This window comes from Magnolia sinica, chromosome 13 (genome assembly GCF_029962835.1).
Source record: "Magnolia sinica isolate HGM2019 chromosome 13, MsV1, whole genome shotgun sequence".
NCBI lineage: Eukaryota > Viridiplantae > Streptophyta > Magnoliopsida > Magnoliales > Magnoliaceae > Magnolia > Magnolia sinica.
Genome location: NC_080585.1, coordinates 30,546,567 through 30,618,655, shown reverse-complemented (window position 1 = coordinate 30,618,655; position 72,089 = coordinate 30,546,567). Strand labels below are relative to the sequence as shown.

Below are 72,089 nucleotides of genomic sequence, written 5' to 3'. Positions count from 1 at the left end.
TCCTCTCTCCTCTCCACTTCCTCCCTCCCTCCCTCGTCCTCTTCCAAGCCCGGCAACCACCCACCACCATCACCCTCCTCTCTCCTCTCCACTCCCTCCCTCCCTCCCTCCCTCCCTCCCTCATCTCTCAATCCGACTCGGTACTTCTAACCGGATCAGTCCACACCAGATCGAACTCGGATCGAGTCAAGCATGTTGGACTTGATATCAAGTCGGATTGAGTTCGGGTCAGGCCTATTTCAAAACCGGATTGAGTCGAGTCAGCCCTAACTCGGTCCGACTCGACCCGATGCCCACCTCTAGTAGTGCATGTAATGTATTTTGGATTTAATGGACAGTTCAGATTTAAGAGATTGGACTGTACAAATGAACTGATGCAACTTAGAGCACCATTACTTATAGTGCTCTGAGAGCATTGGGGCAACTCCCATGGAAGATTACATACTGTATGCATACATTCACAAACTGGGTCGTGCCTCGGTTGAGCTGGACCAGTTTACAAAGAAATGGGATGGTTTGGGTCAGGCTCAAGCTTGCTGATTTTAAGTGGGTCTGGTCAAGCCATTGGGTACTGGGTAATTGGTCAGGGTCAGGCCAGATTTCTTGGTCCATCTAGTAAAATGGCTTGGGCTCAAGCTTACCCCGAGTCGACTCGACCCAAACCCGACACATTGTTGCCCATATTGAAGAGGTGTGAATTGTGGAACATGACTCTGAGGTAACATACATATTGGTTTTGTAAAATTCGACTCATCGTCAAGCAATGTTGAATTGACTCAATTGAGTTTTCCCAGAACTCAAACTCGGTATTTAGTAGTTGAATAAAATTTATTTATTTAAGCTATAAATGGACAAATTTATCTAAATTGAGGAATATCGACATTCACAGTTCCATGGAGCATCATCATATACAACCAAAGTTCCATAATTCAAAGATGAGTTTAAAAGGTCCAATGCGTAGACAATTGCATAGAAAATGAGATAATTAATTAGAAGCTTAGTAGAAAATTAAATGAAGATTTGGTACATAATGTGGTTCCCACAAGGACCATTATCAATGATGCAGAAGTAAACTAACTACTTATGTAAGGTGTCCACAGGATCTCCCATGGGTTGAAGAACGTTGGGCCAACATCCAACAATGAAGCTAAACCAGTCTTAAGACAGGTGGCTATGGGCAAGAGACTATTGCATCCAAGATAATAGAAGGCAGCACTCCCCTTTCACTTGTTTTAAATGAGCAAAACCAAGACATTGCGTTTTGAATATCCTTTATATCAGTCTGAAATTAGTAAAATTGATTTGAGGAAGGTAGGTATCTTGAATACACGCCATATCAATTGCAGACGGAAGTAGAGCATGTGACATCAATAGAATATGAAGAAAAGGCATGTAATGATCGGTATGGCCTGTATAAAATCTAATGGATGTCGTATGAAGGTAGCAGGGAGACGTTTATTATCCAGAGGATGATACTATTGGTGCCTTGGGTGATTGATGAGGCAGTGAGTGATGAGAGGATGGTTGTGATAGAAAATCTCTTATGCCACCTGCATTTCTACTGGGAAGGTAGACGATTTGTGTGCACGCGTGTGCGTGTGTTGTTATCATGACCTTACAGGAAATGGTGGATAAACTAAAACTGAAAGAACATGAATACCCATGACCTTAACATATTAGTTCATAACAGGTTTAAAGCTCTATTAACTGCAGGTGCTTAATATCCTTCTTTAGCAAATTTGAGTGCCAGGATGAAGTGTCGGGTGATGTAGTTTCCATAGATGCGTGTCACATTTTGCTGAGGAGACCATGGCCATGGACTTGAGATTTGGTTCACTGGACTCAAGCTAACACCTGTTCCTTCATCAAGGATGGTGTTAATACCATGTTGCACTTGATAAAGCAGCTTCTAGTACTGAAATCTGATAGAGAGGAAAGGAAAAGGTAGCTCAATGTATGGAAGTTTGGAACAATGAGAAATGAAACAACAAAGTGAAAAGAAATGATAGGTGAGAGCAATGCTAAGTACTGAGAAGCTGTGAAGAAACATTAACTGAGAGTAGATTAATATTGAAGGGGACATGATTATGGTTCACTAATGCAAAGAAAGATTTCTAAGAGCTTATAGAAAGCTTAAGTTCTAAGAAGATGTGTCATCCGAGTTGAGAGGAAATTGGCTAACAACATCCTTGAGATTGAGTTGCCAAATAAGTTAGATATCTTGTTGACTTAATGCATTGGATTTGTTCAAGTATGCTATGGTAGGGTGTCTAACATGAAGGCATGAGGAAGAAATCGAACAGGTGTTGTGCATGAAGACTTAACAGCAACAAATTCAAAAGTTGGATGGCAGACCTCTACTTCTCTCCAACTGGAGGAGAATGATACAGCCGCAAGGACCACCATGTGTTGAATTTTGGGATTGATTGTTGCTAAATTTGGGAGGCTGAATGTTTGGGCTGGAATTGTTATTTTGGGGGAGATTATAGTTATTAACTTTGGTAATTCTCTTATGATTTTGGGGGCTAATTCTCTAGAACTACCTATGCTATTTTTAGGCCATTACAATCTGCTAAATCCTTGTAGATACAGAGTATCCTATTTTGGATGGATTAGATTGATTGGGAATAAACATAAAAGTTGGAAAATCCTCTTAATGATTTCGAAGGGATTGACAGGTGTGACATCAGGGCAATAAAAGGGGTTGTTTTTAGAGAGAGACAGTACTACACCTTTTCTAAGTTTTCTAAAGCTCTTATTTAAGCACCTGTAATTAAAGATATTTTATTTTCAGCAAGTTTTTTATCCCTCTCTATTCCGATTCTTTTGTGGCATCCACTTCATCCATTCTAAGTTATTTGAGTATTTTTTATCCCTCTCTATTCCGATTCTTTTGTGGTGTCCACTTCATCCATTCTAAGTTATTTGAGTATTGAATTCATAACGACTCCATAACAGTACTGTATCGAATACTGTGTTCTGAAAATGAACCTTAGATGAGGAGCTTGAAGACTTCATAGAGCTGTTAACATATTGTGGAACAGTTGTATTCTTCCTAGTGTTGGGGAAGATGCTGGAGTTTGGAAATGGAATACAATGGCAAATTCTCTATGAGATCCTTCTCCAATACATCTGGTCAGTAAAGATCGGTTGCCTCTACCGCCCTTCAGAGTGGGGTTCCTACATCCCACAGAAAACTCTCCAAAAACAGAAGCCTTCACAAGGATTGTCACGGCTAACAAAATTGTCACCGTAAATCAACTTCAAAATAGGAACCGTCCCCTTCCAAGTGTGCTTCATGTGAAAGAAACAAGAAGGAACAAGTACACCTCTTACTCTGTACATCATTACTGGTCCCTTCAAGAAATCTCTGAGGGGGCCCAGAGCTGTGGCATTTCAGGCTGATTAGCCTTTATAGGTAGTGTCTATAAAATCATGGCCAAGGTCTTCTTCTTCTTCTTCTTCTTCTTCTTCTTCTTTTCGAAATGCAATGATTCTTCATAGAAGCCAAAGCCTGAAAGAATACAAATTACAAAAGATAGAAAAAATAAAAAATAAAAAACAGCTTATCCTTCGGCTTCAAAAAGCCTTTTCCCATTCCATTACATATATTTTTGCCCTTTTGTACACTTCCCATGCCCATCTTTTTTTTTGTTCCTAAAGCATCTATTGCTCCTTTCTTCCCACAGTGACCAAATTCCAGCCAGCATAGATACTTGCCTTTTCTTCCTTTCCTATTCCTCCACCATGCCAAGACCAAAAACCAAAAAAATTCAATGGCGCCCGGCATTACCCAAGAAACTCCAAAAGCTTCATAGAAACTGCCCCAAAGCTGAATTGCATATGAACAGAGGATGAAAAGATGATCTATTGACTCCTCATTTTGCATACACAACAAATATACATTCGGCAACACCATCCTTCTCTTCTGAAGATTATCTATGGTTAGCACCGTTTTCTTTCCCACTGGCCATGCCAACACTATCATTTTAGTGGGAAACTTGTAATGCCACATGAAAGTTGTGCCACACTTTTGACCATCCGATGAAGCCCCACAATGAATGAGTAGAAGGATTTAACCGAGAATTTACCTGATTTTGCTTTAATCCATATCATCGAGTTCTCTCCCATCACTCATGAAGCCTTTTGAAGCAATCTCAACCAAGTGAGCATCTTTTCTTCTTCTTCCAACAGGTTCCTTCTGCATAATGGGGTCCAGCACACCATATTAGTGATCATAGAGAAACAATGAGCAACAAGCATATTTGGCTCCACCAATAATCTAGCCAATTGAGGAAAGATCTCTAGAAATGCTTTATCTCCCAACCAAATATCCTCCCAAAAAGGAACCCTGACCATTCCCCAATGAAAAACCCATCCCCTCTTTAAATTTGTCTCTCATCCCGAATATTGCTCTCCAAATACCTGATAATTTATTGAAAGAAGACACTTTAATCCATCTTCCCCCTTCCTCTAGCCCGTGTTTCTTTACTATTACTTGAAGCCAAAGATTTTCTTCCTCCGCTCCAAAATGCCAAAGCCATTTACCCAGAAGTGCAAAATTCATGACCCCTAAATTCCCAATCCCTACACCACCCTCTTGAATTGGCTTGCACACCTCTTCCTATTTCATTAAATGAAATTTACACTTCTCTTCCGCTCCTTGCCAAAGAAAATTCATTCTGATTTTTTCCAACCGATCCAAAACCGATTTTGGGCACTTGAAACCCCCCCCCCCCCCCCCCCAAAAGAAAAAAAAAGAGGACAAGTGCCTTCTTTTCCAACTCAATAGTTTCCTTTCAAATCTTCCCACAAGTGCTTAGCTGGCTTTCCTATGCATGATGGAAGACCTAAATAAGTCATAGGAAAAGAACCTGGCCAGCACCCAATTATAGCCGCAAATTCCTCCAATTCACTTTCAGATAAGTGGATCCCCAACACTTTACATTTACTAATATTCATCTTTAGACTGGAAACTGCCTCAAAACACAATAATTTCCTCAAATTGTCCACCTTGCTTGCACTCGAATCACTGAGAGAGAGAGAGAGAGAGAGAGAGAGAGAGAGAGAGAGAGAGAGAGAGAGAGGAAGAAGAAGAAGAAGAAGAAGAAGAAGAATCATGTCATCTGTATATTGTAATAGTGGCACTTGAAATTCTAATTTACCAACCTTGAAGCCTTCTATGAGCTCTGCTTCACACCTCTGTAAACCATTCTACTCAATGCCTCCATCACCATCACAAATAAATACGGAGATAGTGGATCCCCTTGTCTCAAGCATGGCTAGGGTCCTTGCCAACAGACTTAAGAAAGTTCTCCCTCTTACCATCTCTCCTCATCAAGGTGCATTTGTGGAAGAGTGAGATTCTCAAAGGATAGTCAATCAATGCATCCACTCGAGGAAGATATCAAAAGAGTCGAGGATCATTTGCAAAGTTGGCATGGAAAAGACCTACAACAGAGTTGATTGGGGCTTCCTAAGCTACTTGATGTCCAGATCGCACTTCCCACCTAAAGAGTTGGGTCCTCGAGTGTATTTCAACAGCTCATTTTTTTTTTTTTTTTCATCAATAGGGTGTCATGTGGGTTCTTTAGCAGCTCTAGAGGAATAGGGCAAGGGGACCCTCTCTCCCCTTTCTGGCTTCTGCTGGTTGCTGAAGGCCTGAGCTGCTTATTAAGGGGAGAGAAGTAGGCTGATTGAAGGTTTTAAAGTGGGCAGTCTCTCCTTCACTTACCTCCAATTTTCCGATAACACAATGGTATTATGCAAAGCTTCGCCTAGAGCAGTAGCCAACGTGAAAGTGATTCTGAGATGTTTCAAGGCAGCATCGGGGCTAAAAGTGAACCCAAGTAAGAGTTCAATGGCTGGAATTGAATTTAACAATCGCTGTCTTCATTGTTTGGCAAACCTCGTGGGGTGTAGCTGCCCAAGGTTTCCCTCATATCAGGGCCTTCTGTTGGGGGCTAACTCCTCACCATCTTCCATATGGGAACCGGTTATTGCAAGGATCAAGAAGAGGCTCACTGCTTGGAAACACATACTTGTCACTGGGAAGGAGGATAACGTTAACAAAATCTACCTTGGTTAACTTCCCTATTTACTTCTTGTCTCTGTTCAAAATTCCAGCAGGGGTGGTAGCAAAAATTGAGAAAATCCAGAGAGTTTTTGTGGGGGGATTCCTTGAACCAGGGAAGATTCCACCTGGTGAAGTGGGAGGAAGTCCAAAAGGCTGAAGAGGGAGGCCTTGGCCTGGGTAAGATTAGAGAGAAAAATATTAGCCCCCTAAGTAATGGTGGTGAAGTTTTGTAAAGGAAAGAGATGCATTATGGCACAAAGTAGCAGTTGAAGAATATGGTTCATCGATTAGGGGTTGGGACCCTACGTATCATCATAGTTCCCCCTTTTCTAAAATGTTGAAGAATATAGTCAGCCTGGAAGATTGCTCAAAAGACTCGGGGGAAGATTGTTTAGGAGGATTCAGATTCTCAGTCAATGCCAGGGATTCTATTCTATTTTGGGAAGATGTGAGGCTTGGGAACTGCACCCTAGCAGTTAGATTTCCTAGTCTTTACAGATTGGTTCCAGAAAGGCATATTTTTATCAAAGGTTGTATGGAGCTGGTTGGAAATAGAATATCATGGAACATTATGCTAAGAAGGAATTTGATGGATGAGGAATTGGAGGAATTTCAAGCCCTCAACATGCTCGATGGAGTTTGTCTTTCCCACTGGGAGGCTGATGTGAAGAGTGCAAAACAGATGCTCAGGTGTCTTTACTGTTAGGTCATTCTCTCGGAGTTTGTCAAATGGTGAAACTTCAGTATGCAACCCTTCTTTGAAGTTTGCTGGTTCCTCCAAGAGTTTCTACTTTCGTGTTGATGCGGACACAAGCGCATTCAAGGTGTACCAACGAAGAAAGCGCCAACCACAAGTGCCGTCCTTGTGGATAGACGACTATGGAGGAGTTGAAGACCTTTCACATGTGATTGGACATATAGAAGACTCCACTCAGGGAAGACACATGTGAAGGAAGATTGGAAAAAGAAGACCGAGCGCCCAAACTTTCCCGTACTTATATTATTTGCGCGTTTTTGACTTAGTTAGGGGTCTTTTACTAATTTTATATCTTTATTTGCTTATTCTAGGGGTATTTTAGTAATTTTATATCTTTATTTGCTTATTTAAGTGGGCTAAAGCCCTAAACTCGAATTTCAACTATTGATTAATGATAAGCAAACCCTTTGGTTGCCTCCTTCCTCTCTTCTCTCTAATGGTGCTTCTTTTCTTCCATTGATCTTCTTCTTCTAATTTCTTCTTGTGCCCCTCCAACTTCTTCAAGGTAATAATTTTCTTCCTTCTATTTTCCAATTTTGGCTAATCTTTTTTCGATCAAAATCTTGAGAACCGATCTAAACCCTAAACCCCAAAATTCTCAAATTCCTAATCCGAGAAACTTCTTGGTTCTTCGGACTAGTGGTCTTCGTTGATCGATTGGGTGTGACCATGCAAGATTGGGAGGTCTCATCCCTCGTCGGATCCAACCTAAGTAGTAATTGAATTCCATAATCCATAGTTGTGGTGATGGCCCGCTCCATTGCATGTTTCCTTTATGATTTTCTCAGTTATGATGATTACTGTTAGAATTTTAGATCATTTATTCCTTTTATTTCCGCTGTTTAATTATGTCCATGAGCATGCATCATAATTAGGGTTGTCCTGCGTCACGTGTGGCATGCAATTAGGCAGAAAATGTCAATGGTGTATGTTGATGCAAAAATCTGGGTTGCCTTCTTAAGACCTTTGAGTACCTACACAAGGAGAAGACAAAGGAGACCCTGGCTGCAGCAGGGGACCCTCCAATACCTAAGTCGGATAGGGAATCTGGGTCTAGTTGTAAACAGGGTTTTAGGCTTGAGATTGCGCGTACCTTTCACCATTAGGGATGCTCCTATTTATAGGTGAGCTATGGCGGTAGCGTAGGGGATGATCTCCCTATTTGGTAGGTGCGTATTGTGGACGGATCTGGATTCCGTGCTTGTCGCGGGGATCTCCCAAGATCATTGGCTGAGATCTCAGGTGGATTCGTGTTGCGGGCACCCAGCTAGATCTTCGGCAGGGATCTCGAGTAGATACCGTCGAGACTAGGTCGGAACTAGCAGAAGTGGGGTTGTGCCGACCTGAGGTTATACCGACCTGGGTCCTTTGGGGAGTGGTGTTTTTTTGGCATCAGGCAAATCAATGGGTTCTCCGACCTGCTCTTAAGGTCTGTCGAAAGATCAAGTCCGACCCTATTTCCTGCTCGGTTTGAAGATAGAAGTAGAGCCTTTTGATTGTATTGGTTATTAGCCGACCTGGCTAAGTTCACGGAATGCCGAACTGACCTTATCTTATTAGTCGATATATTTTTTCCATAATAGTAAGCCCCCCTACTTCCAAGCTCGCGAAGCGGGCTTGAGAAGTAGGTAGGTCGGTCTAGGTCAGGTCGGAACATTTTGTACTTTGGGGTGTCAGATTTTGCTTGTCATTAATGTAGAGTAAGGCAGCGTGCACAGGAATCGGTTTATATGCGTTCATAATACGCTGCGCTCGAGGTAGCATGTCGTGGCTCGAGGTCACATGCATTGTCGAGACGCCTGTTCGGCGCTCGGCATATGGGGTGCTGACACGTGGCCTATTATCGGTTGCGGAGCAGTACAACGAGTGGTAGTGCTCTACGTGTCCGGGCAGGAGTGTTGAGAAGCCATTTTTGGCAACGCATTAAATGCAGGCATTGAATGCTCACACGAGTAGACCTGCTATAAAAGGGGGTGCCCTCGCATCGCCCAGGGCTATTTGCCTCGTTGCCCTTCTGTTTAGCACTTTGTACTCCCTTCCTTGGGTGATTTGAATACAATTTCCAGCAAATTCTCAGGCATTCTTCTCCGGTGAGCTTTGTTCTTGCTCTTCTAACCCCCCCTCCCCCTCCTTTGTATTTTCCCTTTTTTTTTAATTTTTTTCTTATTGGGTTTTCGGCTTCCAGCGGCCTTCCTGCCCAAAGGGTATGTTTGAATCAACTGATCAATTGGGAGGTGGATGGAACGATCCTCAGCCGAGCGGCCAGAGGATGCAGAAGATGTTGCCCTGGCGAAGGAGGAAGCCAGTGTGTCTTCATCAGAGGCAGAGGAGAAAGAGCCAGTAGGGTCCATGCTGACGGAGACCGACTTGGTGCGGATCAGGTCGGGGTATATCACATTCCAGACTCTGTGATACTCCGAGCTCCCACACCAGGCGAGCTCCGAAATGAACCCCAAGACAGCGAGGTGGCCATCTTCCAGGTCGCCCTCCAATGTGGGTTGAGGCTTCCTCTGCGAAGTATAGTGAGGAAAGTCCTCGCATACATGGGGTTAGCTCTTGGGCAACTAATCCCCAATGCCTGAAGGGCGTTGGTGAGGTCATTCATTTTCTGGCCCAAAGTCCTCTCAGATCGACTCATGCCGCGATGGAGGGCCTCCTGCCCTAGATAGAACGGCACGTCCCGGATGCCGCTTTCACCAGGGTGATGGACCTTCATCCAGACGCGGTTGTTGGTCAGCTGGCGGCACTCTTCTTCAGGGTAGGTCGTTTTATTCATAATGGTCATTTTTCGTTACTTGGTTGGCTAATAACCAATACAATCAAAAGGCTATACTTCTGGCCCCAAACCGAGCAAGAAATAGGGTCGAACTCAATCTTTCAATAGACCTTAAGAGCAGGTTGAAGAACCCGTTGATTTGTCCGATACCAAAAGAGCACTACTCCCCAAAGGACCCAGGTCTGTATAACCCCAGGTCGGCACGACCCTGCTTCTGCTAGTTCCGACTTGGTCTCGATAATATCCACTCGAGATCCTAGTCGAAGATCTAGCTAGGTGCTCGTAACACAAATCCGCCCGAGATCTCAGCCGAGGATCTCGGAAGATCCCCGCAATAAGCATGGGATCTAGATCCCTCCACAATACGCACCTACCAAATATGGAGATCATCCCCTACGCCACCGCCATCTCACCTATAAATAGGAGCATCTCTAATGGTAAAAGGTACACACAATGTCAAGCCTAAAACCCTGTTTACAACCGGTCCTAGATTCCCTACATGACTTAGGCATTGGAGGGTCCCCTGCTGCAGCCAGGGTCTCCTTTATCTTCTCCCTGTGTAGGTACTCAAAGGTCCAGGGAAGGCAACCCCAATTTCTGCATCAACAGTGTACAAGCTACAAAAATGATGTCCCCCCCCCCCCCCCCAATTTCTTTTCCTTCACTACCCGGCTTTTGTCCTAGGAAGCAGAATTTATGCAATGGAATTTCAGCCCAATAAGGGGTAAGAAGAAGACCCTATGGAGCATGGTGTCTTTTGCCATCTGCTGAGAGCTTTCGAAGGAGAGGAATAATCACGTATTTGAGGAGGCCCAGTTATCCTCAGATGCTCTAATAAACAAAATCAAAGGATCAATTGTTCAGTGGGCATCCATATCTCCATCATTCAGAGGCACACTGGTGGAGGAAATAGGTCACAATTGGCTTAGCTTACTGAGTAGGGTAGGAGAAAGTTTCCACTATTGGTTAAATAGTAACCTGGGTTGCTGTGCTTTTCAAGGGGTTGTTGATTTTTATTTTTTGTTCTTGTTTTTCATTTTTTTATGCTTTAGTTCTTTTAATGAAGTTATAGTTATCTACTCAAAAACCAAAAAAAGGAAAAAGGAAAGGATACAAGTAGCCTCACACGATTTTTGTCGAAGAAGAGATCACAGGAATCTCTGCATTGAATTTGCTCAAAGAGTACTAATTGAGGTGATCAATAATGAGCCAATATCTTTCCAAAGTTATTAAAGCTTGGCAGAATCCACCTCACACTAAGGTGTGGAAGCTTAATTTCAATTGTTCTTCCCTAGGTAACCTACATAAGTGTAGCGTTGGCGGTGCACTCAAGGATGCCTCGGGGCTATTCATATGTCCTTCTTGGGCCTTAAAGGGCAAGGCGACGATAGTGAAGTAGAATGTAACCTTAAAGGAAGCATTAAGAATTTCCATGAAAAAAAAAATGATAATAAGAATAATAAGGAAAGAAAAGCATAACTAGTTTTTGTTGAAGAAGAATGTAAGAATGCCATTTCTTGGGCTCTCCTTTTCAGATCTCCTTGGATGCTTTCCTTCATACTTAATGAGTTTTGTGAATTGTGATCTTGTACCTAGGCTACAAATTTCGTTTGCTCACTTGGACAGAGAAGCTAATGTGGTGCCAAATGTATTGGCAGAACATGGTGCGTCCAGTATCTCTATGTTGTGAAATTCTTTCCCACTTTAACTTCTCTTAATAAAATTATTTGTCATCTCTTCCAACAAAAAAAAAAAAAAAAAAAGGGTTCTTTTTTACTACCTATATGCATGATCATGCATGCTACCTTCCATTGACTCCAATCTTTTCTTAATCACCCATGAGGTTGCATTCCTAGAGTCATCCTCAACCACACGAGAACACTCTTTAGTCTTATTTCGAACCTTGAAATAAAGCCGCTGCCCCGATTCACTAGAGTTATTTATGCCGCTCACATGGAAAGCAAGGATGATATTACCTTTCTCATTAAAAAAAAGTCACTGCTCATGCTTACCCCCCGAACCGAGTTACCAATCCAACTTCTGTCAAGATTATGCATGATGGAACATGCCAACCGCCCAACCACCTTCAAACTTCTACCTGCCACTAAAAAAAATTCCTAAAGCAATCTCAAGCATTAGGCCCCCATAATTTCTTCCTCGCCACAGCCAAAATTCAATAACGTATTCTTATTTCAACTTTGTACCAGCATAAGTACATTATAAATATTTAGAAGGGGTTTCTTATCTACAAACACCTTCTTATCTTAGAAGGGCTGAATTCAATAAAGTTCTATCTGACCAATCCTCATTCCTACAGTCCACAAATGCCGCCCGATAAATGATGAGAATAATATTTTTAGTTTTGCCAGCAACTTTATCAGTTAAGTTCAAGTTAAGTATCTGGCTGAGTCCACTCGTGTTGAAAATTATAATGATACCATAAAAATCCACCATTAATCTATCTAACCAACTAGGATAGCTGGTGTCAAAGTAGTCGGCCAACTGAGAAACAATGTGTTGAACAACCTTCTACTGCTACCATTGAAGGCTATTCTCATTAATTTGGTGCCTTTTCTGGCCTTACAAATGAGAACTGATAGGATATAGCCTTATCAGATTGGTACTTTAAAGATAATAAATGTTTGGGGCCCTTTCTAGCTATTATTGTCCAAAATAAACCCCCTTTAGATGTTTTCTGTTGAAACTTTTATTGTTTCTTTCTAATAAAAAACAAACAAACAAGGAAGAACAAACCAAAGACGGCAAAGAGATCCTTCCATGATCTCCAAATGGACAGCCTTCCCCATCCCTATCTTAAAAATACACATTCTCTGGTGTCAATCACCACTTCACTTAACCAACTATGGGTTGCATGATCCCTTTTGTGTCAACATATGCTCAGTTTTTCTTTGACAAATAGACAATGGCTTCACTTTGATCCCTGGAAAAGATCACTACTGAATTCAAAAACATCTGCAAGGTTGAATATTGCTGGAGATATCCAAACCTTGGAAGTTTCAACCACACAATATTATCATTGGTTTTCTTCACTATGAGGCGAGGACCTATAGTCTCGTGCTGGAGTTTGTTGCAAGTTCCAGTTAGGAATCTCCTATTTCGTAGGAAAAGCATGAGAAGAAAGCTAAAGACTAATCCAGCTTCAATTCCAATCAGGTAACATACCTCTTAACAGTCTAAATTCCAGTAACATGGACAGATTATAATCTCACTTTCAGCTGTCTTCATGCCAGGCACTCGCAGGAATAATGAAATATTCGGAATAGAATATAAAGAATGAAGGGATCAAAGAAATAGAAAGCGGATAGATTTTGCAGTCCCACCACAAAGGTAGAAACTAGAGGAGTCTCACCACTAGTTTTCCAAACGAGCATCACTTCTTGGCTTTTTTCAATAGCAGAAAACAATAGGCTTTTCAACCAATCGAATAACCTTTGTTATTTGCTTCATGCATGCCTATTTACAAGGCAACACAAGCATATATAAGGAGTTCAAATCCAACTAGGATTGGTTTTTTTTTTTTTTTTTTTTTTGAGAGAGAGAGAGATGTCCAGTTAGGATTGCCATTAATATATATATATATATATATATATATATATGACAGATCAACTAAATAACTTCTTGTCTTCATTAAAGAAAGAAACAAAGCAGTAAAAGGAATCATAAACTGTACCATATCGGCTGTACAAGCCTACAGTTTGGAGTGGGACTGTATCCACCCATGTCTGACAGCATGTAGCGCCCGCTGAATGGTCTATGCACTATGTAAAGCCATCCAGTTATAACTACAGATCCAGAAAGTGGCCCAAATTGCAGATCAGGGACTGACATATTGCTGGACAAATTGGATTTTCTTATATCTCAATTGGGTAGGCTGTGGGATCCATTTGAAGATAAGTTGTCGTCCTGCATCACACAGTCCATTACAAATCAATGGGTTGAAGTATCATCTGAATCTGTTACATACCGCCCGATATAGACTGGTAGAAGGATTTGACTGAAAGGGCCCCACTCGAAGTCCGACCACCACAAATCCCTTTTGTCAATAGAGAAGGGGAGAGAATTCAACTTTTCCATCAATTTTAAAAAATCAGCTACCTCCTCCATCAGATCTGTTCTGAGTTACAGCGTCTAAACTGTCTGGCTCATGCTTCTATTCCATTCTTGGCTGACCATATATGCCGCCAGTGATAAAGCCTGGGGAACATTATGCAAAAAACTTCATTCTCACAAAATAGAAGAGTACCTCCTCAAATTGAAGGTAGGTTGTCTGGAAACCTCATTTTACACCGAAAATCCCCTGATCAATCTCTCATCATTTGCCTAAGCAAGCATCCTAATTGTGCTTCCATAACTATCACAAAAAGAAAGGGAATAATGGACCGCCTTGATGCAATCCTCTAGAACTTGCTGGGCACGCGAAATATAGCATAAGCAGGCCAGGAATTCACGCAGTAAAAGGAATACACAAATGAACCACAAAAAGAGCTGAAAGAGGGGAGCACTCTAGTGATCCATGATCCAACCACTAAGGGAAAGAAAGACACTCCAGTGATCCATGATCCAACCACTAAGGGAGGGAGAAGTCGACGAACCCCCCCCCCCCCCCCCCTCTCTCTCTCTCTCTCTCAACTAGTCTCCTGCATATCTAAGTCCGATGCACCAGTTCTCTCTCTCTCTCCCATTTAACCCAAATAGTAAAACTAGTCTCCCACATATCTAAGTTCAATGCATGGGACCAGTTGAGACTTCACTGTCTCTAACACAGTTTGAGTGTGATAACCTACCATCTTGCTAACATACAACATCCCAAGCTCTGCATGCCTGCCCTAAACTGCCATGACCACAATGAGTGAATGCACTCACAATCTAGAATCAACATCCAACACAAGTATGCATTTAATGTGCTTTGGTTTCTTGTGATGTTTAGGATTTTTTGCAAGTTTTATACCAAAGATATTGCCCATCCTCATAGGAAGAAGATCTTTGGCATTAGAGACAAAATTTAGGGCTCTAAGAAACCTCTAAACATCTTCTTGAACCACAAGACAACAAGATATATACTTAGCCTCCTCATCTGGATCACCACCTTAGGCGGCATAAGAAAAAGAGGCCTACACCCTAAGCTCAATACCTCAGTAACATAACACCAAATCTCTCGTCCCCATTAGGTACCAAAAAAATCGCTTGGCAGCTTGCTAACGAGTAATGACTGATCATGGTCACTTTGGTAATGACTCACCAATACCATTGCGTAATAGATATTAGATATAGTCAACAACATGGCATATGTGAGATTATCAGTGGCACGTGGATACGGAATTGAAAACATAGGCAGTTAGGCACTTTTTAGGCATCAGCCCAGGGACACATCGATCAACTCAACACGGTAGTCACTACTGGTTTTAGGAAAGTAGATATGCAATATCTTCTATGATATATTAAGATAGATTAAATATTCAATTCAGACTTATCCTTGATTAGTTGAGTTTCAAGGGATGTCGCATCACATGGACCGTTCAGATGCTGTGCCCATGACACGTGCAAAGGTGTGCACGGGTGCTCACATTATGAAGGTGTGCAAGTGAGCATACATATATATATAGGGAAAAGGTTCTATGCGGTCGAGCTCATGGGAACTTCCCATGAGGTCGAGTTGCGTGGGCCCACCGTGATGCCGAACATCTACCCCATCAGTCAGATGCACCATTCCATGGTGGGCCTAGGGATTAAAAATCAAGTCAATCCATGACTTGTGTGGGCCACACCACATACAAAAGTTGAGAGGGGTTACCCTCCATTAAAATATTCATAATCATGTTTTTGGGCCCACCGAGATGTGGTTCACAAATCTAGCCCATCCATTATGTGTGTCCCACTTGGATGAGGGGTCAGTCCAAGTTTCAGAAGCATCCAAATTTCAGGTGGGCCCCACCAAGTGCTTTTATATGTTTTAGGCATGTCTTCACATGATTTTAGATGGTATGGCCCACCTGAGTTCCGTATACAGCTGATTTTTGGGATATCCCATAATTTAAAGGGGACCCATCAAATGCACGGTGTTGATGTTCGACATGCATCATGGTGGGGCCCACACAGCTCGACCTCATGGGAAGTTCCCATGAGCTCGACCGCATAGAACCTTTTTCCATATATATATATATATATATATATATATATATATATTCATCAGTTTTCTTAATAAAATATAATACAAATTTTCACAATATAGTCCCTACATTAATATGCTACCAAAATAATAATGTTGATCCCTTCCACTTTTCTCCCTTGATCATCTCCATTCTTCAACCCATGACCCCATCAACCCACTCTTCTGACTTAATCTACAACGTAGATCATCCTACCAATGCTTCTAATCTTCAAATTTCGATCATTTACTTTAGATCTCATATCCGGGTTGTCCGTTTCCTAAAACCCCTCTAAGCATTAGCCCACATGAGCACCCATCATCTCCCTTCTCCCAACGCATATATAGATCAAGCCACAACTAAAGATCCTCCAATCTTTGCTTCCACATATTAATGAAGGGACTACATTGTAGAAACTTGTATTATATTTCACTAAAAGAACTAATGAAGATACATGCAAGAATAGCTAATCATGGATACATTCCAATTAAATATTAAACGGATCCTAATATATCTTAGAAGATATTTTGCATATTTACTTCCCGAACATAGAGTTTTCCATCCTAAAATGTTCCAAGATCTTTTGATTGTAGGAACTCGAAGAGCGACCTAAAAACGTCTTGGAACAACCTCAACAAATTTTGACTCCCAACAAAAAATTAGCTTCTCCCAATCTTTCTTTTCAAAGTTTGAGAAGATTCAATTCTTCATTGCTACCAATAAGTGGCAATAACTCCATATTGTTTCTTGGGAATAGGATGTCATCAACGTACAAAGATAGAAATGTAAAAAGTTTGGTGACCACTTACAATAAAAGCAACAATCTCCATCAACCACCAAGAAGTCAAAGTGATTGCCACATGGAAACACATGTACCACTGTCGAGATGATTATTTTAGCCCACAAATAGATTTAGAGGGTTTACACACCTACTCTCATGTCCTTTATCGACATATCTAATAAGGAATTGAATATAAATACCTCCTACAAATAACCATTTAGGTGAGCAACCTTGAAATCCATCTTGTGCAATTCAAACCATGAGTGCACAGTAACTGACAAGATCATTTGGATGGAGGTAAACTTCGCAACATAAGGTCTTCTCTTAATCTATGACTTCTATATGGGTAAAACCTTTTGTTGTTAATCGGGCCGTGAACTTATCTATTGAATTACATGCCTCCTTTTGTATCTTCAACACCCATTTCATATTGCTTTACAACCAAGAGGCCTACTAATTCCCAAATTAAATTCTTTTTCATGAAGGAAATCTCAATCACCATCGTGACTATCCAATCATTGGAGTATGTGAATTCCAATGCCTCTTGATAAGAATCAAGTTCATCACTATCTAGATTCACACACATCAAAGCTTCGCTCTCAATCTCGAAACAAAAAAAAAACAAAAAAAAAAAAAGAAAAAAAGAGGGAATTTTTCCATGTGCAGAACTCCGAAGCTTAAAACCATCAACTTAAGTGTTCCAACCACCCTCTACCAAAATGCTACTCAAACATATTGTGGTTGTTAAAAGGAGTGAGGCTCCCACAATATATGGAAGTCTAGGGAATCTTAGACAGTAGTTCCGTGTACATCTTGGGCTACTTCTAACTTGAGCATTTATCCTATGGGGCCCACCTGTGTGACTCCTATTGGGTGCACCACTCTTGATATGTATAAAATAATACTCTTTATTCTTCCTCTTATATGTCGGAGAGAGAGGGAGAGAAATTTCCTTTCCTACTCAATCTTAGCCATAAATCTACAACAATCAGCCTTTAAGAAACCATATAAGCTGTCAGATCTACGGGGTAAAGGCAACATTTACTTCCCCTAGTGGTTGGATCACAGATTACTAGAGCGCTGTCCTATTTAAACTGCATACGTGATTAAATCTGCATCATCATTGTAGCCACGCATAACGATCCACTTCCACTTCATTTTGCTCGACCAACACTTCCAAAGAATCCTTTTAGGAAACCAATGATAAGAACTAAGAATGTTACGGAACCCCCACACACTTTTTTTTTGGGAAAAGTAGACACTTGCATACATTTCCACCATTGAACGCCAAAATTTTATCTTCAAAGCATGTAGTTCAGAGATTCTCAATTTTCTATGTCATGTTTACAAAGAACGCTCGTGCTTCCCTCTCTATATTTCGAATTGATGCACTCATGCACAATGAGAGTCCAGGCTAAAATCCACCTCCCATGCAAAAAAAAAAAAAAAACCATTGGGACAATGAAATTACTCTCACCAACACCCTTCTCAATCTAGACTCCAAGATCTTGTAAAAACTTCCAATAAGACTTATAGGTCCAAAGTCCTTAAGGGATATCATAAATTCCCTCTTAGGGATCAAGGCGATAAATGAAGCCCCCATCTCCTCAAAAAGGATGCCCTGTCAAAGAATTCCACCATATAACTCAGAAGATCATCTTTTACCTCCTCCTAGGAAACAAGGGACAAGGCAATCACGGAACTATTTGTGCTTGGAGCTTTGTCCTTGCAAGATCCATCACTGTCAGTTTCACCTCTACCTCGATAGGTCTTTCAGGCAAACTGTTTTCCTTGGAGATAAGATCAGATGAAAGATTGTCAAGTTTTGGTTGCACCTAGTCCTCTACTGTGAGAAGCTCCACATATAGATAAATAAAAGCTTCACGAATTTCAAAGTGGCCATCGATCCTATCCCCCTTCCTGACCCTTTATATAGATCAAAGAATAAGAATTGGAAGGACAGCCCCAATCATTCCTAAAAGGTCATAGAACAAGAGACAAACAAACAATATTTTCATAACTAAATGCACCACCAAGACAACCTTTGCAACCTCAATCATCACTAGTGGTAAGTGTGAAAATTCAACGTATCAAAGGAGATGGTAAGCAAGTTACTTCTGGATTTGGAGAGACACCCATGTCCAAACTGGGTGACCAAAATCCATTATCAACAACACCAGCATAAATCACTTCAAAAGCAAGAAGATGCATCAGCAAGACAACCAAGCAAGGCTAAAGTAAAAGATGGAAAGCTAAAGACAACTACCAGTCATTTCTAATGAAGAACCATAGAACCATATTGCTGACAAATCTAAATTCCAAACATCCAAACACACTAAGATTGTCTTTGAACTATAATTCATAATTTCCAAAGCAAAAATATTCACATATCTAATAAACCATAATAAAACACAATAAATAGTAACCAAATCCAAATCACATACATAGAACCAAACTGTACACATAATTCTGACAAATAATCAAGAAGACAGATTTTTTATCGCATCAACAGCATAAGCGTAATTCATAGCATACCAGAGTAACCCTGGTCGTGGGTAAGAAATTACGCTTATCTCCACTGATCAGATCTTCTCGACCTTGTCTGCCTTCACCACAGGATTTGCCTTCGAGATCGCTTCCTGGCCTGCGCCCTTGTAATCAAAAGGGCACCCGTGCTTGTCTGAGTACCGATGGAGGGAGCAGAACGTCTGCCCACACCTGCACTTGAATCCGGTGAGACCGACCCGCTTCCTGCACGACCCACAGCGGTTAGCCGACGGAGGCTCCTTCCCCGCAGGATCATCAGAATTATCAGTCCCCACTTGATCCCCGCCATCAATCTTAACTGGCTTCTGTTCCACAGCAGAGCCATCGTCACCGTCGATCTTGGCTTTCTGCAGAAAGAGATCTCGGTAGCATTTGGAGCAGAGATTACGATTCGCAGCGCTGCCGAAGAATCCACAGTTGTTGGAGCAGAGGATCGGCATGTTTGGGGATCGGATGCCAGTGCCGTCGGCCTCTCTTTTCTGGCTCTCTTGTTCCATTGCCGATCGAACGAAATCACAATCGGTCGGGATTTCGTTCTTCCTGTTCTGGATTGCGATCTGCAAATGCGTCTGGATTCGTCAAAGAACCCTACCAGATATTTATGCTGGAATTTACATCACTAATATCCAGATACGGATGGACTGTTTGGTTGGTTTCAGATTGAGATTGAGGAAGATTCGAGATCGGAAATCCTAGAGCGATTAAGTGGGGATTTTTATTTTTTCATGTGAATTGGACGGCAGAGATTCGCTCGGCAGAGAGGAGAAATCCTCTCCGCACTCCCCTCACACCGACCCAGAAAGGGTTATTGTTACTATCCTCTTTTTATTTGGAAAAGGAATTATAACAAAAGTACAATTTCAGTAATAATTTTTTAAAAAAAAGGTTTTGGTAGGACACATCTGTACCGATTTCATAGGATTCGTATCGATTTTAGCCGTTAGATTGGATACTTCTTGGTGATCCAAACCGTTTATTTGATGAGCTTAGACGTGGATGGTGGATATCCAGGAAAGATAAGTCTCAAATAGGATATTTATGTGCTGTGATTTTGAAAAAGATAAGTATACGGTCTATATTCAATATGAAAGAACCAAATCATCAAAGGTTAAAATCTTCCGATCCAAAGGCCCGTTTGGAGCACATCCAAATGGTTTTTTTTTTAGATGAATCATTTGTTAACAATCAAAATGATGGTTTTGTAGCTTATATATGTTCACAGAAATTATGGGATTATAAAAAAACATTTCACAAAATAGATACTAAAAAGCTGACTCACTCAATGTAATTATAATTTACATTTTATAAGATTTTTTATTTATTTATTTATTTTTATTTTTTTGTAATAGTTGCATCCTAACTAGTTTTAATATTTTTTTTACAATAATGTTTATTCCAACTAATGTTGGAGGCGCATGGTGAGCATTGACTAAGCAATTGAACAATACTCTATGGGCCCACGATGATTTGTGTGTTTTATCCATGGTCTGTTAATCTTGTCATATTATTTTAGGCATGAGCCCAAAAATGAGGTTGATCAAAATCTCAAGTGGACCACATATTGAAAAGAGTGGTGATCAAGCACTTATAGTTAAAAACTTCTTAGAGACCACGAAGAATTTGAGTAAAGTTAGATATTTGCTTTTTACCTTTATCTTGGACAGTGTGACCCAATTAATAGGTTAGATGGCAAACAAACCTTACAGCGGGCATTAAGGAAGTTCAAGTTTTTTATGTCGAACATTTAATTAGTATTGTTTTCCTATGCTATGATCGATCTAATATCTAAATTTGTCTCATTTTTGAGCTCATGCTTTAACACAATGATCTAAAATGAATGAACAACATGGATAAAACACATACATCTTTATGAGGCTCACATAAAAAACCTCATTATTGATAGTGTCAGCACACAATCGCAATCTGCATCCACTAATATTAGGCTTTTCAAAACACAAGGACAACCTTAAAAATGATATCAGAAGGCTGAAGTACCAAATTCTCCCATGGGATGTATTCTAGCTAACCTAATTCAAGGATGCTCGAGAAATAATTAAATATTTTAAATATAAAAAATAAAAATAAAAAAACTTTCTTAGATTACCCATACAATCCAACACTTTGTCAGATTTTCACTATCATTGCATGGTTTTGCGTGTTGTGATGGTGGAAATCTCATGACATAGGCACTAATAAAAAAAGCTTCATGTGATGCTTACCAATGCCAGTATTTTTAACTAAAATAGTTCCTATCCTTGCTGATGTGAATGTATATTGATGCACTTGCACTGACTTTTGGCCCTATAGATGATCAAGTTGTCCAACATAGATTAATACTCATCTGTCAAGATAAGCTTTTTTATTTTTATTTTTTCTCTACCATCTGAGCTACATCCCCTCAGTCGATATAAACTTAACATTATACAGTACTTGCACCCATATAAACATTGAAATCAAGGGTAAAATCATCAATTTTTTTCCAAAAAATGCATCAATAGCATTAAGGCTCCATTGATATTTTTTGTTTAAAAAGGATTTTCTTAATTTTTAAAATTTGCATTTTTTTTAAAAAAAAATAAAATTCTCAGGGCCATTGTTGAAATTGTCTCAAAACAAATACTCTCCTTATATTGATCATTGCAATAGTCAACTCTCCTAATAGAGGGTCTCGTTCACATTGCAACTTATCTCCAGTCATATGTCGATGAAGGCAAAAAACCAAGATGTGGTTTGCTAAGAAGCCGTTGATTCTTCCCCAGCCAAGGGTCTATTAGGATTCCACCAGGTAAGTTATTTTTTCTACTTACACCGGTAGGTAAGTGAGTTTGGCTTATGATTAGTTCTAAATAACTTTTTTACTTAAAATTACTCTATCACTTCAGTTAATTTTTTTAGCTTTTCTACTTTTTATAAGTTGCCAAAGAAAGGCATAGGGGAGAGAGAGAGAGAGAGATAGAGAGAGAGAGAGAGAGAGAGAGAGAGAGAGAGAGAAGTTCATATATAGGTTGTTTATCAAATATACTTATGTTCTTAATAAGTAGAAACTAAGATAAGCTATTTGTGCCATAAGTAGCTCATCTTAAGCAACTTAGGATCCAAATGGGCCCTAAGAGATCTCGGTTGATCATCACATATGAAATTGGACATTATTTTTAGCTAAGAAATTACCCTCAATATAAGTTGTAGCGTTGCTAGTTGCATTGAGATAGTTGGATGGTCCAACCGATCAATCAAACTATTCACTAGGTGCAATATGCATTTCATCAACTACCATGAAGAAAAAAAAAAAAAAAGCATCAAATTAGAGAGTTTTAATCATCCTGCCAATGGCTCATAAAATAACGGCCAAGATCACTCATAAAAAAAAGTAGGTCCAATTAATAATTGAACCATTTATTTATAAGGGGTTACTATAGATAGCTTGTGGTCTCAAATAAATACTTTTGTCCACCCATCCATAAAATCCAATCCATTCCTTGAAAAATAAATGGCTATAAGAAAAAATACATCACATCCACATAAGGTAACACAGCTTGCGGTAAGAAGATGTCAGTTGCGTGAGACACTAGTACCATGAATACTGTAGGCCCACCTTGAAGATCACCTGGGACAAGAACTAAGTGGTTCCCTTCATCAAGCATGCTGCACCATTGGAAGTAATGGACAACCCATCCACATAAAAGGTGTGGTTCACCTACTAGGCAGATTTGTAGACAATATATGTAATTGTGATAGTCTGTGACCCTATGGCTCAATGGTAGACTCATGTGTGTATGGTATTCACGTACTTTCATGGAGCACTATATATATAGTTCTTTCAAGTTCATATATGTGTTTGTTAGCCTTTTGTGGTAACACTACACTTGTTGCCCCAAAACCTCTCTCTACACTTAATTTCATCGTTTTCTACTTGATGTCGAAACATCTTTTACTTTCATAATATAGTACAATAATGTGGCTCATCAGTGATGTCATTGGAGCTTATTTTATAATACTTGTGGTGATTTTTATGAGATATTTTTATAAGTTTTTGGAGGTGTTTTATGTAAAATAGAAAAAGTCAACAAATGGTTAAGATATCCTTTTTTATGTTGTATTATTTTCTTTGAGGTTTTTGTTTTTTTGTTATTATTATTATTATTTTGAGATTTGTCACATGAATTAGGTAAGATTGATCATTAGCAATCACCAAAAACAAAAATCATAAAATTCTGTCGAGATTTGATCATTTTAATGATCTTTTTATTTTTCATTTTTATTTTTATTTATTTTTATTTATTTTTATTTTTTTATGTTTTGATGTTGTAAGGCTATAAAATGAGGTGTAAATTCATGCTGATGAAGGTGTTTGTGTAGGTAGTATTCTTATTCCATACTTTTAGGTTCTACATATACAAATCTATTGATGCAATGCTTGACCCAACTTGATACAAAGGATTTTTACAAGCATTAATGCTTTCCTTTTCACACATCTTATATTCCTTTCCTAGGCCATTGTTATCAGTTTTGAGTGTAACTCACACATTCTACAACGTTTGCCATTGTGAGTTTAGTATATTCACCTATTGTGCATAATTTACCATAGTTTAATGTATTCACCTATTGTGCAGTGTTAAATAAACATGTCTTTAAGAGGGTTTTGCATGTGAACTATGGTTTGGTAGCTTGATTATTGTTGAGCTTGGATGGCCTACTATTTGAAGAAAGTTCATCAACAAAAGCTCAATGTACAGACAAGTAGTAATTGAAAATCTTATGTTGTATTTGAGAGAATTGCAGCCCAAGTGAATCAGCGTCACTTCTTCTTCGTATGTATTCCAAACTCAATATTCGTATGTTTCTTTGAAGCTGATATGCGTCTGCTAGCCTTTTGTGCTGACACTACACTTGCTGTCCTAAACTTTGCTGCTGCTGCTCTCCCTTGCCTCACGTAAGTTGCACCCAATGGATGGTCTAAATCAGTCAATTAGAGTGTCCAAATGGATGGTCTAAATCAGTCAATTTGATGGTCTAAATCAGTCAATTAGAGTGTCCAAATGTTCCTATGCAACTGAGAGCAACATAACCCAGTGCCCTAAGATTAGAGTTGTACACGAACCGAGTTAGCTCGGTTAACTCGCTCGACTTGTCTCAAAAAGCTCAATTCAACTCAGTTCGAAACTGAGTTCGAGCCAAGTCGAGCTGAATTTTGGAGCTCGAAACGAAAAATTTTCGAGCCGAGTTCGAGCTCCAATCGACTCGGATCGAACCTCAACTCGAATCGACTCGAATCGAATTAATTTGGTGACTTAGTTATTTTGATATTGACACTGCTCAAAGTGTTTGATGAAATGACTCAACAAGTATTGTTTTGGGTGCATACATTCTCCGCGGGATCGGCTGGTTGCGAGGAAGGTATGGATATGAAACAAATCATTACAAAACTAAAATTAAATTTAAAAAAAAAAAAAAAAAAAAACTAACTGTACATGATAAAACTATCCTTGTATCTTGATTTTGATGTTGCCTGCCAAGTGTTTAATGAAATACCTGTAAATTATTGTTGTTTTGCATGGTATGAGAAATTGAAGGTGCACTTTGTGTTTGAGAAAATGGCACACAGGCTCGAACTCAGCTCGAGCTGGCCAAAGCTGCTGACCGAACCGAGCTGAGTCGAGTTCGAGCTGGGGTTAGCTATTGGCCGAGCTGAGTCAAGTTGTGCCAAGCCTGACTTGGTTCGACTCATGTACAACTCGGGCCTGGGTCTGGGCCAGCCAAGTTTGGAGATCGGACAAATCAGTCCTAAGTCATCGAACAAATTTTTTGGCCACGATGCAACCCAACCACTAGAGGTTATCTTCACTCAATCTACCACTTGAGCAATGGATCGGTGTGTAATATTACAGTAATGAGATGACGAGGAAGATGGAAAAAGTTAGTGCCCACCAAGTTTACAAACCTTAATAGAAAACAATGGAAAAACGCACAAAAACCTTAAGTGGTATGGTCTACATGACGTCCAGGTTCCAACAAGATACTAGTAATTTTCTACAGTGGGCGTCCCTCCCCCATAGATCCCCGTGGTCTGGCCCACCTGATGATTCAATCAGCCTGAATTTTTCCACATAATGACATTTTATTTTTTATTTTTAAAAACACTGCACAAATAACCATTATTCTGTTGTAGAACAGATTCAACAAGCCCGCTGGTACACAACACATTAGAGAGCAGGCCAATCAGTGAGACGGGTTACTCATTTAAAAAAAAAAAAAAAAAAAAAAAAAAAAAACTAGGGTACCACCTTAGATGGAAATATATATATATATATATATATATATAGGAAAATGCTCACCTGCGCACCAGTTTGCACCGATCTGGTGCGAACTTTTGTAAGATCCCATCATACTTGATGTGGATCCAAAATCTGAACCATTCATGTGAAGCAGCACCTTGTGAAACCCCCTGGGCCCAAGTTTTACTTTGATTTAAAACTTTGATGGGCCATAAAAAATGAAAACAGTTTTCTCCCTTGATTTGCATTTCTCTTTGCTATGGCCCACCAGACTTTTAGATCAGGGTGAAAATTTATCACAAGGGGTTTCATGGGATTCCGCATCACATGGACCATTCAGATTAGACACCCATGACACGTGTGCAAAGGTGCGCACGTGCATAGGTGTGCAGGTGAGCATGACTCACGTGCATAGGTGTGCAGGTGAGCATGACTCTCTCTCTCTCTCTCTCTCTCTCTCTCTCTCTCTCTCTCTCTCTCTCTCTCTATATATATATATATATAGAGGCTTGGTGAAAAACATCCCCATCGATTGAATATTTCAACCCTCTGATTACCCATAGGGTTATTGTGACTGTCCATTTTCAAAACAAAAGAGCCAAATTTCAAATGGTTGAAACAATCCAAATTAAGAGATTTTATTTGTTGTCCATCCGCCATACATATGACTCATCGTACAGACAGGATCATTGGAAGACAATACAGATTCAAAGGCTAAATTCCTAATGTATCACATTACAATACATTCCCATACCTCTAGATAAAATAAAAACAGGCTGGGCTTCTCAGGGTTTCTTCCTTTCCTAAGGGACGCCTACAAATGCATCGGGAGACACTGGCTTGACAAATATGTGGGCAGAAATCATCCACGGACCAATACGCAGCGTAACAACCAAAAATCTCTATAAACCATTTTACTAAAGAAAATTGACTGTCTACACAGACAAAAATTCTAATACCAACCTCTCGCAGATTTTGAAACTCAATACAATACATAGATGTGTTTCAAACTCAACAGTCGTCTTTGAAGAGATGAATACAACTATAAATAGCAGGTTTTCTTTGCTGCTGCTATGATTCTCTCAAGGCCGGAACTTGTATTGTAAACCCACCTAATGAAAGAGTGGAGAAGAAACTGACATACTGAGATCATCTAGTTGAATGCAAATTTCGTCCATGAACTCCTCACTGTAAGGCTTCTTGTCTCTTGCCAGTGTCTTCATGCTCAACCTGATCCCAAGAAAGAAGAATAGAGATACGGGTTAGTAAGCACCAATGCACCAATATATTCATTTGAATTTAAGTATCCAATTTGCGATTGATAAATATTTCTTTCTTAGATGATTTACAACGCAACTAAAAAGTGATGGACATCCCGAGATGCAGTTTTTTTTGTTGTTTTTGATAAATGGTGAATTTTATTAAGAACGGGAAAAAGAAAAAAGAAGCTCAGAAACAGATAAAACAAAATGGGAGGACTTCCCCATCAAAGACCATTGTTGAAATCCCAGGATGTTGGGACCCAAAGCTCATTGCAGCTAACCACCTCCTAGGCAAGCCTGTCTGCCCAGCAGGGCTGCAACCTGGGTTCGAGTTGACCCAACATGAGTTTGGATCTGGTTGTCAAGGTCCTCAGGTTGATTTCAGGTTGGAAAACGCCAACCTGATTTGAAATCTGGTAGGGTTCAGACTGAGCAAATTATGGCCGGCTTGGGTTGGGTTGGGTCAGCTTGGGTTTGGGTTTGGCACCTCAAGTTAGAATTCAGATTGGGTCGGGTTGCAGATTGGACCCTTTTGAGGAAAGGTTGGGCTTAGGTTGACCCTCAACCAGACCCAACCCACCCAAGTTGCACCTACTGCCCAGTCATTCGCTGATCAGAGATGCATTGGGAAGAGTAAAAAGAAAGTAATTCAGTAATTTAAACAGGAAATTGTGATTTGTATGTTTCATTGTCCATTCCCTCAAGATCCAGGACACCGCAGCTAGCTAGAATGCCTTTGATACAAATAATTTCTACTTCTCAACTTGCTCTAGTAATAAGACTAACATAGGATACCTAGAGACTTCAAAATGGGCAATGTACCCACATCACATTGTTCGATGCTCCTGTTTTGTCTATAAAATCCTTACCCATGACATATCTTTGCCATATCTGGAAGGACACTTATTTTGAAGATACTGTGATGGACAGCAGCGCTGCATGCACTATCAGGACAGACATTCTATCTTGTTTTAGCATCATGCAACTAGAGAGGCCTAATAGGAAATTTGAAGGATCTAGAATATAGGTGCCCAAAAATTAGTCAAACGGAAATTTTCAAATGGGACTTTAACAGGGAAAGGCCAGGAGAAGTAATTTGTTTTGTCATCTTCACTCAATCACTCAAAAAGGATGGATAGATCAAGGAGGATGTTTCCAATAGAATTAGAGCTGGGTGGTTAAGGTGGCAGTGTCCCTAGAGTGTTGCACATTATGCGGATGAAACTTAAGTGAACATTTATTAAGAAAACTATGAGACCAGATATGCTTTATGGGGCACAGTGTAAATCAATTAAAAGGTGACATGAACAGATGATGGATGCTGCAGAGATGAGGTTGTCAATAAGGATGGGTGGGAAGGACAACAAAAAATAGATTTAAGAACAAAGCTATTCGAAACAACCAAAGAGCGACCCCAATTGGAGATAAGCTGATGGGTAGCTGATTGAAATGGTACGGCCATGTGCTAAGAAGAGCAGAGATGATCCCAGGTACTTCGATTAGTGTTGCAGAGCCTGAAAGGAGAAAGGCCTCAGACGACTTTGATAAAGGTGCCAAGAATGGATATAGACATCTTTTTCAATTACAAAAAATGGGGCCTTGGGCATTTTTAGCGAAAGAGGATTCGAAAAAGTTGACTCCAAATAGCCGGACAAGCCATGATGATGGTGGTGGTGATTTCTTTGTTCTAGCTATTATTACTATATGTGCGCTTGTGGCGCGTAAATGCATTGATGCATGTCATAGGGATGGTAAGAAGGAGGTGGTGTGCAAGTTAGATATCAAAAAGGCCTATGATCATGCAAAGTGGGACTTTTTGGATTACATGTTGAAAAGGTTGGGATGTGGGGCTAAGTGGAGAAGTTGGTTTAAATCTTGCATTCAATCGGGAGGTCGGGCTTTTTAAAGGTTTTGAGGTGGGAAGGAGTAGACCTCTGATGTCTCATTTACAATACGCCAACAACATGATTATTTTTAGAGAAGCTAAAGCAAGTATGGTGGATAATATGAGGAAGATTATGAGGTTGGGCTTGTTTTGAGGTGGGGAGGGGTACACCTCTAATGTCTCATTTACAATACACCAACAATGCGATTATTTTTAGTGAAGCTAAACTGGGTATGGTGGATAATATAAGGAAGATTATCAAATGCTTCCAAGTGGTGCTGGGGTTAAGTGTTAATATCTTGAAGAGTGAAATTTTGGGGATTGGTACTTCCAAGGAGTTGTTGGATAGGTTGGTAGAAGTTTTTGGGTGTGGGGTTGGCTCTTTCCCTTCCGATTACCTTGGCGTCTCTCTTTGTATTGGCAAGCCTCCAAAGCACCCGGGGTTGGCTCTTTCCCTTCCGCTTTCCTTGGCCTCTCTCTTTGTATTGCAAGCCTCCAAAGCACCATTGGATAAGGTGATTGAAAAAGTTGAAGCTAAGTCATATAGATGAAAGAATAGATAGATGTCCCTTTGGGAAAGGATAACTTTGATCAAAGCTGCATTGTCTGTATGCCGATATACTTCATATCCTTATTTAAATGTCTAGATGCGGTGGTGGAGTGGTTGGATATGATGAGATGGGAAATTTTGTGGTAGGGGTCCTACGAATCTCATAAATTCCATCTCTTGAAGTGGGACAAGGTGTGTAGACCAATTCGGGAAGGCAGGGCAGGGATTAGAAGTTGAGGTTATAAATAGGGCTTTGTTGGGCAAATGGTTGTGGAGATTTGGGAAGGAAGAAGATAGCCTATGGAGGAAGGTGGTGTTGGCCAAGTGGGTTCAGGCGGGTGGTGGTGGGTTAGGAGCTCTTCTTAATATAAAGCTATTGAGATGTGGAAGGATATATAAAGAGAGGGGTAGAGTTTTAGGAAGGGGGTGAGCTTTGCAGTAGGTAGTGGGGATAGGGTGTTGTTTTGGGTCAATATTTGGCTTGGAGGCCGGCCGCCTCGCTAGTGTTAAACATCAACTCCTCGGTAGCTATTTGTTTCTCTTCTCTTGGAAACAAAATGGTGTGGTCCCCATCTTTTAAAAGAAACCTCTTTGACATAGAGGCGGATGAATTCCTAAAGGCTTCGACCATGCTCCATGGCGTGTCTATCTGTGTCTAGAAGAGAGCGAGTCATTGGTCTAGTCCCATGAAAAATCGGGCAAGTTCTCGGCCTAGTCTTTTTGTAGGTTTCTCCTTCCAAAGTTGGTGTCTATAGGTCATTGCCTTTTGGAGTTCCTGTGAAGCTATAGTGCTCCCCCGAAGATTGTAGCTTTTGCGTGGTTGGTGAGTAGGAATCGGGTGCTTGCAATTGACAATCTCCAAAAGAGATCTATGATCATTCCCATTGTGTTCCTTAATACGTTAGCAATGCAAAATCGGTAAACCACTTGTTTATTTTTTTGCTTGCTTGTTAGATTCATTTGAGATAGATTTTTGAGGATTTTCAAGATTCCTTAGGTGATGTTGGGAACCATCGGGGCTCTCTTTCTCTCGTGGCATGGCGATGGGTGGTGGCTTCAATAGGATCAGTAAGAAAGTATGGAGGCTTTGTCTATTAGCCAGTCCATGGTCCATTTGGGGAAACAACTATTGTTTTAGGGACGAGCATTTCTTTTTCTATTGTTCTAGGTTGGGCTAAGAGCAATGTAAAAGAGTAGGCTTCCACTCTAAACATCCTTGTAGATTGTTTCTTATAGGCCGTGTTGGGGGATCCTTTTTGTATCTCTTTTACACCTTTGGCACTTTTAATAAAAGCTTCATTGCCTTTCTAAAAAAAAAAAAAAAAATTTACTATGAAGGGATGAATCAATGCATAGATTTTCTTCTAATCGATAAAAGATGCATAGAGTTACATCACAATATGATGAAACAAATCACATCCAACCATGCATGCTAGGCCTGTCTTGATAGTTATGACTATTGCTTAGTGGGCCCTAGCTTAGATCGCCCACAGCCCAAAAGTTTTGACTGAACAATCTTAATTGTCCAACCATTGTACAAAGTATCTCTGATATTATCGATAATATCCCGACATTATCCGTATCTCTAGCTCGATGATACCGATGACACTGGCAATATCAGAAATTCCAAGTATCGGTGATATGTCGCCAATGTATCGCTAATATTTTTTACCGTGTAAATTCTAGGTGTCGCTTATATCACCAATGTATCGCTAATATTTTCAATAGTGTAAATTCCAGGTGTCACTTGTATCACCAATATATCAGTGATATTTCGAAAATATCACTAATGTATCAGCAATGTATCGATATCGCTTAAAATCTGCTTTTTTTAAAAAAAAAAAAAAGCAATTTCAATTTTGTTATGGGTGCATGGTTGTATGATGAAATGCATGGTTGTGCGTGTGTATATGTATGCATGAATAGATGGATTTATGGATATATTATACATATATAATGTATAGTATATTATATTATATTATATGTGTGTGTGTCTCTGTGTATGCACGCATGCATGGATGGATAGATAGATCATGCATGTGTGTTTGTATATATGTATGTACATGGATGGATGGATCCACCATGTTTCCCATGTTGCCCAATGTTTCCCTAAGTCAACAATACATGCTTTTAGGGCCCATTAAAGGAAAAGTTATTATTTGATTCCTAAATATGCAAATATACACCTTTTTCACTATTATTTGATTCTTAAATATGTAAATATGTGTTTTTAGCAGCTCCTGAAATATCATTAAAAAATTCCGCTATTTTCCCCATGTTTCACTAATGCTTCCCTAAGTCAATGTTACATGCTTGTAGACCCTCAATAAGGAGAAACTTATCATGCATGCATCTTTTTTGCAATTATTTGATTCCTAAGTATGCAAATGCGTATTTTAGCATCTCCTGAAGTTTAAGAAATTCCACCATTTCCTTGTGTTTACCCAATGTTTCCCTCAGTCAACGATGCATTCCGGTTATCAGCGATAATATCAGTGACATGCATACATGTTTCCATATCCCCAGCCAGCGATACATGTAATGATACTGATACTACGAACACTATGTCCAACCAAAGGCCCACAAAATGGGTGGTTAGAAAATAAACTGACAGTGTCCATACTAAATGAATAAAAAACTGTTGGTTTGACGATCAGATCAGCGAAGCAAAGTAACCTTTTTTTTCTCTAAATTATGGCTATGTAACAAGTAGATAACATTTTCTATAAGAATTCCATCTCAACACCTGCGTACAACACATGCTGAGAAAACTATTAGGAAAAACATCATTCACATTTGTTATTGTATGTTAGATGTATCTGTACACTTGATATGATTCTAACATATTTCCAGTCACTTTATTACATTTTTCTTTCTCGTGCATTTTAATTAAATTTATACAATATCAATAGAAAGCTATTATTTACACCCAACCCAATTGATAGTTCAGCCTTCTTTCTACTTTTGGTAATACAACAGTACCAAGTTGCAGTACTGTATAGACAAAGGTGGAAAAAAGGGCACCACTATCGTCTTGCTACCAATAAATTCATTTCGGTGGCCGATAGTTATGATTTTTATGGAAATGAGGTTGTGTGGAATCCCCCCGTAAGAAGGAATCTCCAAGATTGGGAGATTTCGGAATACGCAGGCCTCTTGGAATGTATTAGTAAAGTTATTCCCATCCAGGAAGACATCGACAAATTGGTGTGGAACCAAGATAAATCGGGCCTCTTCTCGGTTAAATCAGCCTATAATTTTTGTGCCAGGAAGTCTCAGTCGACAGAAGAAGTGTGGACTGATAAGCTGTGGAAATACAAGATTCCTCCGAAGATTGCAGTTTTTGCGTGGTTGGTAGGTAAAGGAAAAGTGTTGACGGTAGACAATCTGAGGAAAAAGGGTATGATTCTCCCCAACATTTGTCTGTGCTGCATGGCGGAAGAAGATTCAGTTAATCACTTGTTTATTCACTGCCCTCTCATAGGCCACATTTGGTCTTGCATTCTTTCCTGGTTCAATCTCTCGTGGGCCCTCCCCAAATCGACGGATCAGTTGCTTATGGCCTGGCATGGGGTTTCCTTTTCTAATCAGAAATCTATTATCTGGAGATTATCTATTGCGGGTGGTGTGGGAAGAGAGAAATGGGAGATGTTTTAGAGGGGAGTCTAAAGGGCAGGAGACCATTTTGCAAAGGGTTCAGTTCTATATTTTCGAATGGGCTTCTATTGTTATTCCCCTAAAAGATTGTAATGTTCTTTTGTACGGAGCTAACTGACTTGCTATCTCAGCGGGCTGGTTGCTCCCTTTTCCTCTTTTAATGAAAGTTTCTGTTATCTCTCAAAAAAAAAAAAAAAAGGGCACCACTATCAATCAGGGTGGATGCGAACAAAGGAGTTGGTGCATCATCATGTCGTCTGTATAGACATGCCAGTTTCTGAATTGCACACTTGGACCTACCAAGTTAGCAATCCAGATTCATTACCAGGCCATCCAGGTGTATCATGGGATGTGTGACATTATATAATGATGCACATGCAATGGATGGAAACATTTTTTAGTACCGATGCACGCATGGGGGGGGGGGGGGAAGAAAAAGAGAGTGACTATACTAGGTACAAAATGTCAAAGAGAAAAGGACCCTGGAAGTAGAAAATTCATTATAACATGAAAAACAACAAGGCAGAAGGAAACTCCACAAACCCCATGCCACTCACATTTGATCAAAACAAGGCAAGAGAAGAAGAATTAAGGTTCTTCACCAATAGCTAAAGATATGCACATGAAAACTTCACATTGCACAAATAAAAGAACAAAAAAGACAACCTCAACCATCTAATTTTAGTTCGCCAACAGGAAGGCACTAAAAAGATGATAGGCCTTACCTCAACAAGAACCCTTGCCTTCTTTTTCAGTTTTGAATTGAGATCCTCACTGTCAAACTTCCCTTGACCAGAGCCAGAACCCTTTCGCAGTCTCTTAACATTGGTTTGATCAACTGCATCCATCTCTTCTCCGTCTTCATCCATACCACCTATATTATAAACCAGCAGTAGTTTTATGCAGACATCTATATATTTGCATCATAAATATATATCTGATGATGAAATAAAAAATAAAATAAAATAATCCTCGAGCAAATTCAAATTTGTATTGAAGGATCTTGAGAAATATTTACCAAAGCCGTCACCTTTAAGAGACTGATCCATCTCAAAGCCACCAAAATCTTCCATGTCCTCTTCGTCTTCGAGTTCATCATAGCCTTCTACATACTCTATTTCATGTTCCTGCTAATTACAAGTACAAATAGAAGGGATTTTCCAAACATACCTTAATCCATGTAGAAAATAAGATGTTTATTACTCGAAGATCAATACCTCCTCATCTTCTTCTTCAGCAGCATCTGCCTGTAGTCCTTCCATTTTAAGAACCTTTTTGTACTCTTTAACAGGATAATTATATATATCGCCATACACTCCTCTCTTTAGGCGTTCTAACAATTCTTTTTCGATACTCTGCAATATATCTAAAAAAGTCAACACCTGGAAGGGTACAAACAGAGTGGTTGAAATGAAAATAACACTGGGCTAGAAAGGCTAACCTTGTCCAAAATTGCAGCTTTTTCAGCCTTTTGTTCTCTTCTGGCCTCTCTCTTTTTCTCTTTTCTAGGCATTGTCATTATCTTTTCCCTGCCAGACAACACACAAAAAAATGACTATGAAATCATTAAACAAAAACATCTTAATGCATTTTTCTTTTTTGATCGCCAACTTAAATATTATAAAAAATGATGCCTGAAGGCCATTACACAGCTAGGACATTACAATAAATCTCCAACCCTCAGAGAGAAGAGACAACAACAACAATAGATGGATGTTATGAACCCGAGGCCTCCAACCAAGAGCAAACAAGATGAGGCCTCCAACCAAGAGCAAACAAGATGTTTAGCTCAAGAAATGGTAGCCAACCGACACACCTATACCATTAAAAGGGTGGTTGTTCCTTTCTTTCCAAATGGCCCACAGGATGGCCACAAAACAGAGTTTCCAAATAATTTTGATCCCATGTGAAGGGATCCATTCTCCTCATAATGCATTGTTTTACCATTAAAACAACATAATGCATTACAAGGTTATTCGTGCTAGTGTTTTCAGTAGCGCTCGTAGCATAGCATAGATAACTCCCTGGTAGCGTAAGCTACAAGGCATGTAGCACAGGTAGTGTGTGCTACCTGAAATCTCCCTGTTTTAAAACTGTTTTTTTTTTTTTTTTCGTATATTAGTTCAACACTTATTTTAAAATGGCGGTGACTCATCCCCATCACACGTGACACTACATTAGATCAATCCGGACATCCAAATTGCGGTCCATATCATGGATAGAGCACTTAGATCAATCTAGACCATCCAAATTACGGTCCATATCATGAATTTGTGATGTTTCAATAAATAAAAAAATAAGAGGTCACACTCGGAGATGTTTGAAGGCAAAGAGGCAGAGATTTTGCATGGAAATATGTGGTTGACGATCTAGATTCGCAGTCAAGAACTCACAGGAATTATGCTTTTTGTAAATTTTATCATATTTTTCTATTCTTTTAATTTAAAAAATAAAAATAAAAATAGTAGTATATAGCTTACGCTACATGCTATAGAGGGCCAAACACTACGCCATATGCTACACACTATTTAAGACACCGATTCATATATGCATGTGTAGCATAGACAACATAATTAAATAATCAGAAAAGCTACTATAATGTGTCAGCTTCATTAAGTTTCATGAAGTGCAAACTAAAACATCCCTACCATACACATGGAACTTATGTAAATGGTCCCTCCCACCCTCTCTGGGGAGGGTTTCCATAAATACATGATAGGATGGATCATGCAAATATGACTTCTTACGAGAAGGGCGGTTCACAAATGTTCCTCACTACAGAGCTTCTGGATAATGGGCAATCTCCAAGGTCAAAGCATTGTTCTGTAAGGATGATTTAGGGAAAATCGGAATGGGGGACAGTATTGAATTTTGGGAGGATCCTTGGTGTGATAACATGCCTTGAGCCAATCCTTTCCCATCTATATCAGGTACTTTGGTAAAAGGAGGTCATGAATCATGATATTTCAATGCTGTCAATTGTTAAGAGATCAAATTGTCAGCGCCCCAACCTTCGGAAGAGCCCTCAATGATGAGGAGTTGAAGTAAGGGTCATTGTTTTTTTTAATGGCTGAGGAAAGGGTTGAAGTTCTTACAATTGATCATTTGAGGCACGAGGCAACCAACTATTCATGCAGTGTGAATTCAGAAAGTACACAATCTCCTAACTCAGCAAGGTCAACAGATGGGCACAAGATCCTTTGATTGGAAACTTTCTTTGCTTGTGGTTCTTTGGTTCATTTGGAAGGCACAGAACAACAGGGCTTTTCATAATTTATTGGAGTCAAGATAGGTAGCAATTGGTATGGGTCTCGAGATAGGTAGGAGAAGGGCTTTGGAGTCAACAGGGCTCGAGATAGGGTCTCGGTTAGGCACAAGGGTTGGACAATTGTTATGAAAATCTTGATATTGTTTAGCAGGTTTGATACCTCCTTGTCCAAGATGACCCCTCATCATCTTGGGTTGTATTTTGCCGCTAGTTGGTTTCTAGAATAAATTATCATCAACTTAAAAAGAAAAAACAATAGAAACTCAACTTACCAGATGCATATTGAGTCAACTCATACAAGTCCCAAGTACCTGAACTGTGACACTTTGAGCATATTATTGGTGGTTATGTTTAAATCCAAGCTCCACCATAAGTTACTCCTTAAGAGTGATGTTTTGGAATGGTAATGGATGCAAATAGAAAGTGACTCATTTTGGGGCTCAAAAGCATAAAAAATATGTAAGATCCTAATATGTCCCTCCGTAAAAGATTTCGATCACACCACATTCTTTCAACATGATAAATGCCCGAACACTATTGGTTCCACTTCACATGAGTGAATGGTTAAATTGTACCTTTCTCTCATACATAACCAATTGAATCGTATTCAATGGACATTAAACGAGCATTAATTAAAGTCTTTGATAACCTCAATCATAGAAAACAAAGTTTACCAATGGCGTAAGTTTCCAATAGTGACAGACAGATCTTACTACAATCAAGGGAACATGTAAAATAGAACTTAACCTTTCTTCCATCAAAGAACACACTAATTACTGGCAATTACCATCCAATCCAAAACAGTTTCAACAGAAAATACTGATGTGTACAACCAATCTACATGGAAGGGGCTTTTCTGGTATGCTATAGGTCATGAAAAATAGCTTAGCTGATAATGTGAAGACAAATGCATACCTCACTTTCAATTCGAGCTTCCTCATGCGGATACGATACTGAGTCATTTTGGTGAGACGTTGCTTAGTTTTGTGCACAAGAAATTTAGGCCAGTACATCTGTCCAATCCAAAACAAAGCATATTGAAGTTTAGGAGCCATAAACCGAACTGGCTCAAATAAATGTCAAGTAATCAACTTTCATAACAAAATTATTTGATGAAGTCAAATACCAGATGTTTGTCAATGATTTCAAGTGCCTTCTCGTAGTTTCTAGGCAACTTAACTCTTTCCCATAATTTGTTTGGCATATGAGCCCTTTCGATAGTTTTCATGTATAAGTAAAATACACCTGCAGTGAACACCAAGCCCATGATATAGCAAGAATAACCATATAAAAAAAGTATTCGGAAACAATAGACTACCATTCTCAAATGCTTAATGTCCTACACTACAATATGTAAATTAAACTAATAGAATTGAGGCCAGTATGTCTAGCACGAACTTATTTCACCAGTTGGATCGGTAGAGCATGATGCTTCCTCGGTCGTTCCTTCACTGTTAGTAACCATTGCTGCTTTGATAGTGACTTTCCTCTAATGCTAGATTGGTGACTGTGTTTTCTCCAATCATGATTGGCTTCCTGATTTTGCATCATCATCCCTCCCATTGCAAGCTTTTGATCTGCATAAGCAGATTGCCATTGGGATAAATGCATACATCTCAACTTTAATGACATCCTCCCTTTCTGTCAATGTAAAGTGATTGTCATTTGTTCCATCAACTAATCCATACTGTTTTGTTCATAGATCCCTCCATCAATCCACCAATGGACTTCCACGTCTACCTTCTTGGATTGTAGCGCTTTGGTCATCTCAACCTTTGGATCTTTCTTCTTCTTCTTTTTTAAGATACTGATTTTATTGACGCCGAAGGGCAAAAAGAGGGGGGGAGGAGAGAAATACCAATACAAGAGCACCCAACCCTTAAGGTGCCCACTCCCTAAACACAGATTTACCCTATTAAATAATCACCCATTGAATAGAATGATTTCTATTTTTGGAACAACAACCATTCTTTTCAAGCTTAAGGATCCAGATGACTGCGAGAAGAGCAATCCTCCAACTAGAAGAGACCTTGTCCAGCCCAGCCAAGTGCTAGGCTTGGAATAAAATGGCCAAGGAGCCGGGCATCACCCACTAAACTCCGAACTAACAAAGAATGTTGCTCCAAAACTCCCCAACCAGGTCACGGTGGATGAATAAATGATTTACCGATTATGCATCCTTGAAGCATAGACGGCAAATATTGGGGAGCACCATGCCTTTTTTGCACAAGTTGTCCACAGTCAACATCCTGTTTCGTCTAGCTAGGCAAGCGAAAGCAGCTGCTACCTTTGGGGGGAGCTCCATATGATCATACAGCAGTTGTGTGATGATGAGGGGCCTAGACCAGAGAATCAGAGATCAGAGAGTACAAAATGTCACCAAAAATAATCCAGACTTATTCCACCTCCAAACCAAAGAATTCTTGATGGCTAGATTAGGCTGATTTCCATGCAAAAGGGAAAGAAGACCAACCAACTTGGCAATCTCCTCGTCCAAAAGGTTTCTACAGCAAGGGGGAACCCAGACTCCACCATCATCCCCCCCCCCCCAAAAAAAAGAGAGCAATTGATAACTGAAATATCCGGATCTGGGCAAAGCCCATCAAGCCTAGGAACGGCAGACCAGATTAGACTCCCCGGCGGACCATATATCTTCCCAAAAACTGACCCGAGAGCCCTCCTCAACTGAGAAACCGATGCAAGACCGATGCATGAACCAATTAACATGTCAGATCAATTAGTAGAATTAAGACAATTAACAAAAAAAAAAAAAAAAATGCCATAATCATCACGAATCCTATGAAAACCAAAATAACATCATACATAATCCTAGCCTAAGTCACCAACATCGTCACACAAGATCATTAAATAAAATGAAACTATGATCTAATGGATGTAGGGACATCCAATTAGCATAGGGTATAGTCTATTTCAAAATAGAAAACCTAATACAACTTAGGGTAAAAATTAGGGTTTGGGTAATTTGGGAAAGTAGGAAAGTTATGGATTTTAGGTTTAGGATTAGAGTTTCGGGAATGTAGATAAGTAAAAGAGAGATGGGTTTAGGAGAAGACAAAGGCTTAGGTTGGGGAATTGAAGAACTTTAAGAGATTACCTTGATGGATGGAAAAAAAAAAAGATGATAGTGTGGGGATAGATGGAGACCTCGTACCGTAAATGAAAATTAGCCTTACACTAATCTCCCTTTCAAATCACATGGAAATAAATTCAAATCACATGAAGATGGAAGAAGAAAATTAGAGGAAACTTTTTCTTCTTCTTTTTTTTAAATCATGAAATCCAATGAGGGAGAGGGTCACACGCCCACCCTCTTTTATAGCTCAAAGAAAGTTTGAAAATTACAATAAACACCATGTTTTGTGAATTTTGATGAAAATAGCCCTAATCTAACTAAAATCAACTAACAACACTCATAATGGTGTCCAAAACATAACATAAACAAAACTAAATCCTATAAGCTGATAAAATCTAACAAAAACTAGTATGGACGCTCCACGATCAATGGCCCAATCATGTGATCCAACGGTTTGATCGTCACGTCCCTCCAATTCAAGGGTTTGGATCACTCCATAAAGCAGCCTATGTGCATCTTCCCAGCGTGGGGTCTTTCAGATGCTCACACATGCACATGGGGTCTTCAACACGATCACGGATACTCGCCTAGCCATAGAGAAATCGGTGCGGCCTGCCTCCTCTGATACGTTCGCAAGGGTGTACGTGAAGTGATGTCCTCATCAAAAACCCAAACCCCCGAGGACCTCAGGTGCTACCCTGACAATTGCTTTCCAATAAAGGAAGCACAATACAAGGATGACTCCTTTATCCACCACTCCATCTGGGAGGATCCATACTTTCCAATAACAATGGTTCTGATGAATATTGATTTTGTTATTTGAGTCTTTAATTCCTCAAAAAAAAAAAAACGAGCATCTCAAGTTCTACATCATAAGTGGAGTCGCGGTCCTCCAATCCATCATCTCTTCTACCACAAGGACAACCAAACAAAAGACCATCAAAACCGCTAACAACCGATTCGAGGACGCCACCACCTCGTGCACGAGGAGGCACGCACTCCTTGATGTTATGTCATTGCTGTCAAACTATACAATTGATCAAAATTCCCATGGAACATCCCCCTACGATCACGTCTCACTATTTCCTCCAAGGCATTCCCTCATTTCTCGTCATTGATCTCATACAAGCCCGCAGATGAATTTGGTCTAGCATTAATTTTGAGAAGAACAAAAGAGTACTTCTTTTTTTTTTACAAAAAAAAAAAAAAAAAAAAAGCTTACAATTCGAAGATGTTGATTTAAAAATAAAATAAAAAATAGGGTTTTCTCCCTCCACAAGAGAATTTTTTTAAATTCCAATCTCACCATCATACAACATCTCTTAGACGTATATCTTATTGAAAACCTCATAAGCTAAAGACACGTGTGTGTGTGTAGAGTAATGCTCCCCTACAATAGTGCAAGGAAGCTTACTTAAGAACCTTTTGAGCATTGTTAGAGTGGCCCACACCGTGATGTGCACATGACATCCACTCCAACCAACAACTCCCTTGCTCTACATGTGTTTGTGTTATATGTAAACTTAGTTGTTCCAAATTAAGAAAAGAATCCAAAATACAACACGTATATGAACCTAAATTCCTCTATCCCAATCTCATATCCTGCTAAAGATCCATTATATCTTATTGAAGATCTTCTGAAACAAAAATCTCCAACAATAGAATTAGGATCAGGTTTCGACCTTCAAATCGAAAGAAAACTGCCTCAAATCACACAAATGAAGCTTGGAATAGTTGACTTTTTAAGAATTGGGATTTTCTTAGAACATTAAAATCCAAGCTAAACGAACATTTTTCCTCTGTTGTTTGGTTCTAAATTGTGCATCTTGAAATCATAGATCTACATATGAATAATATGAAACAGTTCAAAGTTGTGATAATTCTTTTTTTTTAAAATGAAAAACCAAATGTTCGTCCATTATTTTTTTGTGTTCTTAAACCAAAATATTAAGCTTGATAAAAATAAATTCGTTAATTTTTATGGATTTACAGATTTTATGAAAAAAAAAATCATCATCATCATCATCATCATCATCTAAGCCTTATCCCAACTAATTGGGATCAGCTACATGAATCATTTTTCCACCATTCCACTCAACCAAGGGCCACAACTTCAGTTAGACCATAGATCAACATCTTTTCTTAGTACCTCCACCCACTTCCTTTTAGGCCTTCCCCTTTTAGAGCCTTCAACTTCTACCAACTCACTCCTAACTAGCACAACTCTTGATCTCTATTGCACATGACCAAACCATCACTGGTCTTATATCCATCATATAAATTTCCCTTTCAGTTTGAGTGGTACACGACGATCACATAGAACTCCAAACATAAATTTCCATTTCTTCCATGCTGCTTGAATTCTAGGGGCAACATCCTTCTCAATCTCTCCACTCTTATGAATTATCGACCCAAGATATCAAAAGTGGTCATTTTGGGGAACTTCTTGGTCAACTATTTTAACTAATTCCTCGCTCCCACTCCTATCGTTACTGAAAGTTGCATTCCATATCCTCTGTTTTAGTTCAATTAATTTTAAATCCTTTAGCTTCTAAAGGACCCCTCTAGGAATCTAGTTGTGTTTGCACTCTCCCTTGTCTTGTCGACCAAAACTATGTCATCTGCAAACAGCATACATCATGGGATCTCATTCTACAAAGGCCTTATCAACTCATCCATAACCAATGCGAAATGTATGGGCTTAATGTTGACCCCTAGCACAAGCCTACAGCAATTGGGAACTCATTTGTCTCTCTACTAGTGGTCCTCACATCTATTATTGCTCCCTCACATATACCCTTAATCATTTCAATATGTCCTCTTGAAACTCCTCTCCCAATACCCATTGGATTAACTCTCTTGGGGATCACATCGTAAGGTTTCTCCAAGTCAATAAAGGATGGTTTGGAGATGCTTCCTTCTCTCTCTATATTTCTCAAGGAATTGTCGAAGTAGGAAAATAATTTTCATGGTAGAGCTCCCTGGTATGAAAACAAACTGATTTTCTGATGTATCCGCCTCAAGCCTCAGTCTTTGCTCAACACTCTTTCCCAAAGTTTCATAGAAAAGCTCATAAGTTAAATCCTAAGATCACTAGTGCAACTCTGTACATGTCTTTTATTCTTATAAAAATAGGTAACATGGTACTTTTCCTACATTCATCTAGCATTTTCTTCAATCTTACAATCTTGTTGAACAACTTTGTCAACCAAAATAACCAACATCTCCCATACACTTCTAAACCTCTATTGGCATGCCATGTACGCAAGCGACCTTTTCTGTTTTCAACTTTCTGAAAACTTCTTTCACTTCAAATATCTTTATACTACATAAATATCTATTGGACTCCAACGTCATTTGAGTTTATGGTTCCTTCTATCCCTACACTCTTGCTGTTATTTGAGTTTATAGTTCCTACTCTCAATGCTCTTAGAGTAATTTTCGTTAGCAAGTTCTGAAAATATCTTCTCCACCTTTCATAGATCTCATTGTCCTTGACTAGTACCCTCTAGTCATTACTCTTAATGCATCTAACATAATCCAAGTCCCTATTCTTCCTCTCTCTCTCATTTTTAAAGTTTAAAGACATCTTTTTTAAATGATAAGTTTAAATACATCTTTGTCACATTCTCATCCCAATCTATTTGTAAAGATCATCATAAGCCTTAAGTTTAGTAATGCAGAGGCATTTCACACCGAGTTCAGTAGGACTCCTCTCACCAAACATGAGCCGTTGCTTACCTCCGCCTCTTCACATTCATTTATATATCATTGACCAAAGGGTTAGAACTCATGTTTGCCGAAACAGCTGTGATTTTTGTACGATGTCCTATTGACTATTCGACCCATCAAATGGATGCTTTCGATCTAATCCATGTATGCCAGGTGGGGTGCTGGATCTCGTCCAAATTGCAAGCTCGACACAACTAGGTAAAATAAAAAAATAAATGAATAAATAAATAAAATCAGATTTAAAATTTAAAAAAAAAAAAAAAAAAAAAAAAAAGAAAAAAGCAAGAGAACGCATCATACCGTCATGGTCACGGATGGTGGCGTAGCGGCTGTTAGCGAGCGGGCAGGAGCTCCGATTGCAAATGCCGGTCACATTGTATGGGTTGCGACAGAAATTTCCAGTCTCGATCCTACAAAATCCACGAATTTTTGAAAAAAGAAAAAGAAGAAGAAGAAAAGAATAAAAGAAAAGAAAATGGGGAGTTGGGGTTTTCTTTTTTCATACTTGGTCATGAAACTGCAGTGGTTGTGTCTGATGACTTGCCAGATAACCTCATCGTGCTGCATCTCTGCCTCTTCTCCACCAAATGGGAAGATGCGGTTTTTTTTTTTTTTTTTTAATTTACTGTTTGGAAATCGATTGCGATTTTGAGCTAGTTAGAAGATTAAGGTTTTGAGAGGGAGAGAATTTGAGAAAGGATTTGGGCTTTTTCTGTCATGCGGACTTCCCGCCTTTGGAGGGCTTTAGTAGGGGTTTTTCCTTCGCTTTTCGTTATTAGTTAGGTTTAGAGGGACATGGATATAATGAGGCAGGGTAACAGCTTGGCCGGGTGAGGCCGGGAGCGTGAGGCCCACTTCGATGCATATGTTCTAAATCCATGCCGTCCATCCGTTTTTCCGGATCATTTTAGGGCATGGCGAGAAAAATGACGGTGATCCAAATCTCAGGTGAACCACAATGTAGCGATTGAACTCCCACTATAAAAAGCTTATTGGGGTAAAAAGTTTTGGATGAAACTGCTATGTGTTTTCCTTCGTCTTATATCATATAAACGTTACCGTTGCCATTAGGAAGTTTTTAATGGTGGTTGTTCAATCACCAGTGTTTTTCGTTCAATCACCGGTGTTTTCCTATCGGGTGGTCCACTTGAGATTTGTGTCTATCTCATTTTTTAGACGAGAAATTGACGACTGTAGACTTAACTTCTTACCCCGTTTCTTTTCCTGCAGAGTTCAAAACTTACCTTCCCAACTTAGACATTGGACCAAAGGACGAGCATCTGGCGACCAAAATACGCTCGTGGGCTCCACCATGATGTATGTTTCGTATCCACACCTTTCATCCATTTGGAGAGATCATTTTAGGGCAATATCCAAAGAACGAGTTAAATCCAAATCTCCAATGGACCCCAGCACAGAAAACAGTGGGACAGTGGTGCCCATCATTAAAATCTTTTAAAGGCCACAAAGTTTTAGATCAAGTTGATATTTATGTTTTCCTTTATTTCATGTCTTTTTTAACTTTTGAACAAGTTGGATTTCAAATAAACATTATGATGGGCCTTAGGATAATTTCAACGGTAGGAATCACTCTCCCCACTGTTTTCTTTGATGGGGTCCATTACAGCTTTTTATCTCCATCATTCTTTTGCTCATGCCCTAAAATGATATCTCAAAATGGATGGACGGTGTGGATACAACACATACATCATAGTGGGGCCTACATAACTTGGTGACGACTACAGTAGCCGACTCGCTACTCAACCTGTCGGAAACGGATTGGCTACTCCCCCTGCCACCAGCTCCGTGGCTGGTGGTCGGTGCTCTGTGGGCCCATCATGATATATGTATTTCATCCATTCCGTTAATCTATTTTTACAGATCATGTTATGGCTTGATCCTAAAAATAAGAGGCATATAAATCCACACCACATGAAAACAGTAGTGATTGGATATCCACTATTAAAATCCTCCATAGGACGCTCGTCTCTGAAAGGAAGGCAGGGTATTTTGGTCCTCAAATGCTCGTCCGTACGTCCAACGATTAAGTTGGGACGGTAAGTTTTGGACTCTTCAGAAAAGAAACCGGATAAAAAGTTGCATCAACAGTGGTCAATTTCTCTTTTGAGACCATGCCCTAAAATGATCTGATCAAATACATGGACGGCGTGGATTTACAACATATAAACCAATGTGGTCCCCACCACAGTCATGGCCTCACCCACTAAGCCCTGACCCCTGCCTCACCCGATCGCGCCCGGTTGAGATAGGAGAGCGGCTTCGATCAGTGCCGCTAGTTCGGTCAAGCCCTGACCGTGGGCTTGATGTATGTGTTGTATATCCGTACCACACATTCATTTTCCTAGCTTATTTTAAGGTATAAACCCGAAATAAAGCAGATTCAAATCCCAAGTCGACCACACCACCACAGGAAACAGTGGTGATTGATTGTCCACCACTAAAAACTTACTGGGGCTCATAAGTAATGTTTATTAGCCATCCAGCCTCTTCTTTTTTTTTTTTGTTAGCTTGTTAGTCCACCCACTGTCAATTTATATATATATATATATATCCAAGTAAAGAACGGGCCGCGGAGCACCGACTACTAGCCACCGGGCTACTGGCAGGGGGAGTAGCCAATCCGTTTACGTAAAAGAGGCAGGAAATGAAATTCCTAATTCCCAGCAGCAGAGGATCCGGATTCACTTTTGTCACGTTAATATGGCCTGGCCCAAAATTCAAGAAAGCCCACTCATAAGGTGGGACACGTGAATGGTGAATAGGCCATGGATGATTGTTGTTCTGACCTTTTTTTTATTTTTTTATTTTTAAACCTCCGTACACATCCCCACACACACACTCACACCGTAGTGGAATTTCACCACCTATGGGTACTCGAACCCTTGACCCGGTGTTGAAACTCCTGAGAGTCTACCACCGGAGCAAGAGTAAGGAACCGATTGTTGTTGTTCTGACCTGTTTTTGGGTCAGGGCAGTCAGTCTCACCTGATGAATGGCTTGGATCATGCACGTATGTGCTACGATCTCTCCACCTGCGCTTTAGCACCTCTTTTGAACACATAAAACTGCCTAAAATCTAACTCGAGCGAGTTGACACGCTGAGTCGGATGAGTCTAAGGAATTTTGAACATATGGAAATTTGAATAGCAAAAACGCCAAACAGAAAAAAGAAAATATATAAAATATAAAATAAAAATAAATGAAAGATGAGCTTAAAATACTAATTTTATTTAAAATTGTCTAAGAATTGTATAAAATATAAATGCACATAATTAAAATGAGAAATGCTCACATCCAACTGGTTTGACAATAAGTCACCGTCCAACCATTGGATGAGTTCCAACGTTTCAAGTTTGTGTGAAATCCAAACCCTCTAATAAGTTGACCCGACCATTAAGGATAACCTAATCAGCCCACCCATTAGGTGGGCACACAATAGAAAACAATGGATACCCATGGATATAATAAAGGAATATTGGTGTGGCCCACCAAATGGGTGGATTAGGCTGGTTTTTGCATATGCTGATCCTCGTAGTGCGACCGATCTTTGGACTGGTTGGATGTCACACAAACATCACAGGACGAAAAATATCCACTAGGTGGAAGGTAGAGTAGCAATCCAACCAGTTGGATGTGAGTAGAGATGGGCATCGAGTCGAGTCGGATCGAGTTAGGGCTGATCCAACTCGATCTGGTTTTGAAATAGGCCTGACCCGAACTCAACCCAATTCGGTACCGAGTCCATAATGCCTAACCTGATCCGAGTCCGGTCTGCCCTGGACTAATCCAAATTAACTCCGACCCGGTCACAAGTACCGAGTTGGGTTAGGTGCAGCAGGTATTCACGAGCTGAAATTACCACTCAAAACCTAGATTCACTTGCTAGAATTGCAACCTCTCCATCAGCTACATGGCATCTAAATGTCATATCTAAGTTTTTAGTTTTTTTTTTTTTTTATATATATCTGCATGAGTCAAGTTTCGGATCGAGTAAGTCAGTACCGAGTTGGATTTCACATCGAGTCGAGTCAAGTTACTGTGTGACTCGAACTCGACTTGGTTTGAGTCCAGATTGGATGAAGTCAACTCGATTCGGATTGACTCACCCACTTGGTTCGGATCGAGTCAGATCTGAACGAGTCGGACGAGTAGAGTTTGCCGAGTCGAGTCATCCTGTGCCCAGCTCTAGATGTGACATCTCTTAATTAAGATAAATGGAAATTATACATCTTTTACAAGACTTAGAATTCAGAACTACAATAGCATTGATCCTCATAAAATAGATTTTATTACAAGTGGTTTGCTAGTTCTACAAGCATGCAGAAGCGCATCTTCACATGGGCCCATTCATGTAGGTGCCCTAACCTGAGAACCAGACTGATCAACTCATCAGGTGGGCCCTCCATGTAGGTTGAATGTGGAACACTGGGCATCTATTTCTAACAGTTCATCTTCCCATACACTATAGCTCACCTGATGAGTTGATCAGCTGGATTCTTGCGCCAGGTAGGCCGCGTTTGAACCACGGCATGCAGATGGGTTGGGATCCATGCGTGTTAAATTAATGAACCTCCTGTTATAATATCAGAGGAAATTTTAAATAATTAGTAGCACAATCATGATCACCAATTAAGGATATTTATCTAACGAATGAAGAGTGTTTGTGGGACTTCATTTTCATCCACTCGTAATCGTCAAGTATTCCAATCACGGGTCAGTATTGTTCAATCAGTGTGGATGGCCTACCCTTTGTGGAGCCACCAGATGAACAGTCTGGTTTGCATTTACAGACTGTTCTGCACAGTTAGAAATACAGTTTTCAAAGAGAATGTTTCCCAAACATCAATTGAGTTACTCCACTCAGCGAGTTTGCACCGAGTCGACCCAAAACCAAGTTTGGAATCAATCTGAGTTGATTCAGCCAGAGGTTTTGGAAACAAATATTCCTTCATTTTGTTTAAGATTTTGTTGTTTTGACCTGTTTATTCCTCCCACATGGGAACTATAAACTTTATTTAATGGATGAACTGTCAGGATTCTCTCTATCAGTTTTCAGAAGGTGCCTCTTTATTTTCCTTTTCAGGAAATCCTTCTGGTTTTTGCATTTTAAGCTGACCACAACCAAACCATCATCCAAAATGCACCCATTGAAAGATCCAAGTTCAGTTCAGTTTCTCTTCTTTGTTAAGTTTTCAACTTCTATAGCCATTGCAAGCACATTTCTTTGAAACCCATTGCACCCATTGAAAGATCCGAGTTCAGTTCAGCTTCCTTTCTATGGTAAGTTTTCAAGTTCCATAGTCATTGCAAGCCCATTTCTCTGAAACCCATTGCACCCATTCAAAGATCCAAAGTTCAGTTCAGCTTCCTTTTTTGTGGGTTAGTTTTCAGGTTCCATGGCCATTGCAAGCCTATTTCTCTGAAACCCAATCAACAGCTTGAATTTTTGCGTGGAATTTGAATGACATCTGACCATTTAAGGAATGTTCTACCATTTTCAGTTCAAAAAATAAAAACCCATTTGATAGATCTTGTTCTTCTGTCATTTGTAGTAGCTCTTTAGTTCTAACTAGTACTCTGTCATGCCTATGCTTATAAGAATACAAATGCCATGTAAGTGACACATTTTACTATATTGGAAGCATTGCTAGTGCAGTTGTATAATTGGTTTAAAGGATTTTCTCCCCCTGTTCTCTAAGCTTAGATTTTTCACTCCAAGGTTTTCAGTTCAAAACCCACTTCGAAAATCCGTCGATGGAAGCATTTCGATTATTTCTTCAACTTCTCTTCTTCAATTTTGTTTTCTCGGCGAATGACAGCTTCATCTTTAACGGGTTTCACCAAGCCGATATCAGCCTTTCCGACTCCTCATTCATCAGACCTGACGGCATCCTAACAGTAACGAATGATTCCGCCAGACTCATGGGCCAACCCTTCTCCCCTGCAATTCAAGGAAAATGAATATGCTTCCATTTTCTCCTTCTCTACCACCTTCGTTTTCTCCATTCGATTCAAAGTACCCTGACCTCGGCGGCCATGGCCTTGTGTTCACCATCTCGTCTGCAAAAGAAATGAAGGGAGCTCAGCTGAACCAGTACTTGGGCCTCCCGAATGATACAAGCATCACCAACTTCTCCACTCGTTTATTTGCTGTTGAGTTTGATATCGTCCAAAATATCGAATTCGGTGACATCAACGATAACCATGTCGGCATAGATATAAACAGCTTGATGTCCAACATATCAGCACTGGCGGATTATCTTACTGGTACCAAACCCAATGACAAGCAGTCAATTAGTCTAAAGAGCGGAAGTGCTATTCAGGCATGAATAGAGTACAACAGCAATGAGAAGTTGGTGAATGTGACACTATCTCCCGCGGGAGTACCAAGATCGAATTGGCCCTTGATATCATTTCCCATCGATCTTTCGCCAATTCTCGATGAATATATGTACGTTGGCTTCTCCACTTCCACCGGTTTGCTCACAGCTGCTCATAATGTGCTCGGATGGAGCTTTAGGATTGGCGGGGCTGCTCAGGATTTGGATCTATCCAGGCTCCCATCACTTATTCGATCGCGCAAGGATCCAGGCTCCCATCACTTATTCAATCGCGCAAGGTGGTGAACAGAAAGGGCTTCGCAGTAGGGATCACACTGGCAATCATTACTTTGGTTTTGTTGGTGATTTTGGGTCTGTATCAAGTGGTGCAATGGATGAGGAATGGGGATGAGGTGTTGGAAAATTGGGAAGTTGAATATGGTGCCAGGCGGTTTGAATACTCTGAGCTATCCACTGCCACCAGAGGATTTGGGGAGCAGAATCTTATAGGATCAGGAGGATTCGGGAGTGTCTACAAAGGGGTGGTTCTTAGCATGGGCCTCGAAGTTGCGATCAAGAGGGTGGGCCATGACTCCAGGCAGGGAATGAGGGAGTTCGTTGCAGAGATAACAAGTGTGGGGAGGCTAAGGCATCGGAATCTAGTGCAGCTACATGGATGGTGCAGAAGGAAAGACGAACTCCTACTTGTCTATGACTATGTCCCGAATGGTAGCCTCAACAAGCTCTTGTTCAACAGCCAGAAGAAATCCTTACTTGGGAACAAAGATACAAGATCTTGAATGGGGTTGCCAAAGCCTTGCTGTATCTCCACGAAGAATGTGACCAAAGGGTGGTGCATCGGGACATCAAGGCCAGCAACATTCTCATCGATGCAGATCTGAACCCAGAGCTTGGAGATTTTGGGCTTGCCAGGATCTACGAGCATGACATCCATCCTCAGACGACCCACATTGTGGGGACGCTTGGGTACCTAGCTCTGGAGCTTACAAGGACTGGAAAAACCACGACATGCACAGATGTGTTTTGTTATGGCATGCTTATGCTAAAAGTGGCATGTGGGAGGCGGCCCATCGAGCCCCAAAACAATGCACAGGAGTTGCTGTTGGTTGATTGGGTTAGAGACCTACACTCCAGAGGACAGGTCATGAGAGCTGTGGACCCCGTGTTCGATCTCTATGAAACAGAAGAAGTCAAGCTTGTGCTTACCCTTGGGTTACTCTATGTTCCCATCCACTTCCTAATTACAGGCCTAGCATGAGAAGGGTGGTGCAATTTCTCTCAGGGGACGCTAGCCTTCCTCCTTTGCCGCCAGACATTCACCTTGAGAATCCTAGTTTAGTGGGTGAATTTTCAGATATTTACATCGACTCGGATCCCTTGTCATACCGAATGACGTCTTCTAATAGTACTTCTAGCTTCTCAAGCTTCGACAAGAAAATTGTCGGCAACTCAGCTTGTACATCAACATACTGAATAGTCAGAAGTATAGAAGGCTTCATTGCCAAGGTTTCCTTTGGGCATGGTAGCTGTTTTATGTGATGTTATGCATTTCCTCTGTGTTCCTACTGTTCCGTACAGAGTTAGATTGGCATCTTCTACAATTGTTGTAGACAAACAATGTAACAAGCTAAGAGAAAGTGTTCTTGATGTGGGAACTGTCTTATTATTGTCAGCATAGATCTTATTTTCTTCATGTAGCAAATATGGTCACCCAATCCATCTATTTTGGAAGTTGATTGTAAAAGTTTATGAGTAACTACATAGACAAGAAGTAAATGGTTTGTTTTCATACGGTGGAGACAAGGGAATTGGAATATGGTTCTGCCCCCTTGTAAAAATACAAGTGGCAAGGGCAAGGGAATGGTGGATTGGGACTGTCCACCGGGCCCATTGATGTAGGACAATTAACCACTTGCTCTAAAAGCTCGAACTGTTAGAGTATGGCGAATTAATCCATTTATCTCATAGCCCAGGCCCCACATCTCATGGGTTAGGACCTCAGCCAAACCCCCCTTGTGGGCCCCAAATCACATGGGCCGCCCACCCCGAGTGTGTCCCCGCATCCCACAGGCTACCCCACTCGAGCCCGGTGTGAAATGCGCATTAATCACCCCCGGTGAGGAGTCTCGAACACGAGACCTCCCCCGTGGGCCCCAAATCACATGGGTCACCACCCCGAGTGTGTCCCCGCATCCCATGGGCTACCGCACTTGAGCCCGGTGTAAAAATGCCCCTGCATTACCCGTATTGCTATGGATGGACCACAGACCCGAAACTACATTGATTAGATGATTCTAACTATTAGATTGTTTGTCTTCAAACATAAGCTAAAAGTGGTTAGTGGTTGAAACTCCATGGGGAAAAGTCATTGTTAGGATCATCCAATCAGTTGGGTTTTGGAAGAGTGGTCTAGTAACAGGATCCACAAGGTGGACAGTCCCAATGCAGACCTCCCAGCCACATGTATGGTTGCATGGGAAGAACTATGTTATGGTTCTCGTCTCTACCATATCATTTCCCCAAGGAAAGAATATAAAAATACCAGAAATTCAGGATACTTAAAAAACATTTACCAAGCAAAAAGAGTGACAGCTTTAAGTATATGTCTAGCAACTCTGCTATTTGACGATAATCTGGATTGGAACAGTCCCCATTACTGAAGTGGTAAAACCAACTAGCACACTGCCACAACTTTTTCTTTCCCCAACCAAAAAAAAGAGAAGAAGAAAAAAAAGATGCAATAATCTCACTATGTTCCCTAGCATTCTTTCCATTGTCAACCAAGTAGCCCCCATCTCATGCAATCCCAGGTCACATGTTTCTACTAGAAAGTCTTGGATCTCATACAAGAAAACAAACCCTCCAAAAAGTATCAGGGTTTGTAAGACACCCACATAATTCTTGTTGGACCAACTTCAATGATTATGTTTTTGAAAAGACCCTCAAACTGTCTCTAGGGGCCTTAGCTTCCACTCCATTACAATTTCCCCTCCTCAGCATTACCCAATGCATGTGGTTGCGGGTGATTGCATGCATCCGCAGGGAATAGTCTCACCAAAAAAATGAGGCACACACACACAAATGTGACATCGATGCAATCATAACTCACCTTCAATATAGTACCCTCCCCAAATTCTTTCGAACAAAAGAAATATAAGAAATTCACGAGTATGGAGATATTTACATTGCAATTAGTTGAAATGTACAAAATTCTAGGTACTCTAGGTTGAGGAAGTAGGGAACGTACATTCCCAAAGTTAAAAGGCTGAAATGAAGTAAGATACACATGGCGGTGTAGCTCTGTTTGGTAGCAATATGCCAGTGTTCCCAAGTGTCGGTAAAGAAGGGTTGATGTCAGGTGGTCAGCTGGTTGCGAAACTTTTCCAATCAATCATGATAAATCCTGCTTCGAGTCTTGTTCGATGCAATCATAACTCACCTTCGATATAGTACCCTCCCCAAATTCTTTCGAACAAAAGAAATATAAGAAATTCATGAGTATGGAGATATTTACATTGCAATTAGTTGAAATGTACAAAATTCCAGATACTCTTGGTTGAGGAAGTAGGGAACATACATTCACAAAGTTAAAAGGCTGAAATGAAGTAAGATACACATGGCGGTGTAGCTCTGCTTGGTAGCAATATGCCAGTGTTCCCAAGTGTCGGTAAAGAAGGGTTGATGTCAGGTGGTCAGCTGGTTGCAAAACTTTTCCAATCAATCATGATAAATCTTGCTTTGAGTCTTGTTGATTGGATTTCATATTTCAATGATCCAACTAAACCCCGAATCCTTCCTCAAACCCTTCTCCCTCATCAAATTCAAGACCTTCCTTGAGTCCTCTGATCTACCTATTTTACCATAAATATTTGCCAACATTACATAACTTGTAACATCACCAGGCTCCAAATTTTGAAGTTCCTGTGCTGCTATCTCACCCACCTCCCCATTCCCATGAACCAAACATGCGCTAAGAAGAGCAGCCCATGCCACGGAATTCGCTTTAAACGGCATCCCCTGCAAGACATCTTGCGCGTCACTTATTCTACCCGCTCTTCCAAGCATGTCAATCACACAAATATAGTGATCCAAGTCTGGTCCAATACCGTATTTACTACTCATAGACCTAAAATACTCCATCCCTTCATTAACCAAACCTCCATGGCTACAAGCAGTCAGTATCGCAATGAAAGTGTTATTGTTAAAAGATCCCAACTTCAACGCCTCCTCTGCAACCTCCAATGTTTTTTTTGCATTCCCATTTTGCCCAAGACCTAGGAGTAATGAATTCCACGAAATGATATCTTTCATAACCATGTCATCAAAGACTCTCTCCAATTCTTTGACGGAACCACATCTCGAATACATGGTAATGAGTGAATTGCCCGTGAAGACATTACTCCTATTGAGACTGATTTTAATGGTACATGTATGTATCTGTCTACCCATTTCCAACGCTGTCAAAGTAGAGCAAATAGTTAGAATGATCGTATAAGTAGATGGGTTGGGCTTTGTTTCTGGCCATGACCTTAACAAACAGATAAATAGGTTTATAGCTTCTTCCCCACGACCACTTTCTGCTAAACCTGAAAATACAATATTCCACGAAAGTGTGTCTTTTTCTTTCATGGAATTGAAAACTCTGAGAGCTTCATCAATCAAAGAATGACGGGTGTAACTTGTCATCATGGTATTCCACGAACTCAGATCTTTCGACGTCAGTCTATTGAAGATCTTCTCTGCATCTGTTAGACGTCCAAATTTTGAGTGCAAATCAATCAACGCGTTCTGAACAAAGACAACTTCCTCAATTTCTTCATCTAGAAGCTTCACAATCAGAGCATGGATTTGTGCTGCAGTTGCGATAGACTGCACATCCGCACACGACTTCAGCAAAATGCTGAAAGTATACGAATTGGGTATTATCCGTAAAGCAAAGAAATCACCATAGGAACTAGTGAAAAGCTTCAGCGCATGAAGTGACTGGTGATTCTGCACATAACAAGAAATCATGGCTGTCCACGAGATCACATTCTGATACAGAGAAGGAACGGAATCAAAGACTTCACGCGCTTCAACGACGAGCCCCGATTTCGAAAACCCAGAAATCATCAAAGTGTAAGATGTTGAGTTTCTCTCGGGCATTTCTGCGAACAGCCTGCTTGCAGCATCTAACTGACCAGAATCCACAAAAAGGGTTATCATTGCGTTGTAAGAAATCTGATTCCTGTGGGGCATCTCCTGGAATAATTTCACGGCTTTCTGTAATTCTCCAATTCTCCCATAATAGGTGATCATCTTTGTCGAGGAGATGACCATTTTCTCTAACTGTTTTTGGGAAACGGTTATTTTTCGCGCGCTGCTTATTTTTGAAATGGCTGAGAACGACCTGCGCATGGGGTGTAAATGTGCACACATGCTTTGGGTTCGTTTCCGTTGGTACCCGGAATTGCTTTTTGGTGCTTTTTCTTTTCACCTATTACACTGTAGCCGGAGACCTACAGTTTTGGTAGGTATTGAGAAGCCTGCATAGCTCGTAGGGGGCCCACCCATAAACTGATGGAAGCGGATTGGCTGGTGTACCTCACACTAGCTATATAGCTGCTGTAGGTACGTGTCGTGCGAAGACGAGCACTGACGCTCCTCGAGCTCCGAGTTGTACGAACGGTTCAAAGGAGATCAAAGTTTTAGAGATCATTTTATTATATCTGGACCGTTCATTTATTTTTAGGCCCCCACAGTGATGTATTTATTATATCTAGACCCCACAGTGATGTATTTTTAGGCCCTACAGTGATGTATTTATTATATCTAGACCGTTCATTTATTTTTAGAGATCATTTTAGAGTATTATGCAAAAAACGAATCATATACAAAGACCATATGGAGCACACCATAAATAGCAGCGGAGATGATGATTTTCACCGTTAAAAAATTTATAGGCCCACCATAACGTTTTTTTTCCATCCCATCTGTTCATGAGGTCACAAAGACCTGAATTAAGAGGAAAAATAAATTTCATATTGATCCAAAACTTCCGTGGCCCCAAAAAGGGTTTCAGTGGTAGACATTCAATCCCCCGCTGCTTTTTTCAGTGTGGTCTACTTGATGGTTATATATGTCTTATTTTTCTTCTCAAGCTTTAATACGAGCTCACCAAATGGATAGACGGTTTGACTATAACACATACCTCGTGATCAGACCCACAGAACCTGTAAATGTTAATACAGCAGCTATATAGCTGGTGTGAGGTACACCAGCCAATCCGCTTCCTTCTCCACCTGTTAAGGGGACGCGGATTGCGTCCTACCCCCGTCCGGACGGTAATCCGTTGGGATGGGCTCTGTGGGGCCCACCCTGATGTAAGTATTTTATCCATGCTGTTCATAGGTTTCCTCATATCAGTCTAAGTTAAAATGAGGCAGGTCCCAGAGTGGGGATTGAACGTGTGCCATTAAAAAGTTCTTAGGAGTTGGAGAAGTTTCGGATCAAGCTTATATTTGTGTTTTCACTTCATCCACGTCTACATGACCTTATTAATAAAAGTTGGATGGTATAAAAAAAATACATCACAGTGGCCCTTAGAAATGTTTCAAATGTAGGTGTCATTATCACTGCAGCTTTCTTTGGTGTGGTCCACTAGAGCTGTGGACCTCCCTCATTTTCAGCATCGTAACTTAAAATAGTATGATAAAAGTGATTAATGGCGTGGATAAAACACTTACATCACAATGGGCCCTATAGAGCCCTGCCCAGACGGATTACCGTCCAGGTGGGGGTAGGACGCAATCCGCGTCCCACCTAATGGACGGAAGCGGATTGACTAGCGTACCTCACACCAGCTATATAGCTGTTGACGTCAGCAAGTTCTTTGGGTTTGAGATCATGAGGTATGTGTTATATCCAAACCGTCCATCCTTTTGGTGAGCTCGTCTTAAGGCTTGAGACGAAAAATAAGACAGATTTAACTATCAAGTGGACCACACTGAAAAAAGTAGTGGGATATTGAACGTCTACCATTAAAACCCTTTTTGGAGTCGCAGAAGTTTTGTATCAATATGAAATTTGTTTTTCCTCTTCATTCGGGTCTTTTTGACCTTATGAACAGATTGGATGGAAAATAAACGTTATAATGGACCCTACGAATTGTTTAACGGTGAAAATCATTATCTCCGCTGCTATTTGTGGTGTGATCCAGATGATCTTTGGATATGATTCATTTCTCGTATAATGCACTAAGGGCCTATTTGGATTTGCGTTTTACGGTGTATTGTATGGTATTAAAGGGCTTGATGTGAAATGTACGGTGTTTGGTTTGGAGTTGAAGACCGTGGAAAACCATGTGCGCGATACAGCATAAAACCAAAAAAATGCAGCCATTGTAATGTATCGTCAGATGTCTCGACTGCCATCTGTACAACCTATTCAATGCGTTGTATTCGCGTGCGAGCGAGTTTTAAAACCCTGTAGAGGGTTATCTCCATAGGAGAACGGTCAGGTTTCTACACCAGCACTTCCTTAGATCATCTCCAACCTTTTGCATGTCACCATTCAGTTGAGAAGGTTCCCTTCCGAAGGCTGATTTCAACATATATGCGACAGGATAACCTTCTTACCACATTGCTCATTGTAAATCGGGCATTCGAACACCAAATTGTGTTGCGAAAAGCCGATCCTTCGGGTATGATCATCTCCCTTCTGGAACGTACTGCGATATCCAACAACCTGTAATCATGAGCGGATTCAGGTTAGAACTTGCATGACCCTCTTGGAGTGCAAGAGGCCCCTCCTTAATGGCGCGTATACGGTCTGGCATATACATCCCTATCTGTCAATAGTCTATTCCCCATCCAGTTATGCCTATAAGGCACGTCGAATCGAACTTGAGATTTTACAATATCTGGCTGGTAGGTGTGGAAGATTGGAAATGACGGGTGCATGCGACCCTGAATCAGGTAGATGAGGTGCCTGTGGGTTGCAGTTTTTGAATTTTGGATTGTTTCTATGGGTTGCAGTTCATGCATCTCATCATCCGGCGACGATGGACAGTGGGACCTGTGTATCTGCTATTACAGATCGAACCGTAATCGACAACAGGTCCGGCGGGGAAGATGGCAGCCCTGAGAGGGTGGCAGTTGCTGGTGTTAGAGACGAACCATGCATCCGTCTGCTGCTTCGTTTGCTGCTTGGAATATTGATTTTATATGTGGCTATGAGGTTGTTCTTTGGGTTGTAGTTTTTGTGAGAGTCAGGAGAATGAACTTTTTTTTTTTTAATATCTTCTTGGACTTGATCCATGTATCATGGATTTTTTTTATGAGACTTTCAGATCGGGTGGATAATCCGATCACATATGCTTTGATGATGTAGGGAAATTTTTGGGTATTTTTTCAATTATAAAATTTCCACCCTGTATTCTTATTCGATGGATGGCGTGGATGAGCGCCGATGTTTATGTGGGACCCACATCGCCTCTTCGGATTGGGCACGTCCAACATCTGCAGACCACTTTCACAGGAATTTCCATGGCTGGTAACCCAGGTGGGGCCCACGGTCATTTTAGTGAATGATTCTCCTCGTCCACCTGTGCTTTGAGTCGCGATTTTGTCCATCTATTCCGTGAGAAAGATTTTAGGATTCTGTGTCATTTTAGATGACATTCATATCGTTAAACACGTCAATCCAACCTGGTGACAATGGATGAACGGTCAAGATTATTCAATCAGAACATGATGGATGAGTAGGATTAATCACAAACATGACACTGGGCCCCGCCTGGGATACGATGTATGAGAGCTTAAAAATTGCGACACTACTATATAGACTATCAATATGTATACGTATATACAATACGTGGCCCTTATACGTCGCTTCCAAACATTGATCTCTACAAGAAACTGTATACTTGCCCGAACAATACCTCTTATCCAAACATTGGTTAATGGCATGTTGAGTTGGATGTATTTTGAAAATCATTGAACGTATACATGAATAGTATCCAGATACAATACAATACACTCTAATACACGAATCCAAACAAGCCCTAAAATGATCTCTAAAAATAGATGAACGGTGTAGATATAATAAATACATCACTGTGGGTCCCATGTAACTTTGATCTCCTTTGAACCATTCATACAACTCGGAGCTCGAGAAGCATCAGTGCTCGTCTTCGCACAACACGTACCTACAACAGCTATATATAGGGGTGTACATCGAGTCGAACTGAGTCGAGCTGGCTTGAGCTCGACTCGGCTCGAACACTAGCTGACCTCAGTTTGAACTCGGCTCGGCTCGGTCCTCAAGCCTGACTGGCCAGCTCGGCTCGGTTTGGTCAACAGCTCGAGCCGAGTTCGAACCAAGATTGAGCCGAGCTCGCCATTGAGGCATTTCAATAAACACCTGAACTGCAACTTCCAAAAGCCTACTGTTTTATAAACAAAGGCAATTGTTTTACAAGTATTTTATCAAACACCTTCTAAGTAATTAAAAAAAAAAACAAAGAGAAAAAAGGTATTTGTTTCATGTACATACCTTCCTTGCCACCAGCCACATTTCGTTGAATCATTTTATCAACAGTTGGTGAGCAACATCAATGGCAAAGTAACTGAGTCACCGAATTGGTTCGATCCGAGTTTGATTCGAGTTGGATTCGAGCTGGATTCAATCCAAGTCGAGTTGAGTCGAGCTGGGGCCCGCTCGAACTCATTTTCGAGCTAAAAAAATCAGCTCGACTCAGCTCAAACTCAGCTTCGAACAGAGTCGAATCAAGCTTTTTCGAGTCGAGTTAAGCGAGCTAACCGAGCTAAGTCGGTTCGTGTACACCCCTAGCTATATAGTTGGTGTGTGGTACACCAGCCAATCCGCTTCCTTAGGTGCGTCACATCTTATGAGGCCAAGTGGCAGTAGCTGCACCTTTTCTACTTTATTGTTGTAGGGGCCGGTTAGGTTACCGGGCAAGGAGGGAATTAGGTGCCACCCTAGCCTCACCCAATATGATGGGGCCCTTAACTTGGGGTAGACTATAATGTATGCATTCTGTATCCATGCTGTCCATACATTTTGTCAAATCATTTTTGGGCATGAGCCTAAAAATGAAGCAGATTCAAATTTCAGACGGACCATATTATAAGAAACATTGATGATTGAATGTCCTACCATTAAAAACTTCCTAGGGCCTACTGTAATGTTTATGTGACGCTTATTTGCAATCTAACCTGTTGACAAGGTCACATGTATTTGAACGAAGGGAAAAAAAAACAAATATAAGCTTGATTCAAAACTTTTGTGGCCCACAATAAGTTTTTAATGGTATGGTTCACCAATCTTGTATTGTATATATTTTGTTTGATCTTGTAAATTCATTTATAGTCTATTACTTTACGCTCCACTAGAAACTTTATCAACTCTCATATCTCATTCTTATATAGGGAATCTATCTCATCATGTATTATTGCTATCTACTTCTCAGCATCAAAAACATCTAATGCTTCCTTAAATATAGACATATTAAACTTATTTGTAATGAGGGTGAATACAATAATTGAGTCATCTCTGTATCTAAATGAAAATCTACAATCTCTTGGTGGATTAATTTTTTTTGAGGCGATTGCTCCACCTGCTCATGTACTTTCTACCTTTGGCTCAGGATCTACTCGTGTATTTTCTTTTTTAATTTCAACATCAATGACTGCTGACTTCTTAGGTTCCTTACATTGATCCTTGTGGATAAATGAATCTTCATCAAACCCAATATCTCGACTAATTATGATTTTTCGTGTGACCCAGTCGTGTAGCCTGTACTCATTCACACCATCATCATACCCCATAAAAATACACTTCTTAATTAGCTCTTTGGTCTAGCTTATTTCTCTCAATTGACGGTACACAAGAGTAAGCATTATAACCAAATACCAGTAACTATGAGTAGTCTACCTCATGACCACCCACACTTCTTTAGGAATCTTACAGTCTATCAATGTAGACGGGGACCGGTTCACTAGGTGGCAAGCCATGTTAACAGCCTTCGTCCATAACTCTTTACCCAATCTAGCATTACTTAACATGCTTTAGGCTCTCTCTAAGAGAGTCCGCTTCATCTGATTTACCAGTCCATTCTATTTAGAAATGTGCCTCACTATATTGCCCCTCACAATCCCTTCATCTTTGCAAAAATGATTGAATTTCTTTAAAGTGAATTCATCTCCGATATCGGTCTATAATACCTTCAGCTTTTATCGTGTCTGCCTTTCAACCATCGTCTTTCATACCTTGAGCATTGTAAAAATATTGGATTTATTTTTTAGAAAATAAACCCACATTTTCCTGTAGTAATCATCGATGAATGAGACAAAATACGATAATCCTTAGTAGAAACAACATGCGATGGGCCCCATACATCTGAATGCATATACCCAAGCACAACTTTACAAAACTGCTTTCCATTTTTAAAAGTTAGCATTAACTATTTACCATATATACAATGCTTGTATATAATAATTAGTTCAATACTTTTAAAGATAAGAATTAAGCAAAGATTTTTTAAAAAAGTACCATCATGCCGCAATTGCGCATGTGGCCTATGCATGCATGCCACAACCATGCCGATGTGGATTCTGTTACAGACGTTGTAGCTTCACCCATTTCAGTGTTTTCGATCAACTTGTATAGATTACAACTTCGATGTCCTTTCATTATAATAAATATCCCTTTTGAAACTTTAAGGGCTCTGTCATAACCAGTGAACTTATAACTAAGTGTCTCAAGAGCCCATGGAGATATCAAATTCTTCCTGAGGTCTGGAACGTGCCAAATATTTGTCAGAATATGTTCCGCCCCATCGAACATTCTGATGTGCACTGAACCGATTCCAACAACTTTTCAGCCAATGTCATTGCCATAAAATCTTGTCTACCGTTGTACTCGTTATATATGGTGAGCCAGTCCCTATGAGAAGTCATATGATGAGGCATCCAAATCCAAAATCCAGTCGTTATTAAGCTAACCAGATTTGGATGTAGTCAATACATCACCACCATCTACCTCCTTGCATGATTGCGATGTGTTGGCCTCTTTTTTGCACATTCTCCAAAGTTTCTTATTTTTAAGCCTTAGGGTTCCTGTAGTCCTTCTTCATATGCCCCGTTATTCCACAATTTTAGCACTCCATCTTGCCTTCTTTTTTTTTTTCGATTTAGATCACGATCGAGAATTACCATTCTCCCTTTCAGTATTCATTCCCTTGGCAACTAGCACATCCGTAGAGGTACCTCCGTTACTTTCTTTTTCAACTGCTTCTCATAAAGGGCTAAGATGACAATCTCTATATCAATGGTATCCATACTATGGATCAACATGTCTATCAGATTCTTAACAAATGGTGAAAGTGAATTCAAGAGAATCAAGGCTTGAGCTTCATCTTCGATCTTAACCTCTTCATTCGTTAGTTTATATAGCAACTCATTGAAAGTGTTTATGTGTTCATTAATGTCAGACTCATCTATCATTTTAAGATTCTAAAATTGATTCTTAAGTCACGGACAACTATCCAAGGATTTCTTTTTGTACAAACCATCCAGTTTCGTCCATACCCCTGCGATGGTCTTTTGATTCAGGACATTTTTCACCAAACACAATTGTATTGAGGTTGTAACCCTCTCGTTTAGTTCATCTCACTCTTCGTTAGTCATAGATGGAGGACGCATCGCCTTGTCAAGGAAAGCGTGTTACAATCCTTGCTGAACTAGATGCCTCACATCTTAACCTTCCATAGTTCAAAATTACTTCTCTCAAGAAACTTCGTTATTTCATATTTAACATTAGATCCCTTATAAGATATGTTTTCGTATTAAAAAAATTCAAACTTCAACATTTGCTCTGATACCATTTGTTGAGGGGAAGCACGGAAGCAAACCTGAGTTAGAACTAAACAATAAAAGATCAAACAACCAAGCACACAGAGAACACAAGGTTTTATGTGGAAAACCCTCATGGAAAAAATTAGGGCACAAAGCGACAATGAATCCACTATGATAATCAAGGTTTACAATAGATGAAAGAGCTCATTGATCGGAGAATACACGCCGAACACCATAGAAAACCCTAGCTTTGAACTCCTTTTACTCACCAAAAGACCTTAAGCATGTTTCAATATTTTAATTACGGATTACAAACCCTTAAAAAAAAGTTTAAATCGAAATAGAAAACAAAACCCACAATTCTGCAAAACTGCATAAGTCGGTCGATGGGAGCTTCGATCATATCGAATGCCATCAACATCCTATCAATGAGATCGAAGCCACATTTGATCATATCGATTCAGACCCAAAAGTCATCCAGCGAGCAAAGGTAAAAAATGCAAGATTTTTTTGATGGGATCAAGTGGGTTGTCAATGGAATTGACAGTTGCTCGATGAGATCAAGTGGTCTGTCTATGTGGGGGGCACCACAATATATGTGCATTATCCATGCCGTCCACCCATTTTAATAGCTCATTTTAAGGTATGAAGATCTAAATCCCAAGTGGGCCACTCCATAGGAAATGATGGTGATTGAACACTCACCATTAAAAACTTCTTTAGGTCTACAACAGTTTTGGGTCAAGCTGATGAACAGGTTGGATGGCAAATAAACATTACAGTGGGCCATAGGAAGAGCTATGGATGGACATCGTGGACAAAACAAATACATCATGGTGGGGTCCATAAAGCTTTTCCAGAGCCCACTATTACGCAATTCGATTCCAACATTTTGATTGTTCAACAGGTGCATCCCATCATGCATGATACGACAAAAACTGCCCCTGAAATCCTAAATGGGTCGGGGCTAGTCCAATTTCGGGCCAGGTTCACTAGCTCTTGACATAGAATAAGCCCATTTCCTAATTAATAAACGGTCTTGATTTTTTGGCATGAGCTTTTCCAACTCAAGCCCTTCTTACGGGCCAACTTGGCCCATTAACAGCCTCGATTGTCAATTCGGGCCCAAGGTTTGGTGAAAAACCCGAGTTGAATCTGATTTGTAGTGCGCATCCAACACAGTGAATCAAGATATGGTCTCAGTGTCTGAAACCCTTCCATGCAACTAGTCGGTGCATGTGGACTAGTAGGCATCTGCATGGCTTATCTGGACCATCCATTAGGTTCACTCCACTTCTCATCCAACACAATGCAAAATCACAGCAATCTGATGGTCCTAAACATCCATGACTAGACCTATATATCTTCTAAGAATATTGATCCTCCCCATCCATTTTAGCATACCACTGACTTAAAGGTTTGTATCATCCAATCAGTATGATTTTTTCAAGGCAACTTATGAAGAATGTAAGGGGTTGTTTGGATGCTTGTAAAGTACTTAAGTTGTAAAGGGATTACAGGTAATCTGATTATAGGGACTGTTTAAATGCATGTATTTGCCTGTTATAAATAGATTACATCCTTTTGAAACCTGATAAAAAGACATGTTTCAAATTACAGGTACAAGTCTTTACAGTAAAAAGGCATTATATATGTTAGAACACAATAGTTACCATACACTAATAATATGTGGGGCCCACCATAATGTATATCTATCCATCATGTACTTCTCTTGATGCTCTCCTATGGATCTAAAAATAGCTCATCAATTATCGAGTGGACCACATGAGGGAAGGATGGGACATCCACCATTAAAAACTTCTAAATTGCATTTGGGGCCAGTATAATGGGTGGAAGACATTCAATCTATTTTGTGTATGCATGCTTTAATGTTCTCTTTAGGCCTTAAAAGAATAAAGTCCTTCAGATAAGATTTGCAAATCTTGGAAAGCTCACCACCTAAGCTCTTTAGTATGAATACCTATTTTAATCATTGTAAACACTTTACGGGGTAGCAAGACACGCAATCTATTTATCTGTATACAAATTATCATTTAAAAGCCAAACAAAATTTCATGCAAACTGATTACATCTAAGATTCTTTTCGGGTGTAATGTGTTCTAAAAAAAATTACATACAACTAGGTGTATTAAAAGTGTTATTTTTTTTTTTCTTTTAACACTTAGGCCACTACATTATTTCTCAAGCAAATGGTATCAAAAATCAATACTAAATTCATATGGTTCACAAATGTGTCTATCAATCTGCACCGACCAACTGATAGGTCACTTCATTGACAAGAAATGATAAAAAGTTTTAGCGGTTTGTCTATTCCTAACCACTCGATCAAAAGGCTTTTCTTTTTTCTTTTTGGAACATCGCTGTATATTAACTTAACCAAATGGCATAATTTTCAAGATATGGTCCATCCAAGACACAATCCAATAATGGTTTCGGAATGGTATTAGTTACAACAAACACATGATAGTTTTATCTTATGGAGATCAGGATAATACCTCAGACGTTCCATTTTCATCCCATTTCGATCTGGTGACTCATTTCATTGCCCACCAAAATCAAGATGACTTGGCCGAGTTCACCAGGTTTCCAATCTACGATATTAGAACCATGGTTAGGAGGGTAAACCATTTACACACATTGGATCCTTAGACCACAATAACTATTAACATTTTCTTTATTGAGAGAGAGAGAGAGAGAGAGAGAGAGAGAGATGCACGTGAGAGAGAGGGATGTACGTGACAATCCCACGCTCATTTACTGCAAGAAAATGCATGCTCATTACGTATGTAGGTGCCCCATGTAAATGTCAAAAGAATGAGTCTTGTGGGGGTATGTTTTTCAACCACTAACCCAATATAAAACACAAATCTTAGTAAGCTACTGATTACTCTTTTATCAAAAAGTAAAAATGTATCAATGAGTAATGGCAAACGTGGTAATTATGTCCATGACTTTATGGCCCCTAATATGTGTCATCACTCACTACAATCTCAAACCACTCATTATGTCCAAATCCAAAACTAGAAATTGAGTTTTCTCTTTGGCTCGAAATCCAACTCCACACCATAGAAAATCCATTGCTCTCAATCATTTGTTATCATTGCTACTTGCATTTTGAGCCAAAGTAAGGGTGCGTTTGGATGCCCAACAAAATCTAAGGTTTTTTTTTTTCTTTTAATAATTCAATTTAATCAAAAGTAAATAACCAAATGAGGATTGCTACAATAGGGTAGTGTTGATGGGTGGACACGCAGAATCTGATGGTATCTACACAATCTTTTATGGACTTTCACACAAACTCAAAGATGTCCAGTAGTTCACCCAACTATTATAAGAGCGGAAAAATCAAGTCACCTATATCCTACGGCTAAGATATCCCCCAGACTTGATTACCAGTTTAAATCATCTAGAGACAACTTTGATAGACAATGGGTATTATTATTCTTTTCTTATTTTCTCTATTTTATTTTTTTTAATTTTATTTTTCAGTTGGATGCTTTTAACAAGGGTATGCCTTCCTTTTTGTAAAGAGAGATTCAGAGAATTGAGATGTTTAATATCTTTCTCTTATTTCAATATTTAAAATTCAAAATTTTAAACTCCAAAAGATAATTTAAAAGAAAGATATTAGAGAGAAAATTGCATGGACCCACCACTAATGGTTGCCCCACAAGTGGGCCCAACATGGTTGTATATCAGGACTATAGTCGTGAGATTGCATCCATGTTTTGGTGATCCAAATGGTTGATCTAATGAGATAACTTATGGTGGCTACCTTGAAAATCTATAACACTAGTAGATGCTGATGTTTAATCATTAGCCCTACAAAGAGACGGTCTATATTCATAGGAAAAGGGTCATATAATCCAAGGGTTGAATATTCTAATCTAAGAATTTCTCCTTTCCTGAGTATCCCATCCGCCGAGATGCTGAAAGGAGAAACAATCCAAGGGTTGAATATACTAATATGGGAGGTTTTTTTTTTTTTTTTGGGTATGCCCATCAATTTAGAGGCCCACCAGATAAACGGTTTGGATCACTCGAGCACGACCCCAGATCCCAAAATATCCATAATGTTGCCACAAACCTCAATTTGGAACCTAATTATGTCAATTTACTCATTGCCACTTTATTGAATGAATTATTACATTAATATATATATATATATATATATATATATATATATATATATATATATATATATATATATTACATGGATGAGGGATCTAAGCCATCCATTAGGTGGGTTTCAGATTGTAGAAGCCCTGATGTAAATTAGGTGGATCCACTTCTTAAGTGCATCACTATTTGTGAAAACAAATGCAAGCTAAAGTAAACTCAGCCAACTTTTACTCGTTTCTCTGGTGGTAGACTCTTAGGAGTTTCAACACCTGTTCAAGGGTTCGGGTACCCATAGGTGGTGAAATTCCACTACGGTGTGAGTGTGTGGGGTGTGTGTGCGTGTGATTAAATTTATTTTTATTTTTAAAAAAAAAACTTTTACTCGTTTCTCCAAAGATTCTTAAGATTGTATCCTACCCTACCCGAAGTGTGAAGATATCAGTGGGACCAACCAGATAAACAGCTTGGATCTTATGCATGTGTAGCAGTTAGCAAAACTCCTATCCCAATATAACCTAAAAGAGGATCCTAAAATACTATTTAAAGACTTTCTTTTCTTTTATCTTTTTCTTTTCATTATTGTTTGCATGTATGTTAGTATTACTACTGAGAGATTTACTAATTCCACAAATGGGCACCTGTCACGATGTGAATCTCCATCAGGAGCCATATTATTTTAAGATCTTCTGGCATAAAATCAGGTCATATCTCAGGTGGGGCCATAGCATTATCAAAATGAATGAATAGCTACAAAAAAAATGTCAATTTACTTTGTAAGTTATGGCCCACTTATAGAGTGAAATTATCTGATTTTTTAGTCATAAGATATAAGCATTATTCGCATATAAAAATCAGATCTCACACACATGTTTCATATTGGTACGTCCACAAGCATGTGGAATTATCACACCATCTCCCATATAGAAAGCATTATTACCACACCATTAGAAGAAACAGTATTAGTTTTGTTAAAATAGATGGATCTAGTCTATTTAGAGCTTTTACTAAGAGGAAGGTAAGGACTCTTTTTCATGCCTTAGGAATGCCACTTTTCATCTTTTAACTACTATGGGGCACATGAATATATGAATTGTCTGAAATATGTTGATTTGACACATTTGCCCCTATCTCCTGTTTGGAAATATTTTACATTATAAAGAAATTATTTTTTATTAAATGAAAATAAAATTATTCTATTTAATTCAAATAAACTATAAAATACTTAATAAAAATTTAAAATATCATTATTCATGAATACATATTGCAAATTAATGATTTGTACGTATAAGTGTGGTGGAATTTTTTGGGATAGGAGATATAAAATGATATGTAAAAAATGAATGAACTGAATGGATGAAACACATACATCATGGGGCCTCACAGCACTGACCATCACCCACCTGGCTGGTGGCTGGGGGAGTAGCCAATCCGTTGATACATGGATACGTGTCGTGCGAAGACGCTCCTCGAAGTCGACCTTGTATGAAGGTTTCAAAGGAGATCAAAGTTACATGGGCCCTACAATAATGTATTTATTATATCCGCACCGTTCATAAATTTTTCAAGATTATTTTAGAGCATTGTCTAAAAAATGAATCATATCCAAAACTCAAATGGACCACACCAAAAATAGCAGTGGGATAATGATTTTCACCATTAAAAAATTTGTAGGGCCCACTATAACGTTTATTTTCCATCTAATGTATTCATAAGGTCAAAAATATCTGGATGAAGAGGAAAAACAAATTTCATATTGATCCGAAACTTCTATGACCCCAAAAGGGTTTCAATGGTACACGTTCAATCCCCTACTACTTTTTGCAATGTGGTCCATCTTATCATTATATATGTCTTATTTTTCAGTTCAAGTCTTACGACGAGCTCGCAAAATGGATGGATGGTTTGGATATAACAAATATATCATGATGGAATCCACAGAACTTGCTTATGCCAATAGACCAGCCAATCCGCTTCCCAATCCCGTCCCTGACTCGGACGGGGATTCCCCGCGGAAGGCTTTCACATAAAGTTCCTGCGCTGGGAACTTAGGTGAGGCCTACCGTGATGTTTGTGAGAAATCCACTCTATTCATTTGTTTTATGAGTTCATTTTAGGACATAAAGAGAAAAATGAACCGTATTTGATACTCAGGTGAGACAAAAATGTGAGTATTGAACGTCAACAGTTGAAATATTTGTGTGGCCACAGAAGTTTTGAATCAGGATAATATTTTTGTTTTCATTTCATCGCAGTATGAATGATACTATAAACGGTATAGATGGCACATAAACATCAGTCTACCCGGGAACATTTCAACGGCAGGAATTTCCCTGTACACATTTTCCTTTATTGCGGCCCAATTGAGTCTTGGATCTTTCTCAAATTTTGCGGCCCAGTTGAGTCTTGGATCTTTCTCAAATTTTCTCCTAAGTCCTAAAATGATCTCAAAAAACGGATGGATGGGGTGGATTTCTCACAAACATCACGGTAGGCCCCACCTAAGTTTCTAGCGCTTGAACTTCCCGCGAAAGCCTTTGGCAGGAAATCCACGTCTCCTTACTCGAGACGGATTGGTTACTCCCTGGGTGGTGCTCTGTTAGCCCCTCCACGATGTATGTCTTTCATCCATTCCATTCATCCATTTTTACAGATTATTCTAATGCTTCATCCTAAAAATTAGGGGATATAAATCTCAGGTGGACCACACCACAGGAAAACACTAGTGATTGGAGATCCACCATTAAAATCATCCAAAGGCCCACTGTACTGTTTATTTGACATCCAATCTATTTATTAGGTCATACAGTCCCAGATGAAGGGAGAAAACAAAGATCAGCTTGATCCAAAACTTTTATAGCCCCCAAAAAATTTTTAATGGGCGACATTCATTCAACACTGTTTCTGTAATGTGGTCCACTTGAGATTGGGATATATCTCATTTCTATAAAATGATATGCAAAAATAGATAGATGGCATGGATGAAACACATACATCATGGTAAGGCCCACAGAGCACCAATGGCTGGTGGGAGTGGGAGTAGCCAATCCGTTGCCTCTCACACCCACACCATGAGGACGCGGATTGCGTCTACCCCCGCCCGTCTCTAGCTTCAAACGGGCAGTTCTATGGGTGGGCCCACCGTGATGTCTCTGTACATCCAAACTGTCTATCCCTTTTCTCCGATTATTTTAAGGCATGAACACAAAAATGAGGCGAGATCCAACGCTCGGATGGACCACACCAAAAATAGCATGGGATAATGATTTTCACCATTAAAAATTCACAGTCCACTGTGATGTTTTTTACCATCCAACCTATTCATTAGGTCAAGTGGAGGAAAACACAAATATCACTTGATCCAAACCTACCACTCTCAAGAAGTTTTTAACGGTGGACGTTCAATCCCACCTTATGGTCCAATTAATCATTGGACTGCTTCTTTCTTGAATCATACCTTAAATTATCGAAAAAGTTGATGGACGGTGTGGGTCAAACACATAAATCATGGTGGGGCATAAAGAAGTTTCCTGGTTAAAGGTTGATTTTGTATTGCGCAAATAATTTAAAAGAAAAATTTCCATAGTAACTTGAAAAGGGGTACTTTTGGAAGCAAAAAAATTTGTTTAATAAAAAATCACGGAGCGCATTCCGCGTTCACCATTAAGCAAGAACTCTATCACGGAAAGAATTCGGTGAAAAACTACTTAGCGCTTTCCGTCTTCGCGTTAACAACGCATTAACAAACACCACTAAACACGAAAATTTTTCCCCATTCCGTGTTAAGTGCAAAAATTCAGGCATTAACAAACATGGCCTTAGTTTTGTTAAAATAGATGGATCTAGTCTATTTAGAGCTTTTACTAAGAGGAAGGTAAGGACTCTTTTTCATGCCTTAGGAATGCCACTTTTCATCTTTTAACTACTATGGGGCACATGAATTCTAACATAGCAAGGAGGCTCATGTAAGATCCAAGTGGTTCATCAAGTGGCCCCACATGTGCTTTATCCATGTAGCTAGCTAGTGTTAGAGCTCTATGGGATCCACCATGATGTATGTGTTTTATCCACATCGTCCATCCATTTTTCCAGATCATTTTAGGGCATGAACCCAAAAATGAGGCAGATCCAAATCTCAGGTGGACCACACCACCATTAAAGACTTCTTAGGGCCCACTGTAATTTTTATTTGCCATCCAACCTGTTGATAAGGTCACACAGACGTGGATGAAGGGAAAACACAAATATCAGCTTCATTCAAAACTTCTGTGCCAGTTTTCAATAGTAAGCTTTCAATCCCAACTGTTTCCTGTGATGTGTTCCACCTGAGATTTGGATATGTCTCGTTTCCGGTTTTATTTACGAAAATGATCTTAAAAAATGGATGGACGGCTTGGATGAAATAAATAAACAATGGTGAGGCCCAAAGAGCTCTTACACTAGCTAGATAGCTGGATGGTGTTGGCGTCACTAGACAAACCGCGTCCATTGGCATATTGTTGGGTTGCTTTTACCCAATTGCGCCTGCCTGTGCTTAACATTCACCTTTTAGTAATTAGTTGTTCAAACTCACTTTCGGTTTAAATTGGATTTAGAACTAAAAAAAATATATGATAAAACACTTGATTAAAACCTAATATCTCCAAAGCAAAGGTACAAGGACCCACCAAGATTAACAATAGTCTTTAACAGATGATTCATCCAGTGTACACGATGCATACGTGAAAATCAATCTAGGCTGTCCAAATCATGGACACTATAGTAGATGTCACATATGCCTAAAATTAGATTTGACTGGATGATGTTACCCACATAATATTGTCCGGTTTCTTTGGTCCAATAACCATTTATTCTAACCCTTTTCATTTGATAATCATTGATTGAATCGTTACTAACCTTTGGTCAATTCAATTTTTGGTCCATCCATAATGGGCCTCGCTATATGTGGAATTGCTAAAAGTCGTGCAGTGCATTGAGTATGAAGATCAAATAAACTATATATAGTGTAACTTGTTGAGACGCCATTGGTAGGCTTGATGTTGTAATCTTCCGCACCATACACCTTTAAAGAAGCATTGGGGATGGAAATGAAGCTTCTGTTGTATGTAGAATTGGGAACCCAACCCTGTTTATATAGTTTTAGAGGTTCTAGGAGTTTGAAACCCATCGAAGCCCCTCTCCTTAAGGCCCCACATGAATTCGATAATTCCAGTCCCACTAGAACATTGTCTGTGTATCACAGTTCTAGCAACCACCCCTTACATGATTTTAGATGCATCATAACTTAGTGAGGTCCACTGGTACTCTCGATCACACCATCCAACCCTTAGGATAATTCAGACCATTGATCAATAAAGCCCACCTTGTAGAATTCTTACAATGCATACATACCATGCTTGCTATAAATTGAGATACCACAACCCAAGAAATGGTTGTGAACTATCATCACCATAGTTTCAAAACTAGCTGGGTTGACTCAAAACTCAGCCAAGTCAACTTGAGTCGGAGAGATTTTGAGCCAACCGATTTTGAATGTGACTTACTTAAGTTTTGGAGAGACTCATCCAGCTGACTTGCAGACTCAATTGACTCCGATGCGAGCTGCGATGACTTCAGCTGAATCACTCTCCAAGTCAAACTTGGTTTTTGAAATAAAACGTAAATATGGAGGAGAGAATTAATGGACTCTTATACATTTGAGGGGATTTTTATTTTCCTTATCTCATTAAAAAAAAAAAACCCATCCCTACTCTTATATTGTAGTTTAATTACTAAAAATCTAGTTAAGTCATGTATGGGGTGTTTGGATCGTAAGTTACCTAAGATGCACTACTTATATCTTTAGTAGTTTATCTTGATTTTTTACTTATTAAACTGAAGTGATTAAGTAACTTGAAATTTTTTTT

The 72,089-nt window shown here is 39.8% G+C and overlaps 3 protein-coding genes and 1 pseudogene across 5 annotated transcripts; 1 reads left to right on the top strand and 3 right to left on the bottom strand.

The window, feature by feature from the left end:
- Nucleotides 1-1,632: 1,632 nt before the first annotated feature.
- On the bottom strand, nt 1,633-19,921 carry LOC131223435 (zinc finger A20 and AN1 domain-containing stress-associated protein 6-like). Of its 2 annotated transcripts, XR_009160453.1 has the most exons (3): nt 19,093-19,921; nt 18,673-18,746; nt 1,633-1,922 (listed from the first exon to the last, which is right to left on the bottom strand). XR_009160453.1 is itself a non-coding variant. In XM_058218851.1 (2 exons), the coding sequence occupies exon 1, from the start codon at nt 19,599-19,601 to the stop codon at nt 19,140-19,142; it is 462 nt and encodes a 153-aa protein (XP_058074834.1). In that variant the 5' UTR covers nt 19,602-19,921; the 3' UTR covers nt 1,633-1,922; nt 19,093-19,139. The 2 variants fall into 2 exon arrangements, 1 of the variants encoding a protein (XP_058074834.1); XM_058218851.1 differs by lacking the exon at nt 18,673-18,746.
- A 6,341-nt stretch (nt 19,922-26,262) lies between these two features.
- Nucleotides 26,263-43,607, bottom strand: LOC131223434 (uncharacterized). Of its 2 annotated transcripts, none has more exons than XM_058218849.1 (9): nt 43,330-43,607; nt 43,125-43,234; nt 37,125-37,243; nt 36,914-37,011; nt 34,172-34,259; nt 33,948-34,085; nt 33,749-33,857; nt 33,456-33,604; nt 26,263-26,606 (listed from the first exon to the last, which is right to left on the bottom strand). In XM_058218849.1, exons 1-9 carry the CDS (start codon nt 43,389-43,391, stop codon nt 26,562-26,564), a joined length of 918 nt encoding a protein of 305 aa, XP_058074832.1. In that variant the 5' UTR covers nt 43,392-43,607; the 3' UTR covers nt 26,263-26,561. The 2 variants fall into 2 exon arrangements, with proteins under 2 accessions (XP_058074832.1, XP_058074833.1); XM_058218850.1 differs by having other exon boundaries at nt 33,761-33,857.
- Nucleotides 43,608-48,802: 5,195 nt separating this feature from the next.
- On the top strand, nt 48,803-50,659 carry LOC131224197 (L-type lectin-domain containing receptor kinase S.4-like; annotated as a pseudogene).
- A 2,286-nt stretch (nt 50,660-52,945) lies between these two features.
- On the bottom strand, nt 52,946-54,505 carry LOC131224196 (pentatricopeptide repeat-containing protein At4g02750-like). The gene has a single exon (XM_058219736.1). It carries the CDS (start codon nt 54,503-54,505, stop codon nt 52,946-52,948), a length of 1,560 nt encoding a protein of 519 aa, XP_058075719.1.
- Nucleotides 54,506-72,089: the final 17,584 nt, after the last annotated feature.

What these genes read in the sequence shown, in the direction of transcription:
- LOC131223435 (XM_058218851.1), bottom strand. Translation starts at nt 19,601, where the DNA reads ATGGAACAAGAGAGCCAGAAAAGAGAGGCCGACGGCACTGGCATCCGA.
- LOC131224196 (XM_058219736.1), bottom strand. Translation starts at nt 54,505, where the DNA reads ATGGTCATCTCCTCGACAAAGATGATCACCTATTATGGGAGAATTGGA.
- LOC131223434 (XM_058218849.1), bottom strand. Translation starts at nt 43,391, where the DNA reads ATGCAGCACGATGAGGTTATCTGGCAAGTCATCAGACACAACCACTGC. An exon ending in TCTTAAAGGTGACGGCTTTG is followed by an intron (nt 33,605 to 33,748) that starts GTAAATATTTCT and finishes TTTATAATATAG; the next exon opens with GTGGTATGGATGAAGACGGA. An exon ending in AGGCAAGGGTTCTTGTTGAG is followed by an intron (nt 26,607 to 33,455) that starts GTAAGGCCTATC and finishes TCTTGGGATCAG; the next exon opens with GTTGAGCATGAAGACACTGG.